Below are 72,089 nucleotides of genomic sequence, written 5' to 3'. Positions count from 1 at the left end.
TGCAGAGAATAATAGAAGCTCATAGAGAGGTGCAGTTTTCATTACCTTTTACTTGAAAGTAGATGCTATCTGGGGTACCAATTACAAATGACGGATTGAGTCAAGCTTGCTTGGAGGCTTTCAGGGGATCCACCCTGCCAGGTGGGGTTGGGGACTTTCCTTCTGCGCTCTCTTTGAGGGTCCTTGCTGCTTGTAGCTAAGCTGGGCCCTCTCCTGCGTGATGATTTCTAACCTGTATGGCAGACAGCGTGAGCCTATATCATGGGCACTGTCCTTTTCACTGTCAGCCCCGGGCTCTTGGTCTGCTTCCGTGCCTTCAGGTGTTCGGTGTGGCCAGGGAACTTGCAGTCCCTTGCCCTCCAGTCTCGGCTCTGGAGTCAGCTGTATGCAGTTTTTATTCCCCTGAGCTTTTGTTTCTTCTCCTGTCCCTACTCTCTCCACAGACTAACTGCTAAATCTTCTCTCTCACTTAATTAAATAAGGCAGCACACTGCAGCGCTAAAACATGTAAACTTGAAAACATGAAATTTGAACTGCATTACTGCACTAGAAATATGAAAAATGAGAGCTTTTAGCGCATAAAAATGGCCAATTTTATGTGTACCTGGTAGCCCCTTTACGGCATCTCTCTTATACCAGGTCCTAAAACTTGCCTTACCTCGCTGAGAATAAACGTCTCCATCTGAATGGGTACATGTGAAAACCTCTTCCTAGGCTAAAATTCTCTCTCTCTGTGGAGGGGTATTGGACCTGCTTTAATTAAAACACCTGAAGCTAGGAGGCGGAGTGCACGATCAGAAGGCTAAAGAATACATTTCAAAAACCTGACCGGCACATCCAAACATAGACTAAGTGTGAACAGGTGCTGAACCTAGAGTCGCCAACTCGTATATAGTTAAGTAAATAAGGCAGAACACTGCAGCGCTAAAACATGTAAACTTGAAAACACGAAATTTGAACTGCATTACTGCACTAGAAATATGAAAAATGAGAACTTTTAGTGCATAAAAATGGCCAATTTTATGTGTACCTGGTAGCCCCTTTACGGCATCTCTCTTATACCAGGTCCTAAAGCTTGCCTTACCTCGCTGAGAATAAACGTCTCCATCTGAATGGGTACATGTGAAAACCTCTTCCTAGACCAAAATTCTCTCTCTCTGTGGAGGGGTATTGGACCTGCTGTAATTAAAACACCTGAAGCTAGGAGGCGGAGTGCACGATCAGAAGGCTAAAGAATACATTTCAAAAACCTGACCGGCACATCCAAACATAGACTAAGTGTGAACAGGTGCTGAACCTAGAGTCTCCAACTCGTATATAGTTAAGTAAATAAGGCAGCACACTGCAGCGCTAAAACATGTAAACTTGAAAACACGAAATTTGAACTGCATTACTGCACTAGAAATATGAAAAATGAGAACTTTTAGCGCATAAAAATGGCCAATTTTATGTGTACCTGGTAGCCCCTTTACGGCATCTCTCTTATACCAGGTCCTAAAGCTTGCCTTACCTCGCTGAGAATAAACGTCTCCATCTGAATGGGTACATGTTAAAACCTCTTCATAGACTAAAATTCTCTCTCTCTGTGGAGGGGTATTGGACCTGCTGTAATTAAAACACCTGAAGCTAGGAGGCGGAGTGCACGATCAGAAGGCTAAAGAATACATTTCTAAAACCTGACCGGCACATCCAAACATAAACTAAGTGTGAACAGGTGCTGAACCTAGAGTCGCCAACTCATATATAGTTAAGTAAATAAGGCAGCACACTGCAGCGCTAAAACATGTAAACTTGAAAACACGAAATTTGAACTGCATTACTGCACTAGAAATATGAAAAATGAGAGCTTTTAGCGCATAAAAATGGCCAATTTTATGTGCATATGGCACCCCTAGGGGTATTTGCAACAAAAAATAGTTACTGACACTAAATACAAGATACTAAGATAGCAAAACTGCACTACCACCTCCGGCCAGAAGGGGGAGCTCCAGAGACTCCCCTTGATCCATTCTGGTCTGAGAGAAAAACTGGTAGTTGGGCTAAGGAGCTGAAAGTGAGAGGTCATACAGCTGAATTTCTAACAGCCCTATGACGGTTTCCAGGCCAAAATCACCGGCCTGAGGAGAAAAGGGACAGAGAAAAAGGACATTGTGAGAACCGGGTAGCATTAATCACTACCCAGAACAGGCGCAAAGACGGATACCGGATCCGTGGCTGTATTCATTATATATAATACAGCAACCGGAAAAACGTGAGGTGATATCAGCTTCACTAGGGCCGGACGCAGCAACAGACACAGAGTTCAGCGGTACTCCCGGAGGGGGTAAGCCGATAAAAGGACTCGGGTTGCCCGTCGAACCAGGACCCAGAGGGGACAGATTGGGCCGGGAGCCAGTTCACATACAGCAGCAGGGCCACACAGATACTGCGTACAATAAGAGGCGAAGACCCCGGCAGGGTCAAAGTAACTCAGAGTTCCCATACAGACTCCGGTGACAGGACTGGTTGTAAATCCCTTTATGTTGAAGTAAACTGGTTAAACGTTTCAGTGCCTCAGACTTTCATTTGGACAATAGCTATCTATCCAGGATCAGGATCATCACCGCTGAGAGAACCTGCTGCTGATCAAGTAAGTGCCTGTTCCCTCATGATACCCCTTACACTGTGCATTGCCTGAGGCCACAGCACCGGGTCAAGCCACCCGTGACATCTCCCTCAAGAGACAGACCCCATTGGTCCGGTGCTGGGTACCCCGGTCTCCTGGGCGTCACAATTGGCGTCACGAACAGGATACAGCCAGCCCGTATACCGGGTATTGTGTGCCGTGATTGGAGCCCAAAACTGTGAAAACTTGGATGAAAAATCTTGAAAATTTACTTTATTAAAGAAAATTCCATTTCCCATTAAAAACTATTGAAAGTGACTTTTCCCCATTGGTTATAATGGAGTAAAGATGGCCGCCATCACCTCATAACCGTTAGGCACGAGACTGTTAATTGAGCTACGCCATTACCTGAGCCCCAGTCTGACTGAAAAACTTCAGAATCCGCCATTACAGAGCACGCGGCGGGCGGGAGCAGCAGGGGGCGTGTCATTGTGGGCGGCACCAAGCTGAGCGCTCTGACGTCAGAGCAAGGGGAAAACCAATCCTGCTGCACAGCGGAACGAATCTACACTATCCCGACGGAAGCGAAGGACTGGAAGGGTCCGGATTAACTAAGGGGGCACAGGATGTCGCAGCACGGAGACGCCGCAGCACCCGGCGACGCTAATGCAGCTGAAAGACAGAGTGTCGATAGAGAGTCCGGTAGTGCAGCGGTGCAAGGAATGGCGCCCATCATGCCAGTGCTGATGCCATATACCCCAGGTGGCCCGTGGCTTCCAATGTATGAAGGTGAGCCTAATACCCTTGATGATTTCAGAGAAAAGATGCTGGCCCATTTTGACATGTTCCCCGTGGGTGAAGTTCAGCGTGTTAGTCTCCTGATGATTCAGTTAAGTGGCCATGCTAAGCGAGAAGTCACAGCATGGGCAGCTGATCTAAAAGGCACTGTTGAACGCATATTTGCTGGATTAAAAGCTACATTTGAAACCACTGCCGGCAGCAAAGCTAAAGTACGATTCTTTAATTGCAAACAAAAAGCTAATGAGGGCATGAGAGACTTTGCCTTAAACCTGCAGGAAGCCCTTAAATCACTTACACTGGCTGAACCCATTTTTAACACCGGAGCGGATAAACTGCTAAGAGATCAATTTATGGAGGGACTCTACACCCCTTCTCACCGGGGGCATGTGAGTATGCTTGTTTTTAAGAACCCTGAATTGACATTTGCCTAATTAAAGGAGAGCGCTATACGTCTCCAGCTGGCAGAGGCACCTCGGGATCAGGATCCTGTGCAACCCATGGCAGAGGCACCTCAACAACAGGGAGTGCAAGTGACATCAGCTATGTCCGGGGCCATTGCTAAGCCCCTGGGGCCCAGTACTAATGAGGCTCTTCAACAAAAGCTTGACTCTTTAACTGATGTTGTTGCTTCAATGGCTAAAACCATGCAGGAGATGAGAGGACCCAAGATGGAGTTGGCAAACCGTAGAGAGGATGTTCCATGGATGAGACCCCGGAAATACCCGACATGGAGAGGACGACCCCGCGACCGCTACCAACCGGATGGACAGCCCATTTGCCGCCGTTGCCAGCAGCCAGGCCACTTTGCACGAGATTGTGATTTAAACGGGAATCCCCTGGGAATGCGGGCCGCTTCACAGGAATGAACTTTCAAGGCCCAACACCCTGGCACGACAGGTACATCGGAGGACGACCCATTATCCCTATCGTGCTGGACGGAATTCCCCTCAACGCTTTGCTGGACACAGGTTCCCAGATTTCATCTATACCGTATATCCTTTATAAGAGGTACTGGGCTGATGCAGATATTGATAAAGGGCCCTCTGATGTTGAACTAGATATATGGGCCAGTAATGGTAAGCTGGTACCGAAACTAGGATTCAGGGAGATGACCATAAAGATTGGTAAAGTAGAATTGAAGAAACAGGGTATAATTGTTGTTGATGTTGACCGGCGTAACTGTGAACGAACTGTATTGATAGGAATGAATGTGTTAGAGAACTGCTTTTCCGAAGTTATTTCTGTCTTACAACAAATTGCTGAAACTGCCCAATCCTGCCAGCAGAGAGTTCTCCGGAGGGAAATAAAAGTACTGATGTTAAGGCAACAGGTAGAAGTTGCAGGTGGAGAAATCGGCAGTGTGAGGGTAAGTGATCCAACATCTATTGTAATCCCACCAAAAACAGAAATGCTGGTATGGTGTAGAGCAGCCATTGGTACTAAGGGACGAGATTATCAAGCCTTAATAGAACCAGTGTACACCGACAGCAGGCCCACTATACTCACAGCACGAGGGGTAGTCGAGGTACACCGGGGACGAGTGCCGGTACGACTTTTGAACTGTGGAGAGGAAGAGGTCACTTTGCCAAGGTATGCTACAGTGGCAAAGCTATATACAGTTGACAACAATGCCATCACAATCATTGAGCCCTTAGAACCAACCTGTCAGGTGGAAGGCAACGGCTCAGATGGAGAATTGGAGGATTGGTGCCAACAGCTACACGTGGGCATAAATTCAACACCTACCCATCAAAAGCAAGGGGTGTACAGGCTAGTGACGGAATATGAACAAGTCTTCAGTAAACACCCATTGGACTTCGGACGGATAGAAGGGGTAGAACACACAATCCCCACCGGCGACCATCCCCCAATAAAAGAAAGATATAGACCCATACCGCCCGCTCACTATCAATGTGCAAAAGATATGCTGAGGGAGATGAAACAGGCCGGGGTAATAAGAGACAGCTGTAGCCCCTGGGTGGCCCCTCTAGTGATTGTCAAAAAAAAGGACGGAACCATGAGAATGTGCGTAGACTACCGGCGGATTAATAACATCACCCATAAAGACGCCTACCCCTTGCCTAGGATAGAAGAGTCCTTGACTGCTTTGAAATCTGCTAATTATTTTTCCACCTTAGACTTAACAAGCGGGTATTGGCAAGTCCCTGTGGCTGAGAGAGATAAGGAAAAGACGGCATTCACCACACCAATGGGTCTATGTGAATTTAATCGCATGCCATTCGGACTCTGCAACGCATCCGGTACCTTCCAGCGGCTGATGGAATGCTGCCTCGGACACAAGAACTTCGAGACCGTCCTCCTGTACCTAGATGATGTGATCGTCTACTCAAAGACTTACGAACAACACTTAAAAGACCTGGCAGAAGTGTTCGAAGCCTTATCCATGTATGGTATGAAAATCAAGCCATCCAAATGTCACCTTCTCAAGCCAAAGGTACAGTACCTGGGACACATCGTGAGTTCCGAGGGAGTAGCACCGGATCCCGAGAAAATAAGCGCCATAAGGGATTGGCCAAGACCTACCAACGCAAAAGAAGTGAGGCAATTCCTGGGATTGGTGGGTTACTATCGCAGATTTATAAAAGGATTTACCAAGTTGGCAGCACCCTTGCAAGATGCCTTGGTAGGGCAGACGAAGAAACCTTCAAACCGAAACCCTCCTTTTCAGTGGAACGACGAAAGGGAAGACTCCTTTGAACAACTAAAGAAGGCACTAACCGGAGAAGAGGTTCTGGCATACCCAGATTACCATCAACCTTTCATCCTCTACACCGATGCCAGTAATGTGGGACTAGGAGCGGTGCTGTCACAAAAGCAAGAAGGTCGGGAGAAAGTCATCGCCTTTGCAAGTAGAAAGCTCCGGCCAACTGAAAGAAATTCAGAAAATTACAGCTCCTTCAAATTGGAACTACTGGCAGTAGTTTGGGCTGTGACTGAACGTTTCAAACACTATCTGGCCGCTGCAGAATTTATTGTCTATACTGACAACAATCCGTTGACCCATCTGGACACAGCCAAATTAGGTGCGTTAGAACAGCGATGGATAGCCCGGTTATCTATTTACAACTTCATAATCAAGTATCGAGCAGGTCGCAAGAATGGAAATGCTGATGCCCTATCCCGGATGCCACACTTGAGAGATGTAGAAGAAGAAACGGGGGAGCTTGAAGAAATTGAACTACCAGCCTTCCATCATCCCAAGGCAAAACATCATCAGTCAAGTACCTATCAGAAACAACAAGAGGTGAATTTTAATCCGTTAGCACACCATAGATGGGCTGACACCCAAGACAGCAATCCGGCTGTGAAGTTGGTGAAGGAACTGCTGACTGAGCAAAGTGCATATCCCGCTGAGGATGCCCCAGAAGAGACGCATCAACTCTGGAAAGAGAGAGGCAAAATGTTCCTGTATCAAGGGAAGCTCTGTAGAAGGTACACCAATCCGAAAACACATGAATTGGTTTGGCAGATTATCGTGCCTAAACAAGATGTCAAGATGGTCCTCGAAGCTTACCATAATGGTGCTGGTCACTTCGGTTGGAAAAAGTTAGAAGTACTTCTAAGAGAAAGATTTTATTGGGTCGGGATGAGAAAATCAATCGAACAGTGGTGCAGAAATTGTGGCCCGTGCAACCTCAGAAGAAACGATCAAAAGAACCAAAGAGCACCACTGCAGCCCATAATCACCAAACAACCACTTGAACTTGTAGCCATGGACCACGTGAAGTTGACACCAAGCCGGTCCGGCTATGTCTATGCCTTGACCATCGTGGACCATTATTCACGCTTCTTGGTAGTAGTACCCGTAAAAGATCTGACAGCAAAAACAGCAGCCAAAGCGTTCCAAACGTACTTTTGTAGACCCCATGGATATCCGGAACAGGTTCTCACCGACCAAGGTACAGCCTTTGAATCAGAGATCTTCAGAGAATTCTGTAATATGTATGGTTGCAAAAAGATCCGGACGACGGCCTATCATCCACAAACAAACGGCTTATGCGAGAAGATGAACCATATTGTAATAGACCTACTAAAGACTTTACCTGAGACAGAAAGGAATCAATGGCCAGAGAAATTGCCTGACTTGGTGGATCTGTATACTCATGTCCCGGTGAGCTCCACCAACTGCACCCCAGCTTACCTTATGCGTGCAAGACCCGGCCAATTACCAATCGATCTAGAAATGGGAATTCTGAAACCAGACGCAGAAGTTCAAGACTCCAATTGGGATATCATACGGCAAAAGCAGTATCGCCAAGTGCAAGAGAGTGTGGAAAGAAGCCTTCAGCAAACTAGAGAAAGACAAGAGCGAACTTTCAACCAGAATGCCCTAGCGACCCCATTAAGACCGGGTGACCAAGTGCTCAAGAGAAATCGTCGAACCAATAAACTAGACAATCAGTGGGAAGCCGTACCCTACACAGTTTTACCAACAAGAATGGATAATCCTAAAATGTGTCTCATTAGCAAAAACGGAGGCTTAACATCTGTACTAGTGTCAAGAGACAATCTTAAATCATGTCCGGAAGCATTGAAAGAGCCAGAAGTTGTCCAGCCAGAACCAGAAGTTATTCAACCCATGCAGGTACAACCAGTAAAGGAAAAAGAAGAGGAAATGTATCACACCTGTATAGGAGACTTTCCCAAAACCCTACTAACATACCATGGTGCAGTAGTGGTTCCCATGGTGGCCTTTTACCCAACACCGAACCCAATACCAGAAGTCCCAAGACAGGAAGAGGCTGACCCCGTACTACGGGAGGTTCCAGGCCAGGAAGAACAGATTCCTGATCAGAGTAATCCCATTCACGGTGGACTTGCCAACTCCATAGTCGTGGAATTATCTTTAGCAGAGCGGGCAGATACTACATCTGCAGTAGACAGTAGTACACCACATGGAGAGATACCGTTATTACGTAGATCACAGCGTAGTACCCAGGGTCAATTACCGGCCAGGTATGCAGATTACCAACTATAAAACTATAGTCATCGTTATCATTCTGCAACGTTTAAGCCCAGTGCCTACAGAGACTTGTCTGTATGAACTTCTTGCATATTCTTGAACTTGTTATCAACCCGGAGGCACTAAATCAAAGCTCCGGAAAGACTGCTTTTTGAACTTTGCTTTTTGCTCTTTTTGAACTTTCTTTAGACTTTATATTGACAACTCTGTTGGAAAAATGGAACTAAATTCCTGGACACAAAGTGCAGTGCCTTTCCTAGTACCTTCAAGGATAGAACTGTATTAATGGACGCTATTTGAAGTGACTTTTTACAGAACTCTATTTTTGTTTCCTTGAGTGGTTTTTCTAACTTTTCATTTTTAAGACTCTGTACATATTAATTGTTATTTCAAAATGTTATCGTCCCACAGTCCCAGAGTACTGTTCTTAACTAAGGGGAAATATGGCACCCCTAGGGGTATTTGCCACAAAAAATAGTTACTGACACTAAATACAAGATACTAAGATAGCAAAACTGCACTACCACCTCCGGCCAGAAGGGGGAGCTCCAGAGACTCCCCTTGATCCATTCTGGTCTGAGAGAAAAACTGGTAGTTGGGCTAAGGAGCTGAAAGTGAGAGGTCATACAGCTGAATTTCTAACAGCCCTATGACGGTTTCCAGGCCAAAATCACCGGCCTGAGGAGAAAAGGGACAGAGAAAAAGGACATTGTGAGAACCGGGTAGCATTAATCACTACCCAGAACAGGCGCAAAGACGGATACCGGATCCGTGGCTGTATTCATTATATATAATACAGCAACCGGAAAAACGTGAGGTGATATCAGCTTCACTAGGGCCGGACGCAGCAACAGACACAGAGTTCAGCGGTACTCCTGGAGGGGGTAAGCCGATAAAAGGACTCGGGTTGCCCGTCGAACCAGGACCCGGAGGGGACAGATTGGGCCGGCAGCCAGTTCACATACAGCAGCAGGGCCACACAAATACTGCGTACAATAAGAGGCGAAGACCCCGGCAGGGTCAAAGTAACTCAGAGTTCCCATACAGACTCCGGTGACAGGACTGGTTGTAAATCCCTTTATGTTGAAGTAAACTGGTTAAACGTTTCAGTGCCTCAGACTTTCATTTGGACAATAGCTATCTATCCAGGATCAGGATCATCACCGCTGAGAGAACCTGCTGCTGATCAAGTAAGTGCCTGTTCCCTCATGATACCCCTTACACTGTGCATTGCCTGAGGCCACAGCACCGGGTCAAGCCACCCGTGACATCTCCCTCAAGAGACAGACCCCATTGGTCCGGTGCTGGGTACCCCGGTCTCCTGGGCGTCACATGTACCTGGTAGCCCCTTTACGGCATCTCTCTTATACCAGGTCCTAAAACTTGCCTTACCTTGCTGAGAATAAACGTCTCCATCTGAATGGGTACATGTGAAAACCTCTTCCTAGACTAAAATTCTCTCTCATTTCAAAAACCTGACCAGCACATCCAAACATAGACTAAGTGTGAACAGGTGCTGAACCTAGAGTCGCCTTTTGAAATGTATTCTTTAGCCTTCTGATCGTGCACTCCGCCTCCTAGCTTCAGGTGTTTTAATTACAGCAGGTCCAATACCCCTCCACAGAGAGAGAGAATTTTTAGTCTAGGAAGAGGTTTTCACATGTACCCATTCAGATGGAGACGTTTATTCTCAGCGAGGTAAGGCAAGTTTTAGGACCTGGTATAAGAGAGATGCCGTAAAGGGGCTACCAGGTACATATAAAATTGGCCATTTTTATGCGCTAAAAGCTCTCATTTTTCATATTTCTAGTGCAGTAATGCAGTTCAAATCTCGTGTTTTCAAGTTTACATGTTTTAGCGCTGCAGTGTGCTGCCTTATTTACTTAACTATATACGAGTTGGCGACTCTAGGTTCAGCACCTGTTCACACTTAGTCTATGTTTGGATGTGCCGGTCAGGTTTTTGAAATGTTTTTGAAATGTCTTCTCTCTCACTGTCCTGTCACCAGCTCCTGCTGGCTCCCGTTTTCATAACAATTCCCCTGTTTACTCTCTCAGCTGACTTCTTTCTGACTCACTAACCCCACCTGCTGGCCAAAATTTATAAGGAAGCTCCCCTTTTTGGCCTGGAGCAGGAATTGACATGCCCACCGTGTTACCTGGCATGGGGACCTACTGTTATGAAACTGCCACTCAGAACTAGGAGAAATGGGGGAAAGCTGACCTTGCACTAAGACTAGGCTGAAACCTTACGATGGAGTGGGCGACCTATTCCTTTCGAATAGACCCACCGACGATCTTAGCGAAGACCTATAAATAAGGGGAATGAGGTCCCTAAAAGTTCTAAGGACTGGGTATAAAAAACAGGTCACCCCCTAATAGGAAACACAGAGAAGGCTGCAGAAACAAACTGAAAACAGAAACAAAAGATAGCAGAACCAGAGATCCCAGAACTGCAAAATATCAAACAAAGAAAGCTGTCTAAGCACCTAGCAAGAACTCTAGCGGATTAACACTGTTGTCCAGCAAGGAATGGGAGGCAGGTGCTCGGTAATAAAGGTGATACAATCACCTGACCAAGACCACCCAGCACCAGGGGAAAAGACCAGCAGCCAGAAAACCACAACAAGATGGCAGATAGTCAAAACTTAAAAGATTCTAACACCTTCCTTCTTGCCTCCAGGCATGAAATCACCCCTTAGAGGGAGGCATTGTCACCATGGGAACCGGACTCTGGGGTGCCACATTCCCCCCAGTTAAATTCAGTACTCCCTGACTGAGGAAACGTAACAAGAACTGTTAACAACAACAATAAATGAAAATCTGCAAAGTCTTAAAATTGTAAAAATTATCAAAATCTAAAAAAAAACAATAACATAGTTACTGCAGCGACCAGTTCTTATGCTGCCATCCAGGAATTGTCTTTGTCCTTGTACCTGGGGTTTGGTCGGTGGGAACCACCTTAGTCCACTTTGTGTGTCATCGATGGGCGTGGCTACAGGGCACTTTGTAGCTGGGCCTGATTTTTTGGCCATGTCGGTGACTTATTTTCAAGGCCAAGTTGGGATATCTATTTACAAATAAAGTCCTGAACACACATAGTCCTGTGGCCCAATTGTCCTTCAACTGCTTATTGTGAATACTCAAAAAGTTCATACAGTAAGTCTCTGTAGGCTCTCATGCTTAACGGTTACAACTATACATTCTTATTAACTTATTTACATTATGTATTCTCTATAACAGACAGGGATCTGACCTCTGATACTACGTGTGGATCTACGAACTCAAGGTATCTCCGATGACCTGACCTGTTCTCTAGTGTCTACTGCTGGTGCAGTGAGTGCACTGGTCACTACACTATAAGTGGACCTGTGTAGTATTAGTATTCTGGACTGCCTTCTCCTAACTCTTAGACTCACCATGAGACTGACTGATTCACTGCTAGCAAGGGGCAGATTTCTGCTTTCCACTGCAGATGTGGCACCTGTTACTGGAATTGTTTCATTAAGAGTCTAAGCTTCATCCAGTGAAGTAGGCTGATGAAAGGTTAGGAATGGTACTACTACTTTTCATCTAGTTTGTGAACTCATCTATTTCTTTTGGATACTTGTTCTCCTGGTGTCAAGGGAACTGCAGGGGCATGTTGATTGTTATTCCTTTCCTACCTCTGTCTTGCCTGGGACAAAATTTTCTCCACACATTCTTGCACTTTTCAGTATTGTTGCTGCCCCTCTGTATCCCTTTCTGCATCTGGTGATGTTGTCTCAGGTGTTAAGATACCCATGCCCAAATCAATGGGTAACTTGCCAGGTCTTGCCCTCATCAGGTAGGCCAGAGTGCAATTGGCTGAGTTTATTGGTATATGATTATATAGATCTACCAGATCTGGCAACTTCTCTGGCCACTGGTTTCGTTCTTCCAGAGGTAAGGTGTTCAATATGTTCATCTTCTCACACATGCCATTTGTCTGTGGATGGTCCAGAGTCATCCTGATTCTCTTCCAACCATACATGTTACAGAACTCTTGGAACACTTCTGCCTCAAAGGCTGGACCTTGGTCGGTGAGCACTCGTTCAGGGTAACCGTGCAGTCGACAAAAGTGTTGTTGAAATGCCTTGGCTGCTGTATTCGCTGTTCAGTCTTTAACAGGAACGACTACCAAGAACCTTGAGTAATGGTCAACGATGGTCACAGCATAGGTATAGCCACTCCTACTTGGAGTCAACTTCACGTGATCCAGAGCTACCAGTTCAAGCAGCTGCTTTGTGATAATTGGCTGCAATGGGGCTCACTGGCTGTTTTGGTCTTTCCTGCGCAGGTTTCATGTGCCACATTCTCGGCACCACTTCTCAATGGCTCTTCTCATGCCAATCCAGTAGAATCTTTCACGAAGTAGGACCTCCAACTTGGTGAAGCCATCTGTTTGTTCCTAGCTTATACTGTATTCATTAATCATTCATTTCTTGCAGTTATCTTCACTTTTTGCATCCCAGAAACAGGAATCTTACCTATGTGGTAATTAATCTGTGCTCTGTTATATATTAAAGGGAACCTGTCACCCCCCCCCAGGCATTAGAAACTAAAAGAGCCACCTTGTGCAGCAGTAATGCTGCATTCTTACAAGGTGGCTCTTTTAGTTATTGATGCTGTAAATGCCGAAATAATGCGTTTTGTAATTTCTCCGAAATACCTGTCTTCAGTCCTGGAGGCAGGTCTTTCCCCCCCCTGCTGCAAACGCCTCACAGCCGTCACTCAACTGTCTTCTCGGCTCCGGGCGCCGCCTCCTCAGCGCTGTTTTCAAATCATCCGGCGACTGCGCTCTTTTGTCCTGCCTGGGGCAGGCACAGTGAGCGCTGCCCGTCTGACCTCATATGCAGTCTCGCAGACTGCGCCTGTGTGGCCGCCCTGCTTGTGAATCCCAGCCCTGCAATGTGAATAAATCATAAGACAAGAGCGTTGCAGAGAGTGAGAAACGAAGTCGTAGCAAAGGAGAGGAAACCAGAAGGTAGCCAGAACACCGAGGGTGTCATCGTCACCAGGCCTGGCTCCAGAGACCGGCAGGACAGCTACTTCCATATTAGTTGCCTGACCTTTACCCAGGTGGCACGGTGGCAGCTGTGGGGGCCGGAGAATCTAAGAGCTCATGTAAAAAGCCCCAGGCCATCAGTCATACGGGTTGTTCCTATCCATCTGGGGGACAGAGAGAAAGACATAACATCTGGAACACCAACAATAGTTCTGATGACCTTATGAGAAGCTCAGCAGTAAGGTACTACAACACCTAGGCGCTAGAGGAAGGCTATTGATTTTCACCTGGATAAGGGGACTCTGGGTTTGCCTTCAGTCCGGCCGCTCTGCCAGCCCTGTGATCTGGCGCCCTGGACTGTGGATGCTGAAGCGTTCAGTAAAGGTAAAGAGACTGCAACCTTGTGTCCTCGTTCTTCACTGCACCTCACACCATCCACCATCTACACACTGGGAAGCCCTGGGGACGTACTTCACCTGTGGGAAGGTGTACCAACCAGCTGCCATAACATCACCCCAGCGGACCCCTAAGCAGAATCGGTCACCCTGACCGAATATCACAGGCGGCGTCACGAACATTTCCCCTTTATAGACCTATCCCCCATTTTACAATGGACCTCCCGTGGGCCACGGACTGGGTCAGCCACCATGAGATCCCCCTTGAGAACCGAAGGGCCCGGCTCCGAGTACCCCACTGCCCTACAGGGGCGCTCCACATGTATACAAACAAAAAAAACAACTATTACTCACTTTTCCCCTGCAGCATGTCGTCTGCTTTAAATATTCAAATAAAATGGTGCTGGACTCAGCGCGTGCGCATTCTGTGCTATCTGGTGCCATTTTGTTGAAGACACTGTGTGCAAATTTGTCTTCAATAAAAAGGCGCCGGGGATCATGCTATGCACAGGCTGTTACTCCAGTGGCAGACTCCTCCTCCAGCCTCGCTAGAGATCGCGGTATGTCCTTCTAGCATCAAAGATCGTGGTATGCAGTCTGTGCCTGCGCATACCGCAATCTCCGGCACCACACTCTTCCTCCAGCCTCCTCCTCCTAATCTATTAATGCTGGATGTGTCCAACTGACTCTGGCCACACTGCGTTGGTGTAATCTATAACAGCTTCAGACAGAAGGACACTTCCAGCTACTAAAAATTATAAAGTGACAAGTGCAGTTATTCACTCCTGTAAGTTTAAATGATACAGACAATAAGTGTCCACATAATTCATTTTTGTTATAAAGAGCCGCAGTGAATCCTAAAGTGGTGAATGTAATTAGGCATGTCTTATCATATGGAATTTAATCCTAAGTAGATATACCACCATGTTGCATATGAATTGGATTATTGTCAATATGGTCTAAACGACTTTGTCTAAGAATAGAGTATAACAAAAGGGAAACACTTACTGGTACATATTAAACAGAGGTTTAAATAATGTCCCCGCCAACCCAAAGCATGTTTCGCCCTTTTTTGAGCAAGTGGCATCAATAGCATAAAGGACTTTATTCTGGCTGTGTCTTTGTTACAACATGACTATGGAGTTAGTAAGCGGCCGTCTTTTAGATGCCTCTCCATTACTAACCCCTAGACTTGATGTCAGTTGACATTACAAAGCTGACATCAACCCCAAACCTATTACCCCACCTGCCACTGCATCAGGTCAAATGGGAAGAACGGAAGCTAAGAGCCAGGTTTGGAGCATCAAATGGATGTCATTTTTGGGACAGTGGAGAGGGGATGTTCTTAGTCTGGTAGGGCACCAAATTCCATGACCCTTTCCTAGGCTGTTAATATCTGCCCGTAGCTGTCTGTTTAGTCTTTGCTGATTACGGAATGTAGAGGGGACCCCGCGTTACCTTTTTTGGAGTGTTCTTCTGTATAATAACCAGTAAAAGATAAGCAAACAGCTTTCAGCTGATATTGAGAGCATGGAAACCTTTATGGATATTGGCCCGTTTGCAGAATATTCATCAATTAACATCAGAACCCAGCTTTCGACTTTACCTCAGCTGATTATGAAAACCACAGGGGAGCCCAAGCTATTATTTTCATTTATCTTTTTATTTACATTGTACAATAAAATACACACTAACTGCACTATATCACATTGACATCTTTATTATAATGTACAAGCTTAGGCTGATGAGAGTACTACTCTCATCAGTATCACTTGCTCTCGCTCTTATCACTGAGAGCAGGCGTACAGTCATGAGTAATATTAAACTCACAGAGAATTCATTTATACAAAAAGACTGAGAACTTGTTTTTTGTAAAAAAAACAGTTTATGATCTCCCATATGGTTTTAAATGGATGAATTGTAAACTCCTATTAAGTATTAAACACAGAAAAAAATGGGAGTGCTAAACAATTTATAAAAATATCAACATTTATTTTATTAGTACACAATATGACAAAGTTATTTTAAATCAGTAATTACAACAAAGACAAAAGCCTAGTACAAAAACCTAGGACAATTTTATGCTATAAACACAACATAATTACAGTAATTACAAAATGTTGATATTTTTATAAATTGCATAACACTCCAATTCTTTTTTGTGCTTAAGAGTGTAGTAGTACTCTCATCAACCAACGCCTGACTGGTGGTAATCGTTTTTACCACCGGTCACAGCTGCTGGGCTGGCTTACTTGCTGTCATCTGTTTTACAGCATGGGAGCAACAGCACTGTGACCCCCAGTAATGTGTAATATTACAGCAGGTCAGTGACCCTGTTTCCCAATCTGTCACACAGATGGCAGTTTGGGAAATGCTGGATGTTCGGGCCCACCATTCATTTGAATGGGGTCTGTGTTCAGATACCATTCTGGTACGTGAAACAAACTTTTTTAAAATGTTCATCTGAACCCACCAGATCCTACCATCCATGGGATCGCTTATCATTAGTGTTAATAGTTCATTTTTACGTTAAAGGGCTGGTCTCAAGTTGTTAAATTGCTTTCGATAGCAAGACAGCCTGAAAATAAGCAAGTTTGTAATTAAATTGTTTATCCTATCTGCTGTCATGCTGCTGAGAGAGCTTTTATCTCATATATTGTACAGCTCATTTCCATGGAGCCTGACTATTAATGCCTGCTCAGGCACTGACCAATTGAGTGTTACATTCCATCTTCTAAGATGCCAGTCACTTCTCATCAGCCCATTGATTTCTAAACAGCAGCTAGCTGCTCAACTACCTAACCATAACCGATGGGCAGAATTTACAAAGCACTTCCAGTAAGCACGAGTTAAATGCCGCTGTCAAAAATTGACAGAAGCATTTAATTAGTTAACAGCTGTGGGTGGATCACGATTCCACCTGTGGCTGTTGCACGCACATGTCAGTGATATTGATCTGCTGCCATGTGCCCAGAAAAGTGCGGGTTTAGCTCCAGTGCCCACACCAAACATCAACACAACTCCGACATCAACACAATATTAAGCCCAATGTTGAAAAGGGGTTAACATAATGGAAAATTAATGAAGAAAAGTAAAATCTAAATAAAATTAATATTTTATGCCACAACCCTTTACTTTTATAACAGCATCAGAGCATAAGTTCTTTAAGGTACACTTGCATGCTGTATTTGAAGGATCTCAGCAGGTAGATTGTATCAAGCATCCTGGAGAACTAACCACAGATCATTTTTGGATGTAGGCTTGAATAAATCCTCATGACTCTCCATGTAATTCCAGGCAAACTCAATGATATTGAGATCAGTGCTCTGTCGGGGCCAAGCTATCATTTCCAGGACTCATTGTTTTTCTTTATACTGAAGATAGTTGTTAATAACATTGTTTTTGTGTATGTGGTCATTGTCCTGCTACAGAATAAATTTAGAATTTAGTGTTTCCTTTCATTAAAATGGTGATGCGTAGTTTGTGCTGACACTGATGAACCTTGAGTCTACAGGACAGCTTGAATTTCTTTTTAACTTGATTGGGGCTGTTTAGCCACTATCCATGACTATCTTGTATTGCAACTTCTCATCAATTTTTCTCTGCCATTCATGTCCAGGGGGGATTAGCTACAGTGCAATGGGTTGCAAACTTCTTGATTATGTTGAGCACCATGGACGAAGGAACATCAAGATCTCTGGAGATGGACTTGTAGCCTTGAGGTTGTTGATATTTCTCAACAATTTTGGTTCTCAAGTCCTCAGACAATTTTCTTCTCTTTCTGCTCTCCATAATAGTGTGGCACACACAGACACATAATGCAAATATTAAGTCAGCCTTTACCCTTTTTATATGAATTTGGTGTGATTTTCCTATTTCCCATAAATGTTACTTGTTAAAGTTGTGTTTAAACGAGCATCACATGCTTGAAACAAAGTTGTTTACCCATAATTTTGGAAAGGTGTCAGCAACTTTGTCCATTTCTAGGTTTTTGTAGGAAATTATGTCAAATTTGCTTTTTTTATGTTGTTCCAATACACAGGAAGGAAATAAACATGTGTATAGCAAAACATGCAATTGCAATAATATTCTGGGAGAAATACTTCATGCTCTGAAACAATTTTAAGTGTGCCAACACTTTTGTCTATGACTGTATATACAGTATATACAGTTGTGCTCAAAAGTTATCATACCCTGGAAGAATTTTTGCTTTCTTGGCCTTTTCTCAGAGAATATGAATAATACCAAGACTTTTTCTCCACTCATGGTTATTGTTTGGGTGAAGCCATTTATTGTCAAACTACTGTTTTTTAAATCATAATGACAACCAAAACAATCAAATTACCCTGATCAAAAGTTCACATACCATGGTGATTTTGGACTGATAGCATGCACAGAAGTTGACCAAAATTGGTTTGAATGACTACTAAAGGCAACATCCTTACCTGTGACCTGTTTGCTAGTAATCCATATGTGTGCATAAGAGCTCACTGAGTTTCTGAAATCCAGACAGACTTTCGCATCTTTCATCCAGCCACAGACGTTTCTGGATTGTGAGTAATGGGGAATGCAAAAGAATTGTCAACGGATCTACGGGTAGGTAGTTGAATTGTATAAAACAGGAAAGGGATGCAAAAAGATATCCAAGGAATTGACAAATGCAAGTCAAGGAAGTCTTCAAAAACAAAACCACGGTCAGGTAGTGTTAGGGACTGGCGGAACGCACCAAGAATCAGATGTTATGGTATTAGGTGCGTTCGCAGTCCGAGGTCCACCGTGCAGGTAAAAGACCCTGCTGCTAGTAAGACGGACTATATGGCGGTACTAAGTATACACACACGGGTTAACTTCACCCTGCGTGAAGGAAGCGATCCTGTTGCGTCACAGGACCGCAGTACTGCACATAAAGCGCGAGCAAGAAGTCAGCGGACTCACCCCCTACACAGGATTGAAGTCCGATTAGACACTTGCTGGCACAACACCGCAACTGGGTGTGTGAGAGGAACATAAATAATAATATTAAGGCACAAGAGTGCGTGCGGTGCCGCACTGACGGACACCACTAACCACCCAGGCTTGGGTCAGGAAAGCGCAGAGCAAGCACACAGCGCTGTACTGGCGGACACAGCAACTGGTAGCTGTAATGTGTGTTTCGTGCTGTTGGATAAGTCGGGCGCTAGAAAGCAAACATACACCTTCCGCGAACAGTCATCCAGTAGGGAGGGTTATTTAAAGAGCGACTTTCGCTCACAACACACACACATATTTACAAGACAATACTAGCGCATGGCCGTGCGGTCATGCACAGTTTATATAGCTGCAGCACAGGAAACAGCTACAGAAGTTTTGCCCTTTCAGGACCTGCCAAAAGGACCAATGGGATGTGCTGCAGTACCTGAGCATGTGACCCTCGATCTCCAACGGGAGATCCTGCCCTGGGCATGCTCAGACAGAGAAAAGCAGGACTTAGATCCAGAAACGTCCACTCGCCGCTGCCCAGCACTGGCTTCAATGGCAGAAGCAGGAAAAGCAGCAGTAACTCTTTGCACAGAGTCAGACTGAGCGAGACGCTGGGATCGACGTCCCTGCTGAGCAGACTCCACTGCGGCTGGAGAAGAATGGGAGACCGCAGCGGAGACGGATCGAGATTCCCCCTGTGCAGCAGAGGAAACTCGACTCCTAACAGGTAGACCAAAAAAAAATTCAGTCCACAACTGTCTGCTCGGAAAATTGTTTGGATGCAAAGAAAAACACACAAATAACATCAGCTGAAATACTAGACCCTCTGAAAACTAGCGGTGTGTTTGTTTCAAGATGCACAATATGGAGGCACTTAAAGAAAAATAGGCTACATGGTCGAGTTGCCAAAAGAAAGTCATTATTGCACAAATGCCACAAAATATCTCTCCTATAATATGCAAAACAGCACAGAGACAAGTTTCAAAACTGATGAGACCAAAATTGAACTTTTTAGGCCACAACCATAAATGTTACATTTGCAGAGAGGTCAACAAGGTCTGTGATGGAAGGAACATCATTCCTACTGTAAAGTACAAAGGATGATCGCTGATGTTTTGGGGATGTGTGAGCTACAAAGGCACAGGAAACTTGGTCAACTTTGAAGGAAAGATGAATGCAGCACGTTATCAGCAAATATTGGAGGCAAATTTGCAATCATAAGCCCGGAAGCTTCGCATTGGATGTACTTGAACATTCCAACATGACAATGATCCAAAACACAAGGCCAAGTCAACTTGTCATTGGCAACAGCAGAACAAAGTGAAGGTTTGGGAATGACCAATTCAGTCTCCTGACCTCAATATCAGTGAGCCAGTCTGGGGAACTCTCAAGCACACAGTTCATGCTAGACAGCCCAGGAATTTGCAAGAACTGGAGGCTTTTTGTCAAGAAGATTGGGCAGCTTTACCATCTGAGAAAATAAAGACCTTCATCCACAACTATCACAAAAGACTTCAAGCTGTCATTGATGTTTGAGGGCAAACACATGGTATTAAGAAATGGGGTATGTAAACTTTTGATCAGGGTCATTTGGATGTTTTGGATTGTCATTATGATTTAAAAAGAGAAAACACAGTAGTTTGACAATAAATGGCTTCACCCCAACCACTAGTGTTGAGCATTCCGATACCGCAAGTATCGGGTATCGGCCGATACTTGCGGTATCGGAATTCCGATACCGAGTTCCAATACTTTTGTGGTATCGGGAATCGGTATCGGATCCATAGTGATGTGTAAAATAAAGAATTAAAATAAAAAATATTGATATATTCACCTCTCCGGCGGCCCCTGGACATCACCGCTGGTAACCGGCTGGCTTCTTTGTTTAAAATGAGCGCGTTTAGGACCTGAGAATGACATCGCGGCTTCTGATTGGTCGCGTGCCGCTCATGTGACCGCCACGCGACTAATCACAAGCCGCGACGTCATTCTCAGGCACTAAACTCCTCATTCTAGGAATTTAGGACCTGCGAATGACGTCGCGGCTTCTGATTGGTCGCATGGCGGTCACATGAGCGGCACGCAACCAATCAGAAGCCGCTACGTCATTCTCAGGTCCTAAACGCGTTCATTTTAAACAAAGAAGCCTGCCGGTTACCCGCGGTGATGTCCAGGGGCCGCCGGAGAGGTGAATATATCAATATTTTTTATTTTAATTCTTTATTTTACACATTAATATGGATCCCAGGGCCTGAAGGAGAGTTTCCTCTCCTTCAGACCCCGTGAACCATCAGGATACCTTCCGATACTTGGTGTCCTATTGACTTGTATTGGTATCGGATATCGGTATCGGCGATATCCGATACTTTTCGGGTATCGGCCGATACTATCCGATACCGATACTTTCAAGTATCGGACGGTATCGCTCAACACTACCAACCACTAAACATGAGTGGACAAAAAGCTTTGGTTTTACCATTCATATTCTGTGAAAAAAGACAAAGAAAGCAAAAATTCGGCAGGGGTTTGTAAACTTTTGAGCACAACTCTATATATAGTATTTATGCTTAGCTTGTAAATCTCCCAAGTTTATTTAGTGAATGCAACTAGGTAGTCAAGAATCCCTTTTAAATTAATTTATTTTTAAGCATTGTGACCATTTTGTTTAATTTGTGTAAAGCAAGTATGTAACCAGTGGTAAAATGTTTACTAACTTTTATGGACAACTTTGAAACTTTGCTTGTGAATGTATTAGAGACTCTTGACAACAATTGAACTTTATTTGCCTATAACTAAGTCCCTTTCATGCAGAACAGACAGTTATGGGTATCGAGTTTGGCTTCTTAGAGGAATAATTTTGCACCTTACAAGTAATCTTAATACTATGAGACAGTGCCAACCTAGTTGACAGAAGATGTAGAGTGAGACAAAATGCACCTTCTTGAAATCTGAAGCCAGTCAGGACCTGAATTGCTCAATATATCAAAAAACAGTCACGTTTTAAAGTGATGGAAAATTGCCATACAGCGAGTGAGGAAATAGAATAATGGATTGTAGAGTTCTCCCAAATAAAACTTGTTAACAAGTTAAAACAAGTCAAAAAGAAAAACAATATCATCCAGTATCCAATATATTAAATCCAATTTAAATAATTTATTATTAATGTAATTAGTACAATCTAAATGGCATAGCAGCTGGTATATTTCATTCCTACTAAAATATTTAGATTTATTTGAAACCAAATTATTTTTTCACTATCGTTAAATTATTTTGACAAGTCTATTTATTGCTAGCTGTAAATACATTTTACTTATTGTTTAAAAAGGAAAAGCACCATCTATTTGAATCAGTTTTTACTATAAAATTTGTGAGTTCTCTCTCTGGAACACACATAAGAAAGTTACTTTTTCTGTTGTCTGTGGCTTTGTTTTCAGCTGTGCTGTTTAGACTGTATATGAAGTAACTCTTAGAGATATGTAGATCATGCGAAATTCAAATTCATGGTTATCTCACAGATTTCCTTGCGAAATGTTATTTGTATAAACATATTGACCATAGAGTCATTAAACTCAGTCACGAAGTGTATTCAATCTTAAAACCAAACCTTTATTAACATATAGACAATACAAAACGTTAAAATAGTGCCTCAAAATCAGAGTACATATTCACTCAAGGTAAGCGACGGGAACTACAGATGTATTCTATCCAATAGCTGTAAAGATTAAATAGTCCTAAAAAGGATATTTCCTTATAAATTATATCACAGTCATCGGGTGATCCTTAACCAAATTGTTAACACATCTCTCCATGGGAAATGCCCAATTTTTCAAAGTGACAGTGCACCGAGATTAGTTATTAATGAATCGCAAATGGTCCACACAGAGGAGGATGTGCTCAGGACCCAGGGCCAATCCCTTACCACAATTATTCAAATCCAGGGGGGATTGCAAAATATTACACATCCCATGTCCCATACCCCTTTGGGGTTGTCAAGGGACAGCGTGCCACGAGGCAGGGGAACAGTGAGTCCACTGAGGTAATATGTATCGGGCAATTTGCCCGTTATCTTGCATATTTAAGTGTTGACAGTATAGGGGTGTTATCTGTATGGCTGGTGTGCTAACATTGGAGTTGCACAGAGGCGTCTCTTTTGATGACAGGGGCTTTTTTGCCCTGGATCTTATTAGTATAGTACATCGCTATGGGACATGGGGTATGTGTAATATTTTGCAATCCCCCCTGGATTTGAATAATTGTGGTAAGGGATTGGCCCTGGGTCCTGAGCACATCCTCCTCTGTGTGGACCATTTGCGATTCATTAATAACTAATCTCGGTGCACTGTCACTTTGAAAAATTGGGCATTTCCCATGGAGAGATGTGTTAACAATTTGGTTAAGGATCACCCGATGACTGTGATATAATTTATAAGGAAATATCCTTTTTAGGACTATTTAATCTTTACAGCTATTGGATAGAATACATCTGTAGTTCCCGTCGCTTACCTTAAGTGAATATGTACTCTGATTTTGAGGCACTATTTTAACGTTTTGTATTGTCTATATGTTAATAAAGGTTTGGTTTTAAGATTGAATACACTTCGTGACTGAGTTTAATGACTCTATGGTCAATATGTTTATAGTTTATTTGGAGTGTGACTCATCTTTTATTTGAGGAAATGGGTTGGTGCTTTATGTTTAATGAAATGTTATTTGTGGAGTATTTATTCTCTACAAATGTAAGGACTCTTATGCTCTGGGGTCTTTCAAGATCCAGGAGTGAAACAAAAGTAATATATATATAAAAAAAACAAAAACTATTTATACTCACCTCCCCACTCATCACTCCAGCTCCTGGCTGTTATCCGTCCAATGCTCATCACATCTTCAGATTGCCACCACTCCCATTGAATTCCCTTTGCCTCTCACAAAAGGCTAAGGCTTCCATGTCTGATGAGGTCAAGGATGAATCTGCGTTGGCGCAAATACCTCCTGGGCTTAACCAATCCAGACAGGGAATTCTACATGGGCAGCAGCAATCTGGAGATGTGATGAGGAGTGCAGAGGTGATGGTTAGGAGTCGAGAGACCAATGAGGTGAGCAGTATGGTCAGTGTAAGGGTTATTTTTTACATTTACATAGTGGCCATTTATGGTTTAGAAAAATGACAGCAAACATAGATGACAAAAATCCACATTTCGGCAAATGTGTATCTTTGTAAAACTCATGTACAATCCTATTCCACAACTTCTTTCACTCATCTCTATTATCTATATTTCTTTAAAGTAAAAAAAAAACTTAATGGCAGTAGACAGCTGTATTGTACTTCTAGAGGCCCAGATATGGTATGACTATCATGCTGTACATTAGTGATCTCCAAATGGTATCTCTTTAGTGTTGCAAAAGTATAAAAAATTGTGCCATAAGCTTTCATTCATTTCATTGGGTACCCTTAAAAAAGTCTCTGCCGTTTCTTGTTGTTAACCTACAGACATTAAAAGCAGATGGTAGGCGACAGATGGATGAGAATAACACATTACTTCACTTCACTATCTGACTATGCATAAATATTGTAACACAACACATTAAACGTAAAACCATAATACACTGTCACACTGCTTTCTTCAACAGATACCATATTTTCCGGCGTATAAGATGACTGAGCATATAAGACAACCCTCAATGTTTCCATTTAAAATATAGTTTGGGATATACTCACTGTATAAGTCGGGGGTCATCTTATATGCCGGGTGTCATCTTATACAGCGTGTGCTGAGCTCTGTGGTCGCCGCATATGGTGCGGGGAGCGGTGTTGATGACGAGGTGCCTCACTGGGAAGGCTCACCCTTGCATTCTATTATTTCCTACTCTTTCACTCATCTGGCCCGCCCTTCTCTGCCTTTCAAATCTCGTGGGGATGGAAGTGAAGTGGCTCTTTCTCTTTCACCTGTCTGGCCCACCCTTCTCTGCCTCTCAAATCTCGCAAGGATGGAAATCTAGTGGCACATGCATGCCTGCGCCGCTTCACTTCCATCCCCGCGAGATTTGCGAGGTAGAGAAGGGCGGGCCAGAATGGTGAAAGAGAAGGAGCGGCTTCATTTCCATCCTCCGGAGACTTGAGAGGCAGAGAAGGGCAGGCCAGACGGGTCAAAGAAGGAGGTAAGAGGATGCGAGGGTGGGCTTGATTCACTTACACCTTCCTGGTGAGGCACATCGTCATTGGGACTACTCCCCAAACCATATGCGGCGACGGCAGAGCTCCGCACCCACTGTATAAGACGACATCCGGCGTATAAGACAGCCCCCGACTCTTGAGAAGATTTTCAGGCGTTAAAAAGTCATCTTATATGCCGGAAAATATGGTACCTTGAAGAGATTTTAATGTTTGGTCACATAGTGTGCCTAAGGGGTAACATCAACAAACAATAATAAATTATCTAATGATAAGCACACGTGTGATATAAAATTTACAAATTTTATTGGAGACAAAATTTGTGTTTGATAAAAACAATTAAAAACAAAATATCCACAAAGTACACTGAAACTTGCTGCAAAGATTACAGGATATACAGAAACAGTATAATATATACATGGTCCCAAAAATTGTTACCCTCAAAGATGACAATCAAAAACCAAGAAGGTAAATATTTTATGAATAACCCAAATTCAAGTTCCACAAAATAGTACAATTACGTAAAGATCAATAGGAATCATCACTCAAAGAAACCATTAGTCCCTGATATAAAGGTGCTATAAAGGGCTAATTAATAATAATCACATACTAGTATCAATACATTTCCCACCTGAAAATACAAAAGAGCAACAAAGGGGGTATACCATTACCATATGGAGGCCATAGGTGTGGAATCCAGTGTGTAAAGCAATAATGTATCAGTAGTAGTGTTGAGCGATACCTTCCGATATTTGAAAGTATCGGTATCGGATGGTATCGGCCGATACCGGCAAAATATCGGATCTCACCGATACCCGATACCAATGCAAGTCAATGCGACACAAATATCGGAAGGTATCCTGGATGGTTCCTAGGGTCTGAAGAAGAGGAAACTCTCCTTCAGGCCCTGGGATCCATATTAATGTAAAAAATAAAGAATAAAAATAATAAATATGGATATACTCACCCCTCCGAAGGACCCTGGCTGTCACCGCTGCGAGCATCTGCCTCTGTTCCCGAGAATTGCAGAGAGTGAAGGACCTTCGATGACGTCGCGGTGTCATCAAAGGTCCTTCACTCTCTGCAATTCTCAGGAACGGAGGCAGACGCTCGCAGCGGTGACAGCCAGGGTCCTTTGGAGGGGTGAGTATATCCATATTTATTATTTTAATTCTTTATTTTTTACATTAATATGGATCCCAGGGCCTGAAGGAGAGTTTCCTCTCCTCCAGACCCTGGGAACCATACGCACCGCACACGCCGATTCCGATTTCCGATATCACAAAAATATCGGAACTCGGTATCGGAATTCCGATACAGCAAATATCGTCCGATACCCGATACTTGCAGTATTGGAATGCTCAACACTAATCAGTAGCTATAAGCCCTATGCATATCACTGCTATATAGCTGCTTCATCACGGGATGTGTGAACTTCATGGCTAGTGCCTATATATATATATGTATACAGCTCTGGCAAAAATGAAGAGACCACTGCAAAATGTCCAGTTTGTCTGATTTTTCTCTTTAAAGGTATATTTTTGAGTAAAATGTAAGTTGTTCATTTATTCTACAAACTTCTGACGACATGTCTCCGAATTTCCAAGCAATGAATTTTGTTTTCTTTTTCTGAAAAGGACAAATGGTCGAAATAAAAAAATCCCTGTGCTTTCAGACCTCAACTAATGCAAAGAAAACAAGATCATAATCAATCATTTAGAAACAACAATACTAATATTTTAACTCAGGAAGAATTCAGGAATCAATATTTTGTGGATAAACCATGATTTTAATCACAGCTTTCATGCGTCTTGGCATGCTTTCCACCAGTCTTTCACACTGCTCCTGGTGCAAAAATTTCAGCAGTTCTTCTTTGTTTGATGGCTTGTGACTAGTGTTGAGCGATACCGTCCGATACTTGAAAGTATCGGTATCGGATAGTATCGGCCGATACCCGAAAAGTATCGGATATCGCCGATACCGATATCCGATACCAATACAAGTCAATGGGACACCAAGTATCGGAAGGTATCCTGATGGTTCCCAGGGTCTGAAGAAGAGGAAACTCTCCTTCAGGCCCTGGGATCCATATTAATGTGTAAAATAAAGAATTAAAATAAAAAATATTGATATATTCACCTCTCCGGCGGCCCTTGAACATCACCGCGGGTAACCGGCAGGCTTCTTTGTTTAAAATGAACGTGTTTAGGACCTGAAAATGACGTCATGGCTTCTGATTGGTCGCGTGCCGCTCATGTGACCGCCACGCGACCAATCAGAAGCCTCGACGTCATTCGCAGGTCCTAAACTCCTAGAATGAGGAGTTTAGTGCCTGAGAATGACGTCGCGGCTTGTGATTGGTCGCGTGGCGGTCACATGAGCGGCACGCGACCAATCAGAAGCCGCGACGTTATTCTCAGGTCCTAAACGCACTCATTTTAAACAAAGAAGCCTGCCGGTTACCAGCGTGATGTCCAGGGGCCGCCAGAGAGGTGAATATATCAATATATTTTATTGTAATTCTTTATTTTACACATCACTATGGATCCGATACCGATTCCCGATACCACAAAAGTATCGGAACTCGGTATCGGAATTCCGATACCGCAAGTATCGGCCGATACCCAATACTTGCGGTATCGGAATGCTCAACACTACTTGTGACTATCCATCATCCTCTTGATTACATTCCAGAGGTTTTCAATGGGGTTCAGGTCTGGAGATTGGACTGCCCATGATAGGGTTTTGATGTGGTGTGTCTTAATTTTTGCCAGAGCTGTATATTTAAAGTAAAAGATAACAATTTACTGGTTTATTAAATTATCACGAGAGGGGGTCTTATGCTGCGAGACTCGACTAGAAAACCATAAATTGGAACAGCACATTTTGTATGATATAAGGCTACATGCTTACCATTGAAATATTTTTGAACATTTCTCTTTTTTTTATGAAGCCAAACTAGAAACACGTGTCTGCAAATGGAGTTTCTGGTTTGGCTTCTTATCCTAAAGGTACCGTCACACATAACGATATCGTTAACGATATCGTTGCTTTTTGTGACGTAGCAACGATATCGTTAATGAAATCGTTATGCGTGACAGCGACCAACGATCAGGCCCCTGCTGTGATGTCGTTGGTCACTAGGGAAAGTCCAGGACTTTATTTCATCGCTGGATCACCCGCTGACATCGCTGAATCGGCGTGTGTGACACCGATTCAGCGATGTCTTCACTGCTAACAAGGGAAAACATCGGGTTACTAAGCGCAGGGCCGCGCTTAGTAACCCGATGTTTACCCTGGTTACAGTTGTAAAAAAAAAAAAAACACTGCATACATGTCAGCGCTGGCCCAGTGACGTCACTGCTCTGCTTTCCGGCCAGCGCGCTTACACAGTGCAGGGAAGCTGACGCTGGGGGACGCAACAGGAATGTAAGTATGTAGTGACTTTTTTTTTTTTACTTTTACAATGGTAACCAGGGTAAACATTGGGTTACTAAGCGCGGCCCTGCGCTTAGTAACCCGATGTTTACCCTGGTTACCCAGGGACTTCGGGATCATTGGTCGCTGGAGAGCTGTCTGTATGACAGCTCTCCAGCGACCAAACAGCGATGCTGCAGCGACTCTTTGTCTCCTCTCTCTCGCTCTCTCTCTCTCTCTCTCTCTCTCTCGATGTGCTCAGTTGCTGAGTGGAACTACAGCGCTATGTCAATTGAAACCAAAAAATCAAATCTCAATTTTCTCACCTTCCCCAGGTCCACCATAAAGTTTCCACCATTACTCCCAGTGCCATTGGCTACAGTATTGACATCATCTTGACAGCACAGCAGCCAATTATTGTGCTCAGAGGCTCCCGCAGGGCACCCTATTTGTAGCAGATATATCACTGGTTGGCTCACCGGGTTTAAAGAATCTCAGCAAAGAAGACACTACTCCAAAACAAATATAAAGGAAAGATTGACATTCTGCTAGAAGTACAGGAACTGCAAAGCTATTTTTTCTAATAAATCCCTCTTCAGACATTCTAAAAACAATACAAATGAACCAAAAGAGAGCACCAATTCTGAATAAAATCCAATAAATTTATTATATAACTTCAGATGAATAATAACATACATAGACAGAAACAGTCATATACAGACAAAGTGAAAATCCTGACTTCACAGGTGTAACGCCCAGGACCAATATATATAAAAGTGGATTGGGAAGGAGTATAGGTATATAAGGCTCAAAAAGCAAATATTATTGTCCCATTCAATCATACCGCTACTAATTAGACTATTTTAAAAAGATGCCGTACGCATCTCTAAAGTGCCAAGTACAAAAAGTGCTATCAATACAAGAGCACCCAGCCGACCATAGACTGGGTGATTTGGATGTAAGACCTAAAAAAGAACGGGGATCAGAAAGTGCATAAACGGCCTGGCTATAGTCCTTACCCATGGAGTCTCCACTATTGGGACCTGAACGCTCAAAATAAAATAGTCTAATTAGTAGCGGTATGATTGAATGGGACAATAATATTTGCTTTTTGAGCCTTATATACCTATACTCCTTCCCAATCCACTTTTATATATATTGGTCCTGGGCGTTACACCTGTGAAGTCAGGATTTTCACTTTGTCTGTATATGACTGTTTCTGTCTATGTATGTTATTATTCATCTGAAGTTATATAATAAATTTATTGGATTTTATTCAGAATTGGTACTCTCTTTTGGTTCATTTGTATTGTTTAGCTGTTTGAGAGTGTTCTGGGCTTAATATAGCGCCCCTATGACGACATTAGAGGGGATTTGACTTTCTTGGGATATGTTTTCTGTTTCGAGAATTGTGTTGATTCTAAAAACAATGGAAGAATGGTTGATGAACAAAGTTTTTTCCAGCATGATGGAGCTTGAACTTGTGAGGCAAAAATGATAACTAAGTGGCTCGGTGAACAAAACATTGATATTTTGGGTCCATGGCCAAGAAACTCCTCATGGAACTCTCCCATTGAGAACCTGAGAACCAGGCAGAAGCACAGAAATTGTGGTAAACTCCAAATATTGATTATGCAAGAATCGACTGTCATTAGTCAGGATTTGGCCCAAAAGCTGATATCCAACTGCCAGAGCAAAGGACAGAAGTCTGGAAAAATTTGAGTTAATACTGGAAATATTGAGTTTTTAAAGCATAAACTTGACAAAATAAAAGTTTTAAAATGTATAAAATGCTGATAATTTGTATTTCATTAAAAATAAAACATCTGACTAAAATATCTAAAAACTGACAGTAAACTTTGTGAAAACTCAAATTTGTGTCAGTCTCAAAAATATTGACCATGGCTTTACATTTATTACTAGAGAGAAACATGAGTATGAAAAATATTAGACACACTCTTTAGGTATCATATTGTGTGATAGTTCCTGAAAATAATTTTATTAATCACTAATCCTATATCATTGCACATGGGAAGAAGAAGCGATCCCATACAATTAAAACCAATGTTTATTAAATAATTATTTTAAAATAACACAATAAAAAAGCAAAATAGACCGTAGGGGACACCAAATTACAAGGCTGTAACTATAATAAATACTGAATAGTCACCAAACAATATGAATACATATCCAGACTGATATAATGGAGGACTATGGCAACATACACCAAAAAATAGCGGTATAACAGCAAAACAGCCGAAGCATGAAATTATAATATTGTCACTGCCTATATAACGTTTAAAGTACTTAGCACCATGGCTTAGAAATGGGCAGCAAACATAGATGCCAATATATGTGGCCAAAAATATCCATCCAAATAAACCCAGCATAAATATCTATAGCATAACTGGTGGAAAAAGTGTGTATACCTTGCAAGGATGGCGTCCCCTCACCCCGACGCGCATTTCGCCTCCTGCTTCTTCCGGAAAATAAGTTAACTTAATTATATTTCTCATAATCTAGTTAACATACATTTGTACTTCCTATCTTTGACTTGGCATGTACTGATTTTCTTTGTTAAATATAGGAAACAGTGCTAATGTTGGAGTAATCATTTTTAGGAGCTACAAATAAGCCATACATTATAGTTTCTAATATTTTAATTAGTATGGAACCTGATATGCATCATAAAGCATCATCTTAATTATTACAAGAAAGGCTATGTCCATAAATTAGGATCAATATTCTTTAAACAATAGAGCTATAATGATCTGTATACTAATTGATATAAAATGAGGAGTCATAAGTAAGTGATTGCCTAGAACGTAAATCGTGTAAAGTAAGACACAAGTGTGAATATGCAATGCACGTATTAAAACTCTGAAAATTACCATTCCTTCAATAGGAAATTGAGATATAAAAAAAGAAATGTCCTTTGTAAGGGCCTTGTTTTATAAGCCAGAACATGGTAAGATTCTTTTGAGAAACCTCTTATATTCTAACATTACACTGAAAGTCCATTAAATGGGAACTGATTTGAAATGATTGAATTTTTTGAAATTGGAATTTATCAGCTTTGTCAAAATTGTATCCAAAACTTTGATTTGCAGTTAATCAATTTTCAGTTAGAAAATTCTTAGTTAAAATTCTTCAGTTAGAAGTTCTTCAAAGTCTTTAATAGCTAGAAAACATGTGTACAGTTGTGCTCAAAAGTTTACATACCCAGGCAGAATTTTTGCTTTCTTGGCCTTTTTCGGAGAATACGAAAGATAAAACCAAAACTTTTTCTCCACTCATGGTTAGTGGTTGGGTGAAGCCATTTATTGTCAAACTACTGTGTTTTCTCTTTTAAAATCATAATGACAACCCAAAACATCCAAATGACCCTGATCAAACGTTAGAGACACAGAAACAATATAGGAGAAAAAGTGACAATAGGGTCTCATCCGATGGTAGTTTAAAATTAATATTCAGTTTGCACTCACCCGATATTCCACAGTGTTAGAGCATATAGAACTCATCAGAGTTGACAGTTGCTGCAGATCCGATGGTCAGAGTACTGACAGATTTGTAGTAACAAATTGGAAAAAACATGGATATTACCCGCGCTGCTGTAATAATGACGATCCAGACGTGCAGATAATAAAAAGTTATGCTTTATTCTCTCTTCTCTCAACATGCTTCGAAGTCCATCAGACTTCTTCCTCAGGAGATGTATACATACACAATATCTCTACAAGCTGTTTAAGTAGATTCAGACATTTACATCTGGTGCCGGGAGGGATCAAATGTCACATAATGTCAAAGTTCATGGGTCCGACGCATGATAAAACAAACGGCAGTGCAGACTAAAAGACACAGTTAGATGGAAAAGAAAATTAATAAAATATATACATATATTAACATACCATCCTTTTACTCTCTTTTCAAATGTCTAAAAGAATAAAGAAAAAGGAGCAAGACTGAAGAAGATACGAACCCATTAAAAAAGGTGTATGAGCAAGGACCTCACAGATCCATCAAGCGAATGAGCCGCAGTCCAATTCAAGACATTCGCCAAGAAAACAAGGGATTGAGATTACCATGATAAGAAGACTATATATTAAAAAAGGAATATATATATATATATATATATATATATATATTTACTGTATGTATATAATAATACATAAATAAATTAATTATTTTCTTATTTAAAGAATAAAAAATAAGTAATAAAAATATATGAAAGAATATGTGTATCACATGAGTGTTAAATTATCAGCCTGAGGACACAAGAAGGTCTGTAATAAAGTCCAAGGCAATATGCTACCAAGGCATTGAGGGCACAGGTAGAGATATGTGTGTGTCCTCAGGCTGTTCTGTCATATGGGTAGTGGTGGATCGCTTCTCAATTTTACCTCATTACCAGGCCTTCCGTCCACTTCAGAGCTTGCGGAGAAATTTATTCAGCACCTCTTCACATCGTATTCGACTGGGGTGTCCAGTTCACATCCAGATTCCTGTGAGCTTTGTGCAAGTTTCTGAACGTAGTACTTGGCTTCTAGTTTACCTATCACCCTCAATCCAATGGACAGATGGAGTCAACCGGATTTTGGCAAACTTCCTGCAGAATTTCAACAACGCACATCATGACAATTTGGTCAAGCTTTTACTGTTGGCTGAGTTCTACTATAACAACCACGTAAATGAGTCTGACAAGAGACGCTTATATACACTTTGTGGGATGTATCTCTCGTAAGTTGAAAAAACGTATATTGGAACATTTATATGAACTTTCTAATGTTATGAACAACAATCGCAACATTTAATTAGTGGAAAAATATTTGTTTCTTGCCATTGTAGAAATATTGCCTTGTTTCAAGTATTTGGAATAGAACAAATTGAGAGAACAGCACGCGGGGAGACATCAAACGGTGTCTCCTTACTCGTGAGGCATTTTGGATTTGTGATTTGGGCACATGATTTTCAGATGGCTCTAACAAATTCAATGAAATAATGTTTCATTGTTAATAACTTAAAACATTTGTCATATAGGTTTTTGGATGTGTACAAATTTTTTACAACTTTTTATGTGCAGCATTTTACATTTCTTATTGTTATTTCTCTAACGTATCTTTGACATTGAGGACATGACATGTTGTCATGTTATTTAATGTGTGTAATTGATTGATGTGAGTGTGATTTAAAGCATTGTGGGGATGCAGATTAACAAGCTTTGACAAAGATCGCTGCGGCGATTGAAACACATCACTTTTCCCTTTGACTCAGAGTGCTGTCCTGGAGCATTTATCTTTTTTTTTTGTTTTCCATGTTCTTTTTATTGAGAGAATATCATTTAACAATCATATTCAGAAAAGATAACCATAACAAAATACAGAAACCCCATTGTATTACAGGTAAAATGAGCTGCCAATATATAGCATATAGAAACTTAATTACTAGTTTTGAGCGATACCTTCCGATATTTGAAGGTATCGGTATCGGATGGTATCGGCCGATACCGGGAAAATTATAGGATCTCGCCGATACCGATACCCGATACCAATGCAAGTCAATGGGACATAAATATCAGAAGGTATCCTGGATGGTTCTCAGGGTCTGAAGGAGAGGAAGCTCTCCTTCAGGCCCTGGAATCCATATTAATGTAAAAAATAAAGAATAAAAATAATAAATATGGATATACTCACCCCTCCGAAGGACCCTGGCTGTCACCGATGCAAGCGTCTGCCTCCGTTCCCGAGAATTGCATAGTGTGAAGGACCTTCGATGACGTCGTGGTCAGGTGCTGCTTCAATAGGATTGTGGCATGGCAGGTGCGGGCTAATGCTGTGGTGACTGGAATCTCAGAAGATGTCAATGTCAGTGAGTGGAGTCCATTTTCCCAATGATATCCCGTGGTTCATAATCCATGCACATATTTTCATGTTACACCCACAAACGTTTTATTTTAGTTTATTTATCCTAAGCAAGGAAAGCACTAATTAGATAACCTGTGCATGGAATCCCTATAGTGCCAGATTGAGGAATATTCATGGTAGTAGTTGTCACTCCCATCATTGCCACTGTGTAAGATGAAATCCAGACAAAAACAAGACACCACAATTTATATTGAGTCGTGGGCAAAAGTGTTGGTACCCTTGAAATAGTTCTGGAAAATGAAGTATTTCTCCCAAAAAATTATTGCAATTACATGTTTTGTTATGTATACATCCACTTCCTTTTTGTTTATTATAACAACACAAAAAAACAGAGACAAAAAGTCAAATTGGACATAATTTCACACAAAACCTCAAAACTGGGCAGGACAAAATTGTTGGCACCCTTAACCTAATATTTGGTTGCACACCCTTCGGAGTAAATAACTGCAATCAATCTCTTGCAATAACCATCATCGGACCACTTTTCTTTGGCAAACTGTTCCAGGTCTCATATTTGAAGCTTAACTTCTTCCAACAGGAATTGTAAGATCTCTTCACAGGAATTCATTGCTGGCCACTTCAGAACTCTCCATAGCTTAGTTTCCATCCATTTCTGGGTGCTTCTTGAAGTATATTTGGGATCATTTTCTTGCTGGAAGGCCCATGACTTAGTTACGACGCAAATCCCGCTTTCCTTAACTGGGAAACATTGTGACCCAAAATCCTGTGGTAATCTTCAGATTTCATGATGTCTTACACACAGTCAAGGAACCCAGTGCCAGAGTCAGCAAAACAACCCCAAAACGTCTTTGAACCTCCAACATATTTTAATGTAGGTACTGTTTTATTTTCTTTGTAGGCCTCTTTCCGTTTTCAGTTAACAGTAGAATGATGACCTTTAACAAAAAGCTCTCTCTTTGTCTCATCTAGGCACAAAATACTTTCTCAGAATGATTTCAGCTTCCTCATCTAGATTTTGGCAAACTGTAGTCTAGCATTTTAATGTCTCTGTGGCATCACTTGGGTCCTCCTAGATCTCCTGCCATAGTGTTTCTTTTCAATCAAATGTAGACTGATAGTTCTTGAGCCTGCAAGACAGCTTGAATTTCTTTGAAATTTGATTGGGGCTGCTTACCCACAATCGGGACTGCAAACAGGGCAGCACGATGGCTCAGTGGATAGCACTGCATCCTTGCAGCGCCGGGGTCCTTGGTTCAAATCCCACCAAGGACAACATCTGCAAGGAGTTTGTATGTTCTCCTTGCAGATGTTGTGTTGGCGTGAGTTTCCTCCAGGTACTCTGGTTTCCTCCCACATTCCAAAGACATACTGATAGGAAATTTAGATTATGAGCGCTGCGGAATATGTTAGCGCTATATAAAAATAAAGATTATTATTATTACCTTTCATAAATGTTTCTCTGCCATTTGTGTCCATGGAGATCAGATATAATGCCATGGGTTATAAACTTCTTATGTTGCGCACCATGGACAAAAGAATATCAAGATCTGACAAGATGGATTTGGAACCTTAAGACTGTTGATATTGTTCAACAGTTTTGGTTCTCAAGTCCTTAAGCAGTTATCTTCTCATATTTCTGTTTTCCATGCTTCGTGTTTCACACACAGACACACAATGCAAAGATTGAGTCAACTTCTCCCTTTTTTTATCTGGTTTCAGCTGTGTTTTTCAAATTCATCTCACCTGTTAACTTGCCACAGGTAAGTTTGAGCGAGCATCACATGCTTGAATCAAAGTTGCTGATCCACAATTTTGGAAAGGTGCCAACAATTTGTCTGCTCTATTTTTAGGGTTTTGTGTGAAATTATGTCCAATTTGTCTTTTTTTCTCAATTTTTTTTTTCAATAAACTAAAAGGATATAAACTTATTTATAACAAAACATGTGTAATTACAATATTCTTCTGTGGGAAATACTTTATTTTCTGGAACAATTTCAAGGGTGCCAAAACTTTGGGTCATGACTGTGCATAATTTTTTTTTATTAGAAGCGCAATAAACAAGATTATAATGCAGATTTCCCTGGACCTTTGAGACATTAAACAATGGTCACCGTGACCCACTCATCTCCAGTGGAGACTACAGAATGTGCCAAAAGTAATTGAGAACCAGGTGAGCCACTGGATCCAAAGATCCAGAGGAAGACAAAGAAACCCTCCAGAGATTTCTGCCTTGGAGGAGATAAATTCCTTCCATGACTCTGACAGGATGGTTCCGACTCCATCCTGATCAGGTCAGGGTTAATTTTAGTCCGCCTCTCTTTGGTTCTGGGTCGGCTATTTAATGTTGGTAGTTCCTGGGTTGGTGTCGGTGATACTTCCGTATACTCGATTTGTGGTTGCTGACCCAGGTTACTTGTCCGTATTCATTGTGCCTCTGTGCTTGTGAGCTTTGGCTGTGTAAGACCCGGTTTGTCCCGACTTTTGCCTCTGTATCCTGGGTTGGACTGCCCTGTCCTTCCTGGTTATCGTACCCCTTGGCTTGTCTCAGTTTACTCTCTGTCTTATCCCTAAGTACTACGCTGTTGTCTGGCTTTTGACCCTCGGCTTTCTTTTGACTACATTTACGTTCTGTGCCCTGTACTCCGCTCTCCCAGCTGCTTTCCCTGGCCGCACGCACAGTGATTTCGCTCCCTTAATATCACGCAACTGCTTTGTTCCTGGTCCTGAGCTCACTGCCTAGTCTCAGGTTCTTGTGCACTACGTGCCTTGTTCCTCCACTCCCTGCGCTCATTCCCGTCCCCCTGTTTGCGCCCCCTAGGCTGCACCAGTCACACCGTCAGTGTCATTACATTTGGAGATTTGCTATTTCTCTGGATCCAATCTGTCCTGCTGAAAGTTGCTATGTATTGGTATCAGTAATTATAAACTTCAGAAAGCAAAGAAAAATGCATAGATTGTAAGCTCCTAAGGAGCAAGGTTTCAAATATACAGTATACACGCTGATCCTAGGAGGTTGCAAACTAATATAGAATTTACACCCTGCTCGTAATCTAATTCAATGAACAATCTTCTCCAGGAGCGTACAATCTAATGCTGCCCATGCACCTTTGTCATTGTTCACATTATGATTAGCGCCTGTAATTGATGTATACACGGAGGGAAATCTCCAGGTGTATATGCTGTTAAAGAAATGTTTTAAATCTGTTTTTCAGAATTTTTATTTTTCTGTGGTTCTCATCTGTGTCTCCATAAGAATTCATTTCTCTTAAGACTGAGCAATGGTTGACATTGACCATTTGGGAGACTTTAGCTGTAGAAAAAAACCCTTTTCACAGAATTCACAAAAAAGCACAGAATTTTCTGTTCAAGCCAAGGATAAACTGTTTACAGTGATTTTTGAGACATTTTTTCTTCCCCATTATGGCGCCACAATTATAGTCCATCAAAGCAAAAGTCATTAGCTCTGACAAATGATTGTTCTTACCAATATTTCTGTCAAACATTGTGCAACATTGTGAAATACTCTACATAATCAGAGTGCCTCTATAATACATGGGTTCATCCCATAATAAACAAAATGTCATAAAAGACAATCTTGGAGTGTGTGTCTTTGATGTCTAGTCTTCAATAAGCTTGGGTACCTATAATTTTAACCCCTTAGTGACAGAGCCAATATGGTACTTAATGACCGAGCCAATTTTTACAATTCTGACCACTGTCACTTTATGAGGTTATAACTCTGGAACGCTTCAATGGATCCTGCTGATTCTGAGAATGTTTTTTCGTGACATATTGTACTTCATGCTATTGGTAACATTTCTTTGATATTACTTGTGATTATTTATGAAAAAAAATGGAAATATGGCAAAAAAAATTAAAATTTTGCAATTTTCAAACTTTGTATTTTTATGTCCTTAAATCAGAGAGATATGTCACAAAAAATAGTTAGCAAATAACATTTCCGACATGTCTACTTTACATCAGCACAATTTTGGAAACAATTTTTTTTTTTTTGTTAGGGAGTCATAGGGGTTAAAAGTTGACCAGCAATTTCTCATTTTTACAACACCATTTTTTTAGGGACCACGTCACATATGAAGTCATTTTGAGGAGTCTATATAATAGAAAATAACCAAGTGTGACACCATTCTAAAAACTACACCCCTCACGGTGTTCAAAACCACATTCAAGAAGTTTATTAACCCTTTACGTGCTTCACAGGAACTGAAACAATGTGGAAGGAAAAAATGAACATTTAACTTTTTTTTGCAAACATTTTACTTCAGAACCATTTTTTTCATTTTCACAAGTGTAAAAACAGAAATTTAACCATAAATATTGTTGTGCGATTTCTCCTGAATACGTCGATACCCCATATGTGGGGGTAAACCACTGTTTGGGCGCATCGCAGAGCTTGGAAGAGAAGGAGCGCCGTTTGACTTTTTCAATGCAGAATTGGCTGGAATTGAGATCGGACACCATGTCACGTTTGGAGAGCCCCTGATGTGCCTAAACAGTTGAAACGCTCCACAAGTGACACCCTTTTGGAAACTAGACCCCTTAAGGAACTTATCTAGATGTGTGGTGAGCACTTTGAACCCCCACGTGCTTCACAGAAGTTTATAATGTAGAGCCGTGAAAATAAAAAAATCGCATTTGCTTACACAAAAATGATCTTTTCGCCCACAAATTCTTATTTTCACAAGGTTAACAGGAGAAATTAGACAACAAAAGTTGTTGTGCAATTTCTCCTGAGTACGTCGATATCCCATATGTGGGGGTAAAACACTATTTGGGCGCACCGCAGAGCTTGGAAGAGAAGGAGTGCCATTTTATTTTTTCAATGTAGAATTGGCTGGAATTGAGATTGGAGGCCATGTCACGTTTGGAAAGCCCCCGATGTGCCTAAACAGTAGAAACCCCCCATAAGTGACCACATTTTGGAAACTAGACCCCTTAAGGAACTTATCTTGATGTGTGGTGAGCGCTTTAAACCCCCAAGTGCTTCACAGAAATTTATAAAGTAGACCCGTGAAAATAAAAAAATCCTTTTTTTTCCTCAAAAATGATTTTTTAGCCTGCAGTTTTTATTTTCTGAAGGGTAACAGGAGACATTGAACCCCAAAATCTGTTGACCAGTTTGTCCTGAGTATGCGGATACCCCATATGTGGGGGGGCACTGTTTGGGCACCCATCGGGGCTCGGAAGGGAAGGAGCACCGCTTGGAATGCAGACTTTGATGGGATGGTCTGGCGTCAAGTTGCATTTGCAGAGCTCCTGATGTACCTAAACAGTAGAAACCCCCCACACGTGATCCCATTTTGGAAACTAGACCCCCAAAGAGCTTATCTAGATGTGTGGTGAGCACCTTGAATCCCCAACTGCTTCATAGAAGTTTATAATGTAGAGCCATGAAAATAAAAAAAATCATATTTTTTTCACAAAAATGATATTTTCACCCCCAAATTTTTACTTTCACAAGGGTAACAGGAGAAATTGGACCCCAAAATTTATTGTGCGATTTATGCTGAGTAGGCTGATATCCCACATGTGGGGGGGACCACTGTTTGGGCGCATGGCAGAGCTCCGAAGGGAAGGAGCGCCGTTTTGGAATGCAGATTTTGATAGAATGGTCTGCAGGCATTATGTTGTGTTTGCAGAGCCCCTGATGTACCTAAACAGTAGATACCCCCCACAAGTGACCCCATTTTTCAAACTAGACCCCCCACGGAACTTATCTAGATGTGCGGTGAGAACTTTGAATGTCCAAGTGCTTCACAAAAGTTTATAATGCAGAGTCGTGAAAATAAAAAAATATTTTTTTTTCCACAAAAAATATATTTTTTAGCCCCCAGTTTTTTTTCACAAGGGTAACAAGAGAAATTGGACTCCAATAGTTGTTGTCCTATTTGTCCTGAGTATGCTGGTACCCCATTTGTGGGGGGGACCACTGTTTGGGCGCAAGACAGAGCTCGAAATGGAAGGAGTGCCGTTTTGGAATGCAGACTTTGATAGAATGGTCTGCAGGCATTATATTGTGTTTGCAGAGCCACTGATGTACCCAAACAGTATAAACCCCCCACAAGTGACCCAATTTTGGAAACTAGACCCCCCCAAGGAACTTATCTAGATGTGTGGTGAGAACTTTGAAAGCCCAAGTGCTTCACAGAAGTTTATAATGCAGAGTCGTGAAAATTAAAAAACATTTCCGCGAAAAAGATTTTTTAGCCCCCAAGTTTTTATTTTCATGATTGTAAAAGGAGAATATGCACCACAAAAGTTGTTGTCCAATTTATCCCGAGTACGATGATGCCCCATATGTGGGGGTAAACCACTGTTTGGGTGCACGGCAGAGCTCAGAAGGGAGGGAACACCATTTGAATTTTTGAGCGCAAAATTGGCTGTCCTGTTTGGGGACCCCCCTGATGTACCTAAACAGTGGAAACCCCCAAATTCTAACTCCAACCCTAACCCAAACACACCCCTAACCCTAATCCCAACCCGATCCATAATCCTAATCACAAACCTAACGATAATCACAACCCTTACCCCAAAGCAACCCTAATCTCAACCCTAACCGTAACCCTAATCAAAACCCTAAATCCAACACACCCCTAGTCCTAATCTCAACCCTAACCTCAAACCTAACCCTAATCCCGATACACCCCTAACCCTAATCCCAACCCTAACGTTAATCCTAATCCCAAACGTAACCCTAATGCCAACCCTAACCCTAATACCAACCCTAATCCAAACCCTAACCCTAATCCCAACTCTAACCTTAACTTTAGCCGCACCCTAGCCCTAACTTTAGCCCCAACCCTAGCCCTAACTTTAGCCCCAATCCTAACCCTAACCCTAACTTTAGCCCCAACCCTAACTCTAACCCTAAATTTAGCCCCAACCCTAATCCTAACTTCAGCCCCAACCCTAGCCCTAACCCTACCTTAACCCTAGACCTAACTTTAGCCCCAACCCTAACCCTAGCCCTAAGGCTACTTTCACACATGCGTCGTGTGGCATCTGTTGCAATCCGTCGTTTTGGACAGAAAACGGATCCTGCAAATGTGCCCACAGGATGCGTTCTTTGCCCTGCCGGTAAACGGTTAATTACCGGCGATCGCAACTCAGGGGTCGGTAAAAAAAAACCAGAATCATGTTCTCTGGGGTCTCGGCTACCCCCGGAAACCAAGACCCCAGAGAAAATGTGACTCTGGGGGGCGCTATTCACTTTTTCCACAGCACTGTTAATTAACGGCGCTGTGGTTTAAGTATCCTTAACTGCCGCCGTTAAAAGGTGTATTGGCGGTCATTAAGGAGTTAAATATGAAAGGACATGAAGTAAAAGTCCAAATATTTTTGTGAAAACATACTGTATATTACCATATATACTCAAGTATAAGCCGAGATTTTCAGACCATTTTTTGGGGGTTGAAAGTCCCCCTCTCGGCTTATACTCGAGTCATACCCAGGGGTCGGCAGGGGAGGGGGATCGGGGGCTGTCTAATTATGCTCACCTACTCCTGGCTCGGTCCCTGCAGGTCCCTGCTTCCCCGGCGCCGCTGCTTCTTCCTGTACTGAGCGGTCACCTGGTACCACTCATTACAGTAATAAATATGCGGATCCACCTCCTATAGGGGTGGAGCCACATAATCATTACTGTAATGAGCAGTAACGGTGACCGCTCAATACAGGAAGAAGCTGCGGCACCGGGGAAGCAGGGACTGCACCGCACCAGGAGCAGGTGAGTATAACGGGAAGCGCAGCGCTGCACAATGTTCACCTGCTCCTTATTCCAGCGCCGCTCCGTCTTCAGCGTCTTCTGCAGTGACGCTCAGGTCAGAGGGCGCGGTGACGTGGTTAGTGCGCGCCCTCTGCCTGAACGTCAGTGCAGAAGAAGCTGAAGATGGAGCGGCGCCGTAACAAAGTCAGGTGAATATTGAAAGTGCCGGGGGCCTGAGCGACGGAGAGGTGAGTATGTGATTTTTTTTATCGCAGCAACAGCAAATGGGGCAAGAGTCTGTATGGAGCATCTTATGGGGCCATAATCAACGTTTGTGCAGGATTATACGGGGCAAATATCTTTATGAAGCATCTTATGGGGTTATAATCAAGGTTTGTGCAGCACTATATGAGGCAAATATCTTTATGGAGCATCTTATGGGGCCATAATCAACATTTGTTCAGCATTATATTGGGCAAATGTGTCTATGGAGCATCTTATGGGGCCATTATTAACCTTTATGCAGGATTATATGTGGCATATTTTAATATGGAGCATCTTATATGGCCATCATAAACTTTATGGAGCATTATATGAGGCTCCTGATTCAATATGGATGTTCAAAAATGCTTAACCTACTGATGTCTCAATTAATTTTACTTTTATTGGTATCTATTTTTACTTTTGACATTTATCGGTAGCTGATACATTTTCCACCCTAGGCTTATACTCAAGTTATTAAGTTTTCCCAGTTTTTTGTGGCAAAATTAGGGGGGGGTCGGCTTATACTCGGGTCGGCTTATACTCGAGTATATACAGTACTTTATTAGATATAAAGGCACATAAACATAAATAAAAACATGTATCAAAACAAGGTAATCATATAGAAATGGATGGGTAGAAAAGAATGTGGGTCTTTCGATCTATATCTAATAGAGAGGGTGGGAGGAGCAATCATGCACAATATACAAATCATTTCAAAAGTACTTTTTGTACATATGGACAAATAATGCAAAGCAAAAATGGTCAATAAACCTATAAGGAGGGCAAACATAGTAACATAGTAACATAGTTAGCATGGCCGAAAAAAGACATTTGTCCATCCAGTTCAGCCTATATTCCATCATAATAAATCCCCAGATCTACGTCCTTCTACAGAACCTAATTGTATTATATAGTAACATAGTTAGTATGGCCGAAAAAAGTTAGTATGGCCGAAAAAAGTTAGTATGGCCGAAAAACGAAATCAATACTCCGCCATAATATATACAGTTAGGTCCATATATATTTGGACAGAGACAACATTTTTCTAATTTTGGTTATAGACATTACCACAATGAATTTTAAACAAAACCATTCAGATGCAGTTGAAGTTCAGACTTTCAGCTTTCATTTGAGGGTATCCACATTAAAATTGGATGAAGGGTTTAGGAGTTTCAGCTCCTTAACATGTGCCACCCTGTTTTAAAAGGGACCAAAAGTAATTGGACAATTGACTCCAAGGCTATTTCATGGACAGGTGTGGGCAATCCCTTCGCTATGTCATTCTCAATTAAGCAGATAAAAGGCCTGGAGTTGATTTGAGGTGCGGTGCTTGCATTTGGAAGGTTTTGCTGTGAAGTAAACATGCGGTCAAAAGAGCTCTCCATGCAGGTGAAACAAGTCATCCTTACGCTGCGAAAGCAGAAAAAACCCTTCCGAGAAATTGCTACAATATTAGGAGTGGCAAAATCTACAGTTTGGTACATGCTGGTGGAAATACCACCCCACCCCACCGATCGCCCCCCCAGCCCCCCGATCTGGCCGGTACACTGCTCCGGCTCCCCTCCGTCCAGTGCTCGGCTCCCCCCCCGTGCTCTTGTCCGCTCCCCCCGTGCTCCAATCACCCCCCCGTGCTCCGATCACCCCCCCTGCACTCTGATCCACCCCCCCCGGTGCTCCGTTCCACCCCCCGGTGCTCCGTTCCAGCCCCCCGTGCTCCGTTCCACGCCCCCGTTCTCCGTTCCACCCCTCCCGCGCTCCGATTCCCCCCCCCGTGCTCCAATCCCCCCCCCCGTGGTCCCCCCCACCCCATCATACTTACCGATCCAGCCGGGGTCCCGTCCGTCTTCTCCCTGGGCGCCGCCATCTTCCAAAATGGCGGGCGCATGCGCAGTGCGCCCGCCGAATCTGCCGGCCGGCAGATTCGTTCCAAAGTGCATTTTGATCACTGAGATAGATTATATCTCAGTGATCAAAATAAAAAAAATAATAAATGACCCCCCCCCTTTGTCACCCCCATAGGTAGGGACAATAAAAAAATAAAGAAATTTTTTTTTTCCACTAATGTTAGAATAGGGTTAGGGTTAGGGGTAGGGTTAGGGTTAGGGGTAGGGTTAGGGTTAGGGCTAGGGTTAGGGCTAGGGGTAGGGTTAGGGTTAGGGTTAGGGGTAGGGTTAGGGGTAGGGTTAGGGGTAGGGGTAGGGTTAGGGCTAGGGTTAGGGCTAGGGTTAGGGTTTCGGTATGTGCACACGTATTCTGTTCCTCTGCGGATTTTTCCGCTGCGGATTTGATAAATCCGCAGTGCTAAACCGCTGCGGATTTATGGCGGATTTACCGCGTTTTTTTCTGCGCATTTCACTGCGGTTTTACAACTGCGATTTTCTATTGGAGCAGTTGTAAAACCGCTGCGGAATCCGCACAAAGAAGTGACATGCTGCGGAATGTAAACCGCTGCGTTTCCGTGCAGTTTTTCCGCAGCATGTGTACAGCGATTTTTGTTTCCCGTAGGTTTACATTGAACTGTAAACTCATGGGAAACTGCTGCGGATCCGCAGCGTTTTCCGCAGCGTGTGCACATACCTTTAGAATTAGGCCATGTGCACACGGTGCGGATTTGGCTGCGGATCCGCAGCAGTGTTCCATCAGGTTTACAGTACCATGTAAACATATGAAAAACCAAATCCGCTGTGCCCATGGTGCGGAAAATACCGCGCGGAAACGCTGCGTTGTATTTTCCGCAGCATGTCAATTCTTTGTGCGGATTCCGCAGCGTTTTACACCTGTTCCTCAATTGGAATCCGCAGGTGAAATCCGCACAAAAAACACTGGAAATCCGTGGAAAATCCGCAGGTAAAACGCAGTGCCTTTTACCCGTGGATTTTTCAAAAATGGTGCGGAAATATCTCACACGAATCCGCAACGTGGGCACATAGCCTTAGGGTTAGGGTTGGAATTAGGGTTGTGGTTAGGGTTAGGGGTGTGTTGGGGTTAGGGTTGTGGTTAGGGGTGTGTTGCGGTTAGGGTTGTGATTAGGGTTATGGCTACAGTTGGGATTAGAGTTAGGGGTGTGTTGGGGTTAGTGTTGGAGGTAGAATTGAGGGGTTACCACTGTTTAGGCACATCAGGGGTCTCCAAACGCAACATGGCGCCACCATTGATTCCAGCCAATCTCGTATTCAAAAAGTCAAATGGTGCTCCCTCACTTCCGAGCCCTGACGTGTGCCCAAACAGTGGTTTACCCCCACATATGGGGTACCAGCATACTCAGGACAAACTGCGCAACAATTACTGGGGTCCAATTTCTCCTGTTACCCTTGTGAATCTAAAAAAATGCTTGCTAAAACATAATTTTTGAGGAAAGAAAAATGATTTTTTATTTTCACGGCTCTGCGTTGTAAACGTCTGTGAAGCACTTGGGGATTCAAAGTGCTCACCACATATCTAGATAAGTTCCTTGGGGGGTCTAGTTTCTAAAATGGGGTCACTTGTGGGGGTTTCTACTGTTCAGGCACACCAGGGGCTCTGCAAACGCAACGTGACACCCGCAGACCATTCCATCAAAGTCTGCATTTCAAAAGTCACTACTTCCCTTCTGAGCCCCGACGTGTGCCCAAACAGTGGTTTACCCCCACTCATGGGGTATCAGCGTACTCAGGAGAAACTGGACAACAACTTTTGGGGTCCAATTTCTCCTGTAACCCTTAGGAAAATAAAAAATTCTGGGCTAAATAATTATTTTTGAGGAAAGAAAACGTATTTATTATTTTCACGGCTCTGCATTATAAACTTCTATGAAGCACTTGGGGGTTCAAAGTGCTCACCACACATCTAGATAAGTTCCTTTCGGGGTCTAGTTTCCAAAATGGGGTCACTTGTGGGGGGTTTCTACTGTTTAGGCACATCAGGGGCTCTGCAAACGCAACGTGACGCCCGCAGAGCATTCCATCAAAGTCTGCATTTCAAAACGTCACTACTTCAATTCCAAGCCCCGGCATGTGCACAAACAGTAGTTTACCCCCACATATGGGGTATCACCGTACTCAGGAGAAACTGGACAACAAATATTGGGGTCAAATTTCTCCTGTTACCCTTGGGAAAATAAAAAATTCTGGGCTAAATAATTATTTTTGAGGAAAGAAAACGTATTTATTATTTTCACGGCTCTGCATTATAAACTTCTATGAAGCGCTTGGGGGTTCAAAGTGCTCAATATGCATCTAGATAAGTTCCTTGGGGGGTCTAGTTTCCAAAATGGTGTCATTTCTGGGGGATCTCCAATGTTTAAGCACACAGGGGCTCTCCAAACGTGACATGGTGTCCGCTAATGATTGGAGCTAATTTTCCATTTAAAAAGCCAAATGGCGTGCCATCCCTTCCGAGCCCTGCCGTGCGCCCAAACAGTGGTTTACCCCCACATATGGGGTAGCAGCGTACTCAGGACAAACTGGACAACAATATTTGGGGTCCAATTTCTCCCATTATCCTTGGCAAAATAGGAAATTCCAGGCTAAAAAATCATTTTTGAGGAAAGAAAAATTATTTTTTATTTTCATGGCTCTGCGTTGTAAACTTCTGTGAAGCACCTGGGGGTTTAAAGTGCTCAATATGCATCTAGATAAGTTCCTTGGGGGGTCTAGTTTCCAAAATGGGGTCACTTGTGGGGGAGCTCCAATGTTTAGGCACACAGGGGCTCTCCAAACGCGACATGGTGTCAGCTAACAATTGGAGCTAATTTTCCATTCAAAAAGTCAAATGACGCGCCTTCCCTTCCGAGCCCTGCCGTGTGCCCAAACAGTGGTTTACCCCCACATATGAGGTATCGGCGTACTCGGGAGAAATTGCCCAACAAATTTTATGATCCATTTTATCCTACTGCCCATGTGAAAATGAAAAAATTGAGGCGAAAAGAATTTTTTTGTGAAAAAAAAGTACTTTTTCATTTTTACAGATCAATTTTTGAAGCACCTGAGGGTTTAAAGTGCTCACTAGGCATCTAAATAAGTTCCTTGGGGGGTCTAGTTCCAAAATGGGGTCACTTGTGGGGGAGCGCCAATGTTTAGGCACACAGGAGCTATCCAAACGCGACATGGTGTCCGCTAACGATGGAAATAATTTTTCATTCAAAAAGTCAAATGGCGCTCCTTCCCTTCTGAGCCTTACCATGTGCCCAAACAGTGGTTTACCCCCACATGTGAGGTATTGGTGTACTCAGGAGAAATTGCCCAACACATTTTAGGATCCATTTTATCCTGTTGCCCATGTGAAAATGAAAAAATTGAGGCTAAAAGAATTTTTTTGTGAAAAAAAAGTACTTTTTCATTTTTACGGATCAATTTGTGAAGCACCTGGGGGTTCAAAGTGCTCACTATGCATCTAGATAAGTTCCTTGGGGCGTCTAGTTTCCAAAATGCGGTCACTTGTGGGGGAGCTCCAATTTTTAGGCACACGGGGGCTCTCCAAACGTGACATGGTGTCCGCTAAAGAGTGGAGCCAATTTTTGATTCAAAAAGTCAAATGGCGCTCCTTCCCTTCCAAGCCCTGCCGTGCGCCCAAACAGTGGTTTACCCCCACATATGAGGTATCAGCGTACTCAGGACAAATTGGACAACAACTTTCGTGGTTCAGTTTCTCCTTTTACCATTGGGAAAATAAAAAAATTGTTGCTAAAAGATAATTTTTGTGACTTAAAAGTTAAATGTTCATTTTTTCCTTCCATGTTGCTTCTGCTGCTGTGAAGCACCTGAAGGGTTAATAAACTTCTTGAATGTGGTTTTGAGTACCTTGAGGGGTGCAGTTTTTAGAATGGTGTCACTTTTGGGTATTAGCATTAGCGTAGATGTTTAAAACTACAGCATTCATATTTATAGTGTCTACTGGATATCATATGTGTAAATACATACACTCAATTGTGAGTGCAATAAAGATAATAATAATGGATGAGCCCATTACAATATATGGCAATAAGCTTTAATAAAAAGGACTAAAAACTTAGCCAGAGATTAAGGCCATGATGAAAAACACACATGATAGAGTGCTGGACGGGGTGTCCCAAACAAGAAAAAAAGAAAAGAAAAGGCGGGACAGTGCAATACCGACAAGAGTTAGGAAATATATAATAAAAAAAAAAAAATGCTTAAATATGGACAAGCCTGGTTATGTTTGTATAAACCATTATTTCCAATATAAATAAAGTGAGTGAAAAGGCACATACATATGACTATATACATATTGGACTAAAACTGTGTGTCACAAAAGTGACCAGAGAAAAATGGTCAAGTTGTGCCCACAGTATGGGGACTATAGAATGCTCCAATTGAATAAAATGCACGTTATGCTACATCTATCTATAAGTCATGAATTGCTCTTACCCATGATTCCATAGGAAGACACCACGAGGATAGCCCCAACACTGGATTTGCATTGGCTTCTTCAGGGACAAGCTTGGGTACCTAGGCCGCACCATTAAAACTGATAGAGAACATACCATCTCTAACAATACCGAACGTATTCATAGCACTCTGTTGGCCCAAACGGTGACCTTTTGGCCAATTTACATCTATACACTTTTTATTACAGCAAGAAACTGGGCAGTCATTTACACTATTCAATACAAAGGTGTTCAGGAATTTATTATTTACAAGGGAAGACAATTAACAGCATAACCCTATGTATAACTACGCGGTGAAAATTATTGCAATTTTCCATGAGAGGTCTAAATCTGGAGATTCACCAGACGTGCCCCTCTAACATTCTCTTACATCATCTGAACAACGCCCAAATAGCTGTTGGCTGAATACTTGCCTGGCCGACAGGCATTACTCCTGACCCTCATGTACCTATGCCTGACTTTTGGCCACGATGTCCATTGTTTTGTCAGGAAACCCTAGCATTACATGTAGCGTTCTTTTTTCTATCAAATTTAATTAAATCTGGTATGGAGGCTCCTAATAGGGTTTCCAATGAACATGTGAAATCAGCCAAATATGTATCAGGACTAGTGAATGGTAAAAGAGAACACAGCTGGTAGTAAAGGTCTTTATCTGTCTTCCAAAATGTTGTTCTGGAAGACTCTAAGATGTCATGCAAGGTATTGCATAGAAAACCACTCTTTTGAAAGAGCAACTTTTAATTTGTCATGTGTCCTGGAGAATCAACCACATACCACAGTAAAAACTGTTGATTACTGGGGGTTTTGCTGCCAGACCCAAGATGAACAAGTTCTCAGTTGGGGCAAGGAGATGTCCAGATTGGACAACCCTCAGGTTCAATGTAGCATATTTTGTGATTTTTGACGGGCAAACCATACCTAGATGACAGACATTCTCTAGAGTAATGCTAGGTTATATGCACACGTTAAGTATCTGCACCAAAATCGCATCTCTTGGCAGGAAAATATGCGCTTTTTTATACGGTCTCAGCACTTTTTTGTATCCATCTCTTCCCTATTTATTTCCATAGCTGAAGAATGCTGTAAAATCTTTGAAAGAATTGACATGTAATAGGTTTGTAACTGCATAAAATCTGGAAAAAAAGCAGCATGTGTATGAGATTTCAGAAATCTCATTCAATTTGTTGGTACTGTAAAGTACAGCGTTGACGTGCAGAATGTTTTTCTGCAAATACTTAACATTTGTACATACCCTTTAGGGGTTTTACAGGATTGTTTTTATTTTTAAATTCATGGCTACCTTTGGCTGCAAAAAAAATCCACAGAGCTCTTACTTTTTGCTACTTGCACCAGTGCTGACTTTTCTCCCCTGCCTCCAATCTTTATTGACAGGCCACAGTGTTCATAGCTCAACTATATCATACATGATTTCTGCAACCAATCACTGAGCATAGAAGTACTGCTGGCATGGGCAATTGAGCTAAGTGATTGACTGCTGCACTGGTCAATAAAGATTAGAGGAAGCAGTCAAATAAACTGGTGGGTAGTGTTGAGCATTCCGAAACTGCAAATATTGGGTATCGGCCGATATTCGCTGTATTGGAATTCCGATACCGAGTTCTGATACTTTTGCGATATCGGATACCGGAATCGGAAGTTCCTATAGTGCAATGATGCACTATAATAGAGTGTGGGCGGAGACTGCGTGTGTGTGGGTGGGGTCTGTGCGTGCCTGCCGGGGGTCTCTCCGGGCCTGCCGGGGATCTGTGTGGCGTGCCGGGGCTCTATGCGGGATGCCGGGGCTCTGTGCGGGCCTGCCGGGGCTCTGTGCGGGCTGCCGGGGCTCTGTGTGGGCCTGCCTGTGTTCTGTGCGGCATGCTGGGGCTCTGTGTGGCGTGCCGGGGCTCTGTGCGGCATGCCGGGGCTCTGTGCGGCATGCCGGGGCTATGTGTGGGCTGCCGGGGCTCTGTGCGGGCCTGCCATTGCTCTGCGGGCTGCCGGGGCTCTGTGCGGGCTGCCGGTGGTCTGTGCATGTGTGCAGGCATCGTCCGATGGGACTACAAGTCCCATCGGACGATGCCTGCTACAGTGACAGTGATTGACACATTAGCCAATGATGGGACAGTAGTAGTCCCATCATCCGGCTAATGTGTTGAATGTGAAAAAAAAAATACTACATCCATACTACATATATACTACATACATACTACATACTATGACAACTGCGGGCTGATATTCATAGCCTAGAGAGGGGCCATGGATCTTGCCCCCCTGGCTACAAATACCAGTCCGCAAATACCAGTCGATCTATATCTAATAGAGAGGGTGGGAGGAGCAATCATGCACAATATACAAATCATTTCAAAAGTACTTTTTGTACATATGGACAAATAATGCAAAGCAAAAATGGTCAATAAACCTATAAGGAGGGCAAACATAGTAACATAGTAACATAGTTAGCATGGCCGAAAAAAGACATTTGTCCATCCAGTTCAGCCTATATTCCATCATAATAAATCCCCAGATCTACGTCCTTCTACAGAACCTAATTGTATTATATAGTAACATAGTTAGTATGGCCGAAAAAAGTTAGTATGGCCGAAAAAAGTTAGTATGGCCGAAAAACGAAATCAATACTCCGCCATAATATATACAGTTAGGTCCATATATATTTGGACAGAGACAACATTTTTCTAATTTTGGTTATAGACATTACCACAATGAATTTTAAACAAAACCATTCAGATGCAGTTGAAGTTCAGACTTTCAGCTTTCATTTGAGGGTATCCACATTAAAATTGGATGAAGGGTTTAGGAGTTTCAGCTCCTTAACATGTGCCACCCTGTTTTAAAAGGGACCAAAAGTAATTGGACAATTGACTCCAAGGCTATTTCATGGACAGGTGTGGGCAATCCCTTCGCTATGTCATTCTCAATTAAGCAGATAAAAGGCCTGGAGTTGATTTGAGGTGCGGTGCTTGCATTTGGAAGGTTTTGCTGTGAAGTAAACATGCGGTCAAAAGAGCTCTCCATGCAGGTGAAACAAGTCATCCTTACGCTGCGAAAGCAGAAAAAACCCTTCCGAGAAATTGCTACAATATTAGGAGTGGCAAAATCTACAGTTTGGTACATGCTGGTGGAAATACCACCCCACCCCACCGATCGCCCCCCCAGCCCCCCGATCTGGCCGGTACACTGCTCCGGCTCCCCTCCGTCCAGTGCTCGGCTCCCCCCCCGTGCTCTTGTCCGCTCCCCCCGTGCTCCAATCACCCCCCCGTGCTCCGATCACCCCCCCTGCACTCTGATCCACCCCCCCCGGTGCTCCGTTCCACCCCCCGGTGCTCCGTTCCAGCCCCCCGTGCTCCGTTCCACGCCCCCGTTCTCCGTTCCACCCCTCCCGCGCTCCGATTCCCCCCCCCGTGCTCCGATCCCCCCCCCCGTGGTCCCCCCCACCCCATCATACTTACCGATCCAGCCGGGGTCCCGTCCGTCTTCTCCCTGGGCGCCGCCATCTTCCAAAATGGCGGGCGCATGCGCAGTGCGCCCGCCGAATCTGCCGGCCGGCAGATTCGTTCCAAAGTGCATTTTGATCACTGAGATAGATTATATCTCAGTGATCAAAATAAAAAAAATAATAAATGACCCCCCCCTTTGTCACCCCCATAGGTAGGGACAATAAAAAAATAAAGAAATTTTTTTTTTCCACTAATGTTAGAATAGGGTTAGGGTTAGGGGTAGGGTTAGGGTTAGGGGTAGGGTTAGGGTTAGGGCTAGGGTTAGGGCTAGGGGTAGGGTTAGGGTTAGGGTTAGGGGTAGGGTTAGGGGTAGGGTTAGGGGTAGGGGTAGGGTTAGGGCTAGGGTTAGGGCTAGGGTTAGGGTTTCGGTATGTGCACACGTATTCTGTTCCTCTGCGGATTTTTCCGCTGCGGATTTGATAAATCCGCAGTGCTAAACCGCTGCGGATTTATGGCGGATTTACCGCGTTTTTTTCTGCGCATTTCACTGCGGTTTTACAACTGCGATTTTCTATTGGAGCAGTTGTAAAACCGCTGCGGAATCCGCACAAAGAAGTGACATGCTGCGGAATGTAAACCGCTGCGTTTCCGTGCAGTTTTTCCGCAGCATGTGTACAGCGATTTTTGTTTCCCGTAGGTTTACATTGAACTGTAAACTCATGGGAAACTGCTGCGGATCCGCAGCGTTTTCCGCAGCGTGTGCACATACCTTTAGAATTAGGCCATGTGCACACGGTGCGGATTTGGCTGCGGATCCGCAGCAGTGTTCCATCAGGTTTACAGTACCATGTAAACATATGAAAAACCAAATCCGCTGTGCCCATGGTGCGGAAAATACCGCGCGGAAACGCTGCGTTGTATTTTCCGCAGCATGTCAATTCTTTGTGCGGATTCCGCAGCGTTTTACACCTGTTCCTCAATAGGAATCCGCAGGTGAAATCCGCACAAAAAACACTGGAAATCCGTGGAAAATCCGCAGGTAAAACGCAGTGCCTTTTACCCGTGGATTTTTCAAAAATGGTGCGGAAATATCTCACACGAATCCGCAACGTGGGCACATAGCCTTAGGGTTAGGGTTGGAATTAGGGTTGTGGTTAGGGTTAGGGGTGTGTTGGGGTTAGGGTTGTGGTTAGGGGTGTGTTGCGGTTAGGGTTGTGATTAGGGTTATGGCTACAGTTGGGATTAGAGTTAGGGGTGTGTTGGGGTTAGTGTTGGAGGTAGAATTGAGGGGTTACCACTGTTTAGGCACATCAGGGGTCTCCAAACGCAACATGGCGCCACCATTGATTCCAGCCAATCTCGTATTCAAAAAGTCAAATGGTGCTCCCTCACTTCCGAGCCCTGACGTGTGCCCAAACAGTGGTTTACCCCCACATATGGGGTACCAGCATACTCAGGACAAACTGCGCAACAATTACTGGGGTCCAATTTCTCCTGTTACCCTTGTGAATCTAAAAAAATGCTTGCTAAAACATAATTTTTGAGGAAAGAAAAATGATTTTTTATTTTCACGGCTCTGCGTTGTAAACGTCTGTGAAGCACTTGGGGATTCAAAGTGCTCACCACATATCTAGATAAGTTCCTTGGGGGGTCTAGTTTCTAAAATGGGGTCACTTGTGGGGGTTTCTACTGTTCAGGCACACCAGGGGCTCTGCAAACGCAACGTGACACCCGCAGACCATTCCATCAAAGTCTGCATTTCAAAAGTCACTACTTCCCTTCTGAGCCCCGACGTGTGCCCAAACAGTGGTTTACCCCCACTCATGGGGTATCAGCGTACTCAGGAGAAACTGGACAACAACTTTTGGGGTCCAATTTCTCCTGTAACCCTTAGGAAAATAAAAAATTCTGGGCTAAATAATTATTTTTGAGGAAAGAAAACGTATTTATTATTTTCACGGCTCTGCATTATAAACTTCTATGAAGCACTTGGGGGTTCAAAGTGCTCACCACACATCTAGATAAGTTCCTTTCGGGGTCTAGTTTCCAAAATGGGGTCACTTGTGGGGGGTTTCTACTGTTTAGGCACATCAGGGGCTCTGCAAACGCAACGTGACGCCCGCAGAGCATTCCATCAAAGTCTGCATTTCAAAACGTCACTACTTCAATTCCAAGCCCCGGCATGTGCACAAACAGTAGTTTACCCCCACATATGGGGTATCACCGTACTCAGGAGAAACTGGACAACAAATATTGGGGTCAAATTTCTCCTGTTACCCTTGGGAAAATAAAAAATTCTGGGCTAAATAATTATTTTTGAGGAAAGAAAACGTATTTATTATTTTCACGGCTCTGCATTATAAACTTCTATGAAGCGCTTGGGGGTTCAAAGTGCTCAATATGCATCTAGATAAGTTCCTTGGGGGGTCTAGTTTCCAAAATGGTGTCATTTCTGGGGGATCTCCAATGTTTAAGCACACAGGGGCTCTCCAAACGTGACATGGTGTCCGCTAATGATTGGAGCTAATTTTCCATTTAAAAAGCCAAATGGCGTGCCATCCCTTCCGAGCCCTGCCGTGCGCCCAAACAGTGGTTTACCCCCACATATGGGGTAGCAGCGTACTCAGGACAAACTGGACAACAATATTTGGGGTCCAATTTCTCCCATTATCCTTGGCAAAATAGGAAATTCCAGGCTAAAAAATCATTTTTGAGGAAAGAAAAATTATTTTTTATTTTCATGGCTCTGCGTTGTAAACTTCTGTGAAGCACCTGGGGGTTTAAAGTGCTCAATATGCATCTAGATAAGTTCCTTGGGGGGTCTAGTTTCCAAAATGGGGTCACTTGTGGGGGAGCTCCAATGTTTAGGCACACAGGGGCTCTCCAAACGCGACATGGTGTCAGCTAACAATTGGAGCTAATTTTCCATTCAAAAAGTCAAATGACGCGCCTTCCCTTCCGAGCCCTGCCGTGTGCCCAAACAGTGGTTTACCCCCACATATGAGGTATCGGCGTACTCGGGAGAAATTGCCCAACAAATTTTATGATCCATTTTATCCTACTGCCCATGTGAAAATGAAAAAATTGAGGCGAAAAGAATTTTTTTGTGAAAAAAAAGTACTTTTTCATTTTTACAGATCAATTTTTGAAGCACCTGAGGGTTTAAAGTGCTCACTAGGCATCTAAATAAGTTCCTTGGGGGGTCTAGTTCCAAAATGGGGTCACTTGTGGGGGAGCGCCAATGTTTAGGCACACAGGAGCTATCCAAACGCGACATGGTGTCCGCTAACGATGGAAATAATTTTTCATTCAAAAAGTCAAATGGCGCTCCTTCCCTTCTGAGCCTTACCATGTGCCCAAACAGTGGTTTACCCCCACATGTGAGGTATTGGTGTACTCAGGAGAAATTGCCCAACACATTTTAGGATCCATTTTATCCTGTTGCCCATGTGAAAATGAAAAAATTGAGGCTAAAAGAATTTTTTTGTGAAAAAAAAGTACTTTTTCATTTTTACGGATCAATTTGTGAAGCACCTGGGGGTTCAAAGTGCTCACTATGCATCTAGATAAGTTCCTTGGGGCGTCTAGTTTCCAAAATGCGGTCACTTGTGGGGGAGCTCCAATTTTTAGGCACACGGGGGCTCTCCAAACGTGACATGGTGTCCGCTAAAGAGTGGAGCCAATTTTTGATTCAAAAAGTCAAATGGCGCTCCTTCCCTTCCAAGCCCTGCCGTGCGCCCAAACAGTGGTTTACCCCCACATATGAGGTATCAGCGTACTCAGGACAAATTGGACAACAACTTTCGTGGTTCAGTTTCTCCTTTTACCATTGGGAAAATAAAAAAATTGTTGCTAAAAGATAATTTTTGTGACTTAAAAGTTAAATGTTCATTTTTTCCTTCCATGTTGCTTCTGCTGCTGTGAAGCACCTGAAGGGTTAATAAACTTCTTGAATGTGGTTTTGAGTACCTTGAGGGGTGCAGTTTTTAGAATGGTGTCACTTTTGGGTATTAGCATTAGCGTAGATGTTTAAAACTACAGCATTCATATTTATAGTGTCTACTGGATATCATATGTGTAAATACATACACTCAATTGTGAGTGCAATAAAGATAATAATAATGGATGAGCCCATTACAATATATGGCAATAAGCTTTAATAAAAAGGACTAAAAACTTAGCCAGAGATTAAGGCCATGATGAAAAACACACATGATAGAGTGCTGGACGGGGTGTCCCAAACAAGAAAAAAAGAAAAGAAAAGGCGGGACAGTGCAATACCGACAAGAGTTAGGAAATATATAATAAAAAAAAAAAAATGCTTAAATATGGACAAGCCTGGTTATGTTTGTATAAACCATTATTTCCAATATAAATAAAGTGAGTGAAAAGGCACATACATATGACTATATACATATTGGACTAAAACTGTGTGTCACAAAAGTGACCAGAGAAAAATGGTCAAGTTGTGCCCACAGTATGGGGACTATAGAATGCTCCAATTGAATAAAATGCACGTTATGCTACATCTATCTATAAGTCATGAATTGCTCTTACCCATGATTCCATAGGAAGACACCACGAGGATAGCCCCAACACTGGATTTGCATTGGCTTCCTCAGGGACAAGCTTGGGTACCTAGGCCGCACCATTAAAACTGATAGAGAACATACCATCTCTAACAATACCGAACGTATTCATAGCACTCTGTTGGCCCAAACGGTGACCTTTTGGCCAATTTACATCTATACACTTTTTATTACAGCAAGAAACTGGGCAGTCATTTACACTATTCAATACAAAGGTGTTCAGGAATTTATTATTTACAAGGGAAGACAATTAACAGCATAACCCTATGTATAACTACGCGGTGAAAATTATTGCAATTTTCCATGAGAGGTCTAAATCTGGAGATTCACCAGACGTGCCCCTCTAACATTCTCTTACATCATCTGAACAACGCCCAAATAGCTGTTGGCTGAATACTTGCCTGGCCGACAGGCATTACTCCTGACCCTCATGTACCTATGCCTGACTTTTGGCCACGATGTCCATTGTTTTGTCAGGAAACCCTAGCATTACATGTAGCGTTCTTTTTTCTATCAAATTTAATTAAATCTGGTATGGAGGCTCCTAATAGGGTTTCCAATGAACATGTGAAATCAGCCAAATATGTATCAGGACTAGTGAATGGTAAAAGAGAACACAGCTGGTAGTAAAGGTCTTTATCTGTCTTCCAAAATGTTGTTCTGGAAGACTCTAAGATGTCATGCAAGGTATTGCATAGAAAACCACTCTTTTGAAAGAGCAACTTTTAATTTGTCATGTGTCCTGGAGAATCAACCACATACCACAGTAAAAACTGTTGATTACTGGGGGTTTTGCTGCCAGACCCAAGATGAACAAGTTCTCAGTTGGGGCAAGGAGATGTCCAGATTGGACAACCCTCAGGTTCAATGTAGCATATTTTGTGATTTTTGACGGGCAAACCATACCTAGATGACAGACATTCTCTAGAGTAATGCTAGGTTATATGCACACGTTAAGTATCTGCACCAAAATCGCATCTCTTGGCAGGAAAATATGCGCTTTTTTATACGGTCTCAGCACTTTTTTGTATCCATCTCTTCCCTATTTATTTCCATAGCTGAAGAATGCTGTAAAATCTTTGAAAGAATTGACATGTAATAGGTTTGTAACTGCATAAAATCTGGAAAAAAAGCAGCATGTGTATGAGATTTCAGAAATCTCATTCAATTTGTTGGTACTGTAAAGTACAGCGTTGACGTGCAGAATGTTTTTCTGCAAATACTTAACATTTGTACATACCCTTTAGGGGTTTTACAGGATTGTTTTTATTTTTAAATTCATGGCTACCTTTGGCTGCAAAAAAAATCCACAGAGCTCTTACTTTTTGCTACTTGCACCAGTGCTGACTTTTCTCCCCTGCCTCCAATCTTTATTGACAGGCCACAGTGTTCATAGCTCAACTATATCATACATGATTTCTGCAACCAATCACTGAGCATAGAAGTACTGCTGGCATGGGCAATTGAGCTAAGTGATTGACTGCTGCACTGGTCAATAAAGATTAGAGGAAGCAGTCAAATAAACTGGTGGGTAGTGTTGAGCATTCCGAAACTGCAAATATTGGGTATCGGCCGATATTCGCTGTATTGGAATTCCGATACCGAGTTCTGATACTTTTGCGATATCGGATACCGGAATCGGAAGTTCCTATAGTGCAATGATGCACTATAATAGAGTGTGGGCGGAGACTGCGTGTGTGTGGGTGGGGTCTGTGCGTGCCTGCCGGGGGTCTCTCCGGGCCTGCCGGGGATCTGTGTGGCGTGCCGGGGCTCTATGCGGGATGCCGGGGCTCTGTGCGGGCCTGCCGGGGCTCTGTGCGGGCTGCCGGGGCTCTGTGTGGGCCTGCCTGTGTTCTGTGCGGCATGCTGGGGCTCTGTGTGGCGTGCCGGGGCTCTGTGCGGCATGCCGGGGCTCTGTGCGGCATGCCGGGGCTATGTGTGGGCTGCCGGGGCTCTGTGCGGGCCTGCCATTGCTCTGCGGGCTGCCGGGGCTCTGTGCGTGCTGCCGGTGGTCTGTGCATGTGTGCAGGCATCGTCCGATGGGACTACAAGTCCCATCGGACGATGCCTGCTACAGTGACAGTGATTGACACATTAGCCAATGATGGGACAGTAGTAGTCCCATCATCCGGCTAATGTGTTGAATGTGAAAAAAAAAATACTACATCCATACTACATATATACTACATACATACTACATACTATGACAACTGCGGGCTGATATTCATAGCCTAGAGAGGGGCCATGGATCTTGCCCCCCTGGCTACAAATACCAGTCCGCAGCCACCCCAGAAATGGCGCAAATGTAAGATGCGCCAATTCCGGCACTTAGCCCCTCTCTTCCCACTCCCATGTAGCGGTGGGATATGGGGTAATAAAGGGTTAATGTCACCTTGCTATTGTAAGGTGACATTAAGCCGGGTTAATAACGAAGAGGCGTCAATAAGACACCTATCAATTATTAATAAAATAGTAGGAAAGGGTTAATAAAACACAGACACATTAGGAAAAAAGTATTTTAATATTCTTCATATAACCATACTTACCATACTTCAGCGCCTGCAAAAAACATAAAATAATAAACCGTATACTACCTGTCCACCGTAGTCCAATTAATAACGAGCGTCCCATGACGATCTACCCTATAGAACAGTGACATCGGGTGATGTCACTGCTCTATAGGACCTTCAGTGACACACTGACAGGAGACAATGGCTCCTGCAGTGCATCACTGAGAGGTTACCTTAGGACAAAGTCTCACTTTATGGCAATTGCTGAGTGGGAAAATTTCTCACACAGCAAAGCCAAAAGTGAGACTAGGGACTATTTTTTTTTACAGCAGCGGAGGAACAGTGCGGAAGGATACCTTCCTCTCGTCATTGTGTTTCTGGAGCCCCTGGAGAGCGGTCGGATCTGCTGATGCTGCCGTTCTCCATGGGAGATCGTCATGGAGCACTCGTGGATTTCTGCAGATCAGGGAGTATATTGGTTGTTTGTTATTTTCATATTTTTTTTACAGATGACACTGGCTTCGGGGAACAAAGTATCAACTAATGGTGAGTATGTAATCTATGTCTAATCTATCTATTGTAGCGATTTCACTCACTCAGCTGCGACGGCTGACACTCAGGAGACGTGTTCCTTTAAAGTTCACTGGGTTTATTGCTTCATAAACCATGTGGCAAAACAACAGAAATCAAAATAGCCTTTGGTTCAGGCAAAGGAAAACACGTGTCCAGTTCATCCGGCTCAGTCCTGAAGCCGAACACATTCAGGAGGGTTTCACCTCCACACATATCTGCTGTGTAAAGGATTAGCCAGTCTTATATAGGACTAACCACACCCAGTAATCTATCACATGATTAGCCATGTGGTCTGACATCACCACAGGTCCTGAAACACAAACATATGGTTATATAAAACAACGCAATATTCCGGGCTACATTACAGCAACAAGGCACTTATGTGGCACATACCTCCCATCGACTACACACCCTTTAGCCATGCTACATACCTCCCCCCTCTGCCTAAAGCCGTGGGGCTTGGCACTTTCTCCCACTAAACAAGGGATTCTTGATAGGGCATCCGCATTACCGTGCAGCTTTCCGGCCCGATGTTCCACATGGAAACTGAAGTCCTGCAGGGATAAGAACCAACGGGTGACCCTAGCATTTCTACCCTTCGTTTCCCTCATCCACCTAAGTGGGGCATGGTCGGATATCAGTCTAAATTTACGTCCCAGCAGATAGTACCGCAATGTGTCCACTGCCCATTTTATGGCCAAGCACTCCTTCTCAACGACTGAGTAGTTCTTTTCAGATGAGGACAGCTTCCTACTCAGATAGAGAACAGGATGCTCCTCCCCATGTAGTTCTTGGGAAAGGACTGCTCCCACCCCAACATCTGAGGCATCTGTCTGAAGAATAAACTCTTTCTTGAAGTTTGGGGCCATCAGAACGGGTTGCTTACACAAAGCGTTTTTCATTTCTTGGAAGGCTGACTCTGTTTCTTCGGACCACTTAACCATTACTGGTTTTGTCCCTTTTAGCAGGTCAGTCAGAGGCGCAGCCATCGTGGCGAAGTTTGGGATGAACCTCCTGTAATATCCCACGATTCCCAGGAAGGTTTTAACTTGCTTCTTGGAAACTGGTTTTGGCCACGTTTGAATTGCCTCCACTTTACTGATTTGGGGTTTTATTTCTCCGTGACCCACTATGTATCCAAGGTACTTAGCTTCTTCTTTACCCAAGGCACACTTCTTTGGGTTTATAGTAAATCCGGCCTCTCTTATAGCATCCAAGACCGCTTGGACTTTCTCCAGATGACTCTCCCAGTCCGGGCTAAAGATGACGATATCATCTAGGTACGCAGCAGCGTAGGCCTTATGGGGTGCAAGAACTCTATCCATAGCCCTCTGGAAGGTCGCCGGAGCTCCCTGTAGGCCAAACGGCATCCGGGCATACTGGAAGCATCCATCAGGTGTCGAAAAGGCTGTCTTCTCCTTGGCTTCCTGCGCCATGGGGATCTGCCAATACCCCTTTGTCAGATCCAAGGTGGATATATATCTGGCGTGCCCAAGCCTTTCGATGAGCTCATCAATACGGGGCATGGGATAAGCGTCGAACTTGGAGACCTCATTCAACTTCCGATAGTCGTTGCAAAACCTCCACTCTCCATCAGGTTTTGGGACCAGGACAATTGGGCTTGACCAACCGCTCTTGGATTCCTCAATGACTCCAAGCCTCAACATACGCTCCACTTCCTTGGAGATAACTTCTCGACGAGCCTCAGGAATACGATAAGGTTTCACATTCACCCGCACATGGGGCTCTGTTAGGACCTCGTGCTCTATGACCTTCGTGTATCCTGGCAATTCTGAAAACAGGTCCCTGTTTTTCTGGAGTAACTCCCGGCACTGCTGTTTCTGGGTTTTCGATAGCGTCTCTGCTATAGTAACCGCTCCAACCTCACCTTCTGGGTTGCTTAACAATGACGGAGTAACTGTCGGCTCTCTATCTTGCCATGGCTTGATGAGGTTGACATGGTAAACTTGGAATGGTTTCCGTCTTCCTGGTTGGTGAATTTTATAATTTACCTCACCAAGTTTCTCGACAACCTCATATGGCCCTTGCCATTTGGCCAAGAACTTGCTTTCCACCGTTGGAACTAACACCAGAACTCGGTCTCCCGAATTGAACTGCCTCACTCTTGCAGACCGGTTGTAGACCCTGGCTTGAGCTTCTTGTGCTTGGAGAAGGTGTTCTTTCACGATAGGCATCACCTTTGCAATCCTCTGCTGCATCAGGGCCACATGCTCAATGACGCTTCTGTGGGGCGTGACTTCGGCTTCCCAGGTTTCCTTGGCTATATCCAGGAGTCCTCGTGGATGTCGGCCATATAGAAGCTCAAACGGTGAGAACCCTGTGGAGGCCTGTGGAACTTCACGAATGGAAAACATCAGATAGGGTAAGAGACAATCCCAGTCTCTACCGTCTTTCTCTATAGCTTTTCTCAGCATGCTCTTTAGAGTCTTGTTAAACCTCTCAACAAGACCATCTGACTGGGGATGGTACACCGAGGTCCTCAACTGGGAGATCTTCAGGGCTTTGCATAACTCCCTCATCACCTTGCTCATGAAAGGTGTACCCTGGTCAGTCAGGATCTCCTTTGGCAGACCTGTCCGGGAAAAGACATGGACCAACTCGCGGGCTATGCTCTTTGAGGAAGAATTCCTCGAGGGAATTGCCTCAGGATAGCGTGTGGCATAGTCCAGGATGACTAATATATACTGATGGCCCCGAGCTGATTTAACTAAGGGACCGACCAAGTCCATGGCAATTCTCTCGAACGGTACCTCAATAATGGGCAGTGGCACAAGGGGGTTCCGGAAATGAGGAGTAGGAGCAGTTAGCTGACATGTAGGGCAGGACCTGCAATAGTTCACTATTTCCCGGTGACACCCAGGCCAATAGAACCTCTGCACAACCCGTTCCTGCGTTTTTTCCACCCCTAGGTGTCCACCCAAGATGTGTGAATGGGCCATGTCCAACACTTTCCGTCTATACGGACCCGGCACTATCAACTGCTCTACCAACTCCTCCCTTATTTTCGTGACCCGGTACAACAATTCCCCCCTCAACAGAAAATGGGGAAATCTTTTGTCTGCCCCCGGCTCCTGTACCACCCCGTCAATAACTGTGACATTATTAAAGGCTTCCCTCAGAGTGGGGTCCCTATGTTGGGCAGTCCCAAAATTTTCACCGGTAACCTCTAACTCCAGAATGTCAGATGTAGGGGATACTTCCTCCTCATCCCCAACCAGAACACAAAAAGGAAAGCTGTCTGCCTCTGGGTGTGGCGATACCGTTCCAGGGTTCACTGGTTCCCTGCCAGGGAGCTCAGAACCCTTTCCCCACAAATCCCAAAACAAACAGAAATCCCGGCCAATAATTATAGGGTGCAACAAGTCCTGAACTACGCCGACTATGTGGGATTCAGTGCCACATGCCGTTTCAATGTCCACCCTGGCCATAGGGTAGTCCTTTGCATCACCATGTATGCACCGCACTCCGACCTTCTTTCCTGGGAGCAGATGAAGAGGAAAAGTGGCCCTCACCAGGGTCACTAGGCTCCCCGAGTCTAACAGTGCCGTTACTGCTCGACCGTTCACCTTTACGGGACACGCTTGAGGTCCCTCGTTGGATGGAGAGTTCACACTACAGACTGGATACGCATAGTATGAACAACGGCGTCCCATGCTGCAGTCCATCTGCTCAGTGGCTTGGGAACAACGGGCAGCTATATGTCCTGGCTTGTGGCACCTCCAACAAATCACATCACCCGTGGGGACCTTGGGCACCACCTCCCCCGCCCTTTGTGACCTTGGACGCACCACCCCTTTTTGGGACTCAGCTGCCCTCTGGGACCCCCAGTACGGCATGGGCTGCCTCCCGAAGGAGCCTTCCAACCCTTGGTATCTCTCAACCAGTCCGATCAGCTCGTCGGCATTCTGGGGATCACCCTGGGCAACCCAAGACTGTATAGGCCTCGGGAGGGAATGGACAAACCGATCCATCATCACCCGTTCTACCATCTGTGCAGGCGCAGAGGTCTCTGGCTGCAGCCATTTCTGGACCAGGTGCAACAGATCAAACATTTGGGAACGAGGTGGTTTGTCCCGGTGATAGCCCCAGGAGTGAACTCGCTGTGCCCTGACAGTCAGTGTCACCCCCAGACGTGAGAGAATCTCGGCTTTCAATTTGTGATACTCTTTGGCATCCTGCAAGGTCAAATCATAGTACGCCTTCTGGGGTTCTCCCGTCAGGTATGGCGCAAGTACCTCTGCCCACTGCTCTGGCGGAAGTTTTTCCCTCTCAGCGACCCTCTCAAACACTGTCAGGAAGGCCTCAACATCATCCCCGGGAGTCATTTTCTGCAATGCACGTCTTACCGTCTTCCGGACGTGGGTGTCATCAGCCACACCTGGGGTTGGGGCGCTCGCCTTGCCCTGGATGGCGGTTGCCAGAAGCTGCATCTGCTGCTGATGCTCCTGCTGGCTCTGCTGCATCTGCTGCCGTTGCTCCTGCTGACTCTGCCGTTGCTCCTGCTGGCTCTGTTGTATCTGCTGCTGGCTCTGTTGTATCTGCTGCATCAACAGCCTGTTGGTCTCTTGCTGCCTTTGCTCCTGCTGGACCAAGTGTTTCAGCAGGTCCTCCATTTTCTCCGGCAATGCTTGCTGGCTTGCAACAGCCTTGACCCAGGACATTCAAAAATAAACTCACGTCTCCGCTGGGAACGCTGCCCGCATTCTCCACCAATTGTAGCGATTTCACTCACTCAGCTGCGACGGCTGACACTCAGGAGACGTGTTCCTTTAAAGTTCACTGGGTTTATTGCTTCATAAACCATGTGGCAAAACAACAGAAATCAAAATAGCCTTTGGTTCAGGCAAAGGAAAACACGTGTCCAGTTCATCCGGCTCAGTCCTGAAGCCGAACACATTCAGGAGGGTTTCACCTCCACACATATCTGCTGTGTAAAGGATTAGCCAGTCTTATATAGGACTAACCACACCCAGTAATCTATCACATGATTAGCCATGTGGTCTGACATCACCACAGGTCCTGAAACACAAACATATGGTTATATAAAACAACGCAATATTCCGGGCTACATTACAGCAACAAGGCACTTATGTGGCACATACCTCCCATCGACTACACACCCTTTAGCCATGCTACACTATCTATCTAATCTATGTATGTATTGTATGTAAAATATGAATGTATTGTTTGTAGTATGTATGTAGTATGTATGCAGTATGTATGTTATTTTGCTTTTTTTTCATTCAACACATTAGCCGGATAATGGGACTACTACTGTCCCATCATTGGCAAATGTGTCAATCACTGTCACTGTAGCAGGCATCGCCTGATGAGACTTGTAGTCCCATTGGACGATGCCTGCACTCATGCACAGAGCCCCGGCAGGCCGTCCAGAGCCCCGGCAGCCCGCACAGAGCCCCAGCACGCAGCACAGAGCCCGGCACAATGAACAGAGCCCCAGAAGGCCCGTACAGACCCCCGGCAGCCCGCACAGAGCCCCAGCACGCTGCACAGAGCCCCAGCAGGCCCGCACAGAGCCCCGGCAGGCCCGCACAGAGCCCTGGCAGCCCGCACAGAGCCCGGACAGGCCCGTACAGACCCCCCGGCAGGCCCATACAGACCCCCCGGCAGGTCCATACAGACCCCCCGGCAGGCCCGCACAAAGCCATGGCAGCCCGCACAGAGCCCCGGCAGCCCGCACAGACCCCCAGCAGGAATGCACAGACCCCCGGCAGGCGCGTACAGAACCCCGAGAGGCCCATACAGATCCCTGGCAGGCCCGCACAGACTCCGCACACACAGACAAGCAGAGTGTCCGCCCATGCATCACCCACACTCTTCCCCCTCCGGAACAGGATGTAGGAGGACAGAAAGGGCTTATTTACATGCGGATATTTGTGTCCCATTGACTTGCATTGGTATCGGGTATCGGTATCAGCGATATCCGATATTTTTTGGATATCGGCCGATCCAATCCGATACCGATACTTCTCGATATCGGAAGCTATCACTACTGGTGGGTAGAGGTAGAAAAGTTTCATTTGTTATTTTCACACCTTATTGAGAAACCCCTTTAGACCCCCTTCACATGGCCACACAAAAAAGCGTAGTTTTGAGAAGGTCCATTTTTACTATCTGCGTGCGTGTATTGTATGCAATACAATAACTAATTAAAAATATAATTTTTTGCAACTTCTTAGCAAAAAGTATAGTACTATACAAGCCATATACTATAATCTCATGGACTGCCAGTTACCAGCCAATACCAGAATGACTCCGGGCACAGTTTTAGAATCCTTCCTCTAGAGAAACCAGTATACTATTTTCAATTATGTGACTTCCTGACTATGAATGATATTGCAATTAGAGAAGTGGCACAAAAATCTATGGATGTGTAATTATTGTGACAACATAGCTTTTCCTAAGATAGATGATGCTTTGAAATAAGGATGAAAAATATTAGATTAGTAAGAAAAACAGAACTGCAAAACAGGTAACCTAAGGAAATATTAAGTTTACCTTCTATTGGGTTCTTGTAAGAGGGTGCCTCGAATAAATTCCATTATGATGCTAGGCAATAATCAGATTTCAATGATTTTTCTGTAAAGGAGGGTGTGTTTTTTATTTTAATTGCTTATGTAGTGCCATTAATTTAATCAGCTTTTTATGCACATCATCACTGGACACATTGGGGCTCACAATTTAAATTCGTTATCAGTGTGTATTAGGATTGTGAGAGGAAATGCAGACAATCATACGGAGAACATGCACGCTCCTTGAAAACTTTGAGTTTGGTGGGATTTGGACCCAGTATCAAACTCAACCACTCAGGCACTGTAATTTATCACTTCATTGGCATTATGTAGGGGTTCAGTTATTGAGGAAGGTAATAAAATCATATATACAGTGCATAAGACCGACTAGAGGAAATAATCCAGAAGATCCTTTTTTCGACTACACAGAACATCTAATCTATGATGTTATCATTTTACACATCTAACATTTAACAACATACAGTGGTGTGCAAAAGTATTCACCTCTTTGGTTTTTTACTGATTTTGTTTCAACCGGTGTTTAAATATTTTTAGAATCCGATTTGTGTGTGCTGCATCAGCACTAAATTGTCTAAGTTAGTGAAGTGAAGTAATTATAGGCATAAATTAAATTTATGGGATCAAATAACCAAAAATTGTCATGTGCATATGTTTTCACCCCTTTTGCTATAAAGCCCTTAAAATTTTCTTGTGCAAGCAATTACCCTCATAAGTCACATGCTTAGTGACAGGACGTCCACCTGTGCATTATAAGTGTCACATGATCTGTCAGTATATACACTTTACCTTTACTGAAAGGCCACAGAGGCTGCAAAACCATTAACAAGAGGTATCACTAACCAAACACCATGAAGACCAAGGAGATCTCCAAACAAGTCAGGGACAAAGTTGTTGAAAAGTACAAGTCAGCGTTGGGTTATAAAAAAAGTATTCCAATCTTTGATCACCCTCCATCAAATCCATTATCATCAAATGGAAATAACTTGGTATCACAACAAACCTGCCAAGGGAGGGCCACCCACCAAACCTCTCAGCCCGTGCAAGGAGGGTATGAATCAGAGAGGCAGCACAGAGACCAAATGAAACCCTGAAAGAACTGCAAAGTTCCCAAGCAGAGACTGGATTATTTGTCCATACAACCACAATAAGTTGTAAATTTCATAGAGGTGGCCTTTGTGGAATAGTGGTAAAAAAGCCTTTACTTACACACAAAAATTGTAAGGCTCATTTTGAGTTTGCCAAAAGACTTGTGGGATACTCCCCAAGTGTATGGAAGGTGCTGCAGTCAGATAAGACCAAAATTGAAGTTTTTGGCCACCAAGTATGAGCCCAAGAACAACATCCCCACACTGAACCTTGGTGATAGAATCATCATGCTGTGGGGATGTTCTTTGGCAAAAGAGACAGGGAAAATGGTTTGAGTCAAGGTGAAGATGGATGATGTGAAATACAGGGATATCCTTGAGCAAAACATGTTTCAGTCTGTCAGCAATTTTAGACTGGGATCGAGGTTCACCTTCAACGAGACAATGACTCAATGCATACTGCTAAAGCAGCAGTCGAGTGACTTATGGGGAGACATGTAAATGTTTCAGAGTGGCCTAGTCAATGCCCAGACTTTAATCCAATAGAAAATCTGTGGTCAGACTTGAAGATTACTGTTCACCAGAGGAAACTATCTAACCTGAAGGCGCTTTAGTTTTACTTGAGGAATGGGCAAGAATCCCAGTGGCAAGATGTGGAAAGCTCATAGAGACTTATCTAAAGTGTCTTGCAGCTGTAGTTGCTGCAGAAGGAGGATCTACAAAATACTGACTTTAGGGGGTGAATAGTTAGGCACACTGAAGTTTTAGCTATTTTGTCCTATTTATTGTTTGCTTCATAGCAAAACGAAAATTCAAATGTTCACAGCTTTAGGCATGTTTTTAGCAGAGACATTTTTCCATTTGAGATAGCATATAAAATAAACCAGAAAAAGGCTGCACATAGGATGAGTACATAGCAGCAACAAAATAGGTCTTGTGAAGATAATAAAGGCTCCCATTTCCTAATTCATTGGAGTTGGGGCTGACTCCAGTGCAGGCTTTTAGGAGGTTTCAGCTATCTCTGCCAGGTACATTGAAGGATGTAATAATATACCCCAAGTTTTCTGGACAGGTGTAGATGCTAAACCCCAGTAGAAACTGAAATATTTGTGAGGGGCAGAGCCAGGACCGTAGTCGTGGCTGATTTACTATTCTTTAACATGCCCTGGTCTCCCGTCACATGAAAGTAGTGTCTCCTCTGCAGCATACCTTCTGCTTAACCTTCTGTACCGTCAGGGTCCCATCGTGCTGGCTGAAGATCCACTGCTGCCATTGTTGCACACAAAGACACATAGTCTGTTTCAAACTTCAAACGCAAAACTTTACTCTCTTGATTTCGCAGCACATCCATTTTCTTTACAGCTTCAACAACAGATTCCAAAATGCACCTTTCTTTCTCCTTCCCTGTACTTCTCTCCTTGTCACAAAGCACGTACCCTGGACAGATCGTATCATACGGTTCCTCAACATCTTCCCTGTTCAGATTCTGCGCTTGGGATTCCCTTAGCTGTTTCTTGACGGATCTGAGGGCATCAGCCCATGTGATAATCTGCCACATGGTGAGCGACCTGCCCTTCAGTACTGTTATGACTTCTCCTGCAGCTCCAATTTTTACTCCAGCTGCCACTGCTCTCCCTGCTGCTGCTGCTCTGACCCACTGGCCCTGGATGGCTGGGCTTCTAACTTCAATGTTGCGGTGCTGCTGGGTAGTTCAGGCCCAAAGCCCACCCAAGCTGTTCAGGCACCCTAGCCCCTCTGACTCTAGCTAGGAAGCTGTTCCTACCTTACCCCAGCTAGCTCCTCCTATGACTATTTATCATATACCATCTCATGGCTAAACTGAAGTACTGCACTGTCCCATACAAATCAAAGGAGGAGAACAAGGAGCATATCATGGACAATATATAATTAAATCTTTATTAGTACATAAAAATGATTAAAACATGATCAGTAATTAGTCACAGCATGTAAGTTCCAATGAAGGGCCGAAAGGGGACAGAAAGTGCAGAGTGGTGCAGAGGAGAGACACAGCCGGAAAGAGAGACCCCCGACGCACGTTTCGCGGTACTACCACGCCGCTTTCTCAAGGGAGTGTGAGTATGGCACAACCAGGACCTCTAGATAACCCCCTGTGAACCCGGTTACATGTGGAAAATGGGCCAATAGCGGTGGTGCATACGGCGCATGCGCACTGCGACGGCCAGGTCAGGGAATGGAGGCAGGGCGTCAGACCAAGTGCGCAGGTGCCGGGAAAGCATCCCGGAGCCACCGCACCTAGCTGCAGAGACGCCCGCCCAAACACCCAAGCCAGATGTCCACAGTGCGATGCGCACTGCCACCAATGAGAACTCAATATGGCAGATAAAATACCTATAAAGGCAGCAGCCCCCCCAGAAAGATTTTATTGTATTTATCCGCAATAAATGTGTATATACCCATAAGGGGGAAAATCTCCTGCTGCATCTACAACAGCGCCACAAGAGGGCACCATACACCGTGACAGTTATGCAGATATCACATAGGCACAGATAATTACACATACATTGAAAACCTGTAAAAAGGGCACAGAATACCGCCACCAAATAAGCTATATAACAACTCAGATGTAAGATTATATATATACATAAATATGGTGGCGCTTGCTTGGTGCGTGGCAATGATCCGTGATTCAAAACAGCATGAATAGATGATCTGGATCCACACGGGAGGAAGAAGAGGACCAATGGAAGACATTACTGATAATAAAGAAAAGAAAACCAATTAAAAACAAATAAAAACACACACAAAATCCGGACAGCAATGGTGGTATGCAGCAGGTAGGAGGAAAAACAAGGACCAAGGGGTAAATTACCAAATCATAGATACGGGGCAAAACTCAAGGATTCGTTAAGACCACGAGGGGTAAGAGTATCCAAGAGGACAATCCACTTGGTTTCAATCTGGGCAAGGCGTTTTTGTTATCCCCGCCTTTAATGCCTAGATGAAGTGCATCTATCCCCCTAACTGAAAGTAACCTCCCATCACAATTGTGATGTGACTTAAAGTGACGGCCCGGGGGAAAGTTTTTAGTTCCACCGTAGGGGGGGCTGTCCTGGCCGCACCAATGTCCCGCACATGCTCACGCACCCGAGCACGAAGTTCGCGGGTAGTGAGACCCACATATATCTTGGGACAAGGGCACATAGCATAATAGATAACGTTGGTGGTCCCACAAGTTATACACTGCCTTATTTGGAATTCTTTTGACCCGTCACTAGAAGTGAACTTAGAGCAGTGCAGGACATTGGCGCAGGCAAGACAGCGCCTGCACGGTATAGAACCAGGACGGGGACCAGTAGTACCAAAAACATTAGTGGGAGCAGGAATGTAGTGGCTCCTTACCAACATGTCCCCCAGATTCTTGCACCTTCTGAGGGTCATGAGGGGAAGGCTACCCACGGTGGCACAGAGAGGGGGTTCCGTTTGAAGAACGGACCAATGCTTGTGCAAAATGGAGCGCATGCTCTCCCATTCGTGGTTATAGGTTGAAAGAAACCTAATGGGTGCATTCCCGTCAGCAGCCCGACGTCGCTTAGTCGAGTACAATAATTGATCCCGAGGGTTTTTTTTAGCCCGATCATAACCGGCCTTAACCGATCTATGGCTATAGCCACGGGCAAGGAATCTTTGTTTTAAGTCACCAGCTTGGGATTCGAATTTTGCCTCAGAGGAGCAAATACGCCGCATCCTGAGGAACTGTCCGACCAAGACGGCCCTAATTGTGGCTGGGTAGTGAGCGGAAGTAGCATGCAACAAAGAATTCACAGAAGTAGGCTTCCTGAACACGTCCGTCTGGATGTGCCGGTCAGGAATCAACCTCCAGACGGACATCCAGGAAGTCAACTGTAACCAAGTTGGATGTATACGTAAGTTTAATGTTGCAGGCGTTGTCATTGAGACACCACATAAATTCCTCGAGCTGGCCGACGGATCCACCCCACAGAAACAGAATGTCGTCAATATAGCGATACCAGCACAGCACATGGGCAGCGGATGGCGGGCCCCCGTCGCCAAAATATCCCTCTCCCAGGCGCCAAGGAAGAGGTTGGTGTACGAGGGCGCACAGGCCGCGCCCATGACTGTGACACGCTTCTGCAGATAAAAATAATCTTTCAAGACAAAAAAGTTGTGGGTAAGGATAAAGTCGACCAGCTCGAGGACCAGCTCACGTAAGGGGCCATCCAGGTCGGAGGTCCCCAGGAAGCGGCGAACAGCATCTAACACCTGGGAATAATGGATGCTGGTATACAGACTCTCGATGTCGGCCGTGACGAGAATAGTATCCTCATCCACAAGGATGCCATCAACCCTCGACAGGACATCCGTAGTATCCCTAACATATGAGGGTAGAGTTTCTACTAAAGGTTTGAGATAATAGTCAATAAATTGACAGATGGGGTCACAGATCCCATCAATCCCTGACACAATGGGACGTCCTGGAGGGTCAAGGGCATCCTTGTGGATTTTGGGTAATAGGTAGAAAGTAGAAATCTTTCTGGGTGGGCTGCTGCCTTTATAGGTATTTTATCTGCCATATTGAGTTCTCATTGGTGGCAGTGCGCATCGCGCTGTGGACATCTGGCTCGGGTGTGTGGGCGGGCGTCTCTGCAGCTAGGTGCGATGGCTCCGGGATGCTTTCCCGACACCTGCGCAC

This window comes from Ranitomeya imitator, chromosome 9, assembly GCF_032444005.1.
Source record: "Ranitomeya imitator isolate aRanImi1 chromosome 9, aRanImi1.pri, whole genome shotgun sequence".
Classification (NCBI taxonomy): Eukaryota; Metazoa; Chordata; class Amphibia; order Anura; family Dendrobatidae; genus Ranitomeya; species Ranitomeya imitator.
This window is presented reverse-complemented; position numbering follows the sequence as displayed.